We start from the raw sequence: 72,089 nt of genomic DNA, 5'->3' as shown, positions 1-72,089 counted from the left end.
GTAAGTGATCCAGGTGGATATTGGTGGCCACCTGCCAAGTCCACCTGGACCCCCACCATTGTCTTTCTCAGCATTTTCAGTTTCCTTAATTGTAGCACAACTTACTATTTTTAGCAGTTTTTCGGGTCCTGAACTTCCGGAGCCATTTTGAGGCCCTAAACGATGTTTTTTGGGGAATCCGGGGGCAACACGAGTCCATGGAATGGACTGGTGTTGCCTGTTCCAACAATGATAGTGCTCGGATAGATCTTTCTAATGAGCTATTGTATGCGTCAAACGGAGATCATATGCCAAAGTTACGACCCCGGGAAGTTGATGTGCCAACTTACCCCCAAACGGGGCCCACAGTTTGGCGTTTCATCTCCTAGGGTTAGGTTTTGGAATGTTAAGGGTTTTTCCATTGTTTCTCAACAATAAATAGGCCTTCGAGCCTCATTGTAACACAGTTCAGAGGCATGTAGCCATCACATCTCTTCTCAGAGATAAGCTACCATCGCCCTAGCTAGTTTATGTCCATTTCTGTTTGTAAGCATATTTCAGTATTTTCCATTAATGAAATGAAGTATTATTTCCGCTGCATCTTTGTGTATATGGTTATCTCTGTAATTTGTTGCGTTCCTGATTAAATCCGGATCAGTGGTATCAGAGCGGTCTGCTTTTTCTCTGTTTTTCTTTGCATGTCCCCAACAAGGTCGGGATATAAGGAGTTAGGGCTTGAACTGGTTGAACCTTTGCAAGACCAGCCTCGCAAATCCCGACGGCCTCCCATGGCGGATGAGAAGAAAGACGAGGGGGCAGGAGATCCCATCAAAATCTTGCTCGAAGAAGCGCTCGAGCGACAACGGAACGTGATGATGGACAGATTTGCGCAGATCCTTCAGCGGCTACCCAGAAGCGGCGCATCGGCTTCCAGCAGCTCCTCTGGAAACGCCACACCCTTTAAGGTACAAGTTAATTTTGAAATCCCCATATTCGAGGGTCAGATAGACGCCGATGCCGTAGATAAATGGTTAAATCTGCTAGAGGGTTATTTTTCTGTTCATGAATTTTCGAGTCGGGAAAAGATTGTTTTTGCTCTTCTCAAAGCAGCCCCCCACGTCAAGGACTGGTGGGAAACCTACTGCGAGCAGAATGATGAAAGTACTGGCTCACTATTTTCAGCCGCACCCACCTGGGATTCATTCCGGGATGCCATCAAGGAGCAGTACTACCCTGTCGGAAGCTATGAGGATGAATACATAAAGTGGACCACGCTGCGGCAGGGAAGGGACCAAGATGTGCCGGAGTTCACCAATCTTTTCCATACCCTTCGCACAAAGTTGGGTATCAAGGATTCGGAGCAACATTTGATACTCAAATACCGTGGCTGCCTGCACAAGTACATCCAGGAAGAAATACAGTTCCTAAACATCCCCTCGCTCAACGCAGCATACCGGTATGCCGTCAAGGTCGAGCAGAAGTTTAAACAAAAGAAGCGAGACTTTGGATCTGCGAATCCAAAGCAGGGGAAAGGTGCCCCTAAACCACAGAACAAAGGACAAAGCCAAGGCGGGACAGCCCAAGACAACCAGCCGAAGCTGCAAGCAAAGAGCAACGCCGCGAAGCCGAGAAAGGACACTGGAAAATGGTGCGAGTTCCATAAGAGCTCCACTCACAACACAAGTGAGTGTCGGGCCAAGCAGTCACTGGTGGCTGAGCTAAAGGTTTCAGAATCAGATGCATGTTCCGACTCTGAGTCAGAACCCGATAAGGGGTATGAAAAAGGGAAGCAGATCATTGATGCGGATCCCAGCGCCACTGTTGCTACCGCAAAGATCCAGAAAAATGAACCCGAAGATCCAGAGGAGGAGGAGCGTCTCTTCCACTCCCAGATGTGGGTAAAGGGCTCCCCGATACAGTTCATTGTTGATAGCGGGAGTCAAAAGAACCTCATTTCGGCAGAGGTCGTGAAGCGGTTGGGCTTACCGACCACAGCACATCCACAACCATACACCATTGGGTGGTTTCACCAAGGGCGAGATCTTCGCGTGAGCCAGCAGTGTCGCCTTCCATACAACATCAAGCCCTTCACGGATGAGGTATTGTGTGACATTGCTCCCCTTGAAGTTTGTGATGTATTACTAGGACAACCATACTTGTGGAAGCGACATGCTGTGTATGAATCAAGGCCCCGTGCTGTTATTATTACATTGGGAAATAAGTTGTTCAGGATACCAGAGGTAGCACCACCTGCCGCCATCTCTTTGATTACTGCAAAACAATGCAGTAAGATCATTTCCAAAACCAGGAAATTTGTTTTCCTGATGATACGCCCTCAAGGGAAGAAGAAGACAGTGGCCGCGGCCTCCAAACGGGGTCCCTCTGCACGGCAGCTACAGATGGACAAGATTGTGGAGGAGTACGAAGACATCTTCACCTCCCCGGCAGGGGTTCCTCTGCACTGTCAAGTCAAGCACTCCATCGATCTGACCCCAGGTGCGCCGCTACCCAATGGACCAATTTATCGGCGCTCCGTTCTAGAGAACAATGAAATCAAGAGGCAGATTCAGGAGCTCCTGCAGAAAGGTCACATCCGTCCGAGTTCTTCGCCCTGTGGGAGCCCGATAGTGTTGGTACAGAAGAAGGATGGGACGTGGAGACTCTGTATTGACTATCGGGCGCTGAACAAGATCACTGTCCGTAATAGGTACCCGATCCCGCGGATTGATGACCTCCTAGACCAACTAAAGGGGGCGAAATATTTCAGCAAGATCGATCTGAAGTCAGGATATCACCAGGTACCAATTGAACCCTCAGATGTGTGGAAGACTGCTTCAAATCCAAGGAGGGCCTCTTCGAATGGTTGGTCATGCCTTTCGGATTGACGAATGCTCCTGCAACCTTTATGAGGCTAATGGATGACATCTTGCGGCCATTCACCAACTCCTTTGTAGTAGTATACTTGGATGACATTCTGATCTTCAGCCAGAGTTGGGAAGAGCACCTCCACCACATCCGACAGGTTCTCCAAACACTGCGGCAACACAAGCTATGTGCCAATTTGGAGAAATGCACTTTTGGCATGACCGAGGTTCAGTATCTGGGATACATCATTGATGAACAGGGGGTGCATGTCGATCCAGCCAAGGTCCAAGTCATTCGGGATTGGCCCTCTCCAACCACTCTAACAGAGCTCCGCAGCTTTCTAGGTCTTGCCAACTTCTACCGCAGGTTTGTGTTGGGATTTTCTCATATTTCTTGGCCCTTGAGTCAAGTCACCAAGGGCGGGGCGAAAGCAAAATTCTTTTGGTCTGAATCTCAACAGAAGGCATTCAGGGAGTTGAAGGATCGCCTCTGCACGGCACCAGTGCTCGCGTTACCAGATTTACAACAACCATTTGAGGTCGAGACAGATGCCTCTGACTATGCTATTGGGGCAGTCCTTACTCAACATGGACATCCAGTGGCATATCACAGTGAAACACTTTCAGACACAGTCCGGAAGTACCCCACTTATGATAAAGAGATGTATTCCATTGTACAGGCCTGCCGACAATGGAAGCATTACATTTTGGGGAAGGAAACGGTCATCCACACAGACCACCGACCTCTGCAGTTCATACAGACCCAAGGGAAATTGCAGAATGATCGCCATCAGAAGTGGTCTACATACCTGCAACAGTTTCACTTGAATATCAAGTATAAAAAGGGCAGCACCAATAATGTTGCAGATTGCCTCAGTCGACCACCGATCATGGCGCTAACCACCGTGCTCAACTCTTGCGGGCACGAGACTTCTGATTGGCCACTTCTCTACAAAAGCGACCCAGAATTCGGCCACACATACCAGACACTCTTGGAGGGTCGGCAGGTTGCAGATTTTCACCTCCAAGATGCCCTATTATGCCACCTCGGTCACCTTTGTGTTCCTTCAAGCGAGCGTGCCAAGATGATTTGGGAAGCACACTACAGTCGGGCTGCTGGGCATTTCGGGGTCGAGAAAACAGTGGCAGTACTGCAAAACTATTTCTATTGGCCGAATCTTCGACAGGATGTTGGGAAGTACATCCGATCATGTACTGCCTGTGCCATTGCCAAACCGACCATTAAGAAGCAAGGCCTCTATACCCCGTTGCCTACCCCTAGTCGACCTTGGGAATCCATCTCCATGGATTACATGTCAGGCCTTCCTTCCACTAAGCATGGAAATGACTGTGTTTTTGTGGTCGTCGACAGGTTCTCAAAGATGGCCATTATGATGGCCTGCAAGAAGAATATCACAGCAGAAGCCACTGCTAAACTCTTCTTTGAACGAGTGTGGGTGCACTTTGGGATCCCACAGTCTATCATCTCAGATCGGGACAGTCGGTTTCTCAGCACCTTTTGGTCCAGTCTCTGGTCAATGCTGGACACCAAACTCACGAAGTCCACAGCCTTCCATCCTCAAACTGATGGCCAGACAGAGGTTGTCAATAGGATGATTGTGCACATTCTGCGCATGTATAACTCAAAGCATCCACGCACATGGGACGAGAGCCTCCCCTACGTTCAGCACAGCTACAACCGAGCTCTTCACAGCTCCACTGGCCATAGCCCTTTTCAGGTGGGTTTGGGATTCCAGCCACTATGCCCCATTGATGTGGCCATGCCACTTGCAGCTACTCACATGAATTCAGCTCATGTCCAGTCCGAAACAGATAAGGCCACCAGCTTCATTGAGCGCATCCAACATATTCGCCAGCAGGTCCATGACATTCTTGAGAAATCAAATGCCAAGTACAAGCAGCGACATGATCAACATCGGGTGCCACACAAGTTTCAGGTGGGCGACAAAGTCTGGTTGCATTTGCAAAAGGAACGCCTTACTGGAGCCTATCAGAAATTGAGACCACTCCGATATGGTCCTTACACCATTACTAAGGCTATGGGAGACAATGCATTTGAGCTCAGCATTCCCCCATTCCTTGGCCTGCACCCAGTATTCAATGTGGACCGCCTTCGGCCATACTTTCCACCATTGCTAGACACATTCGACATTGCAGAACAACTCAAACCCACAGAATTAAATCCAAATTGCATGGAACAAGCTGCAACTGATCGGATCATGGACACACAGATCAAGAACACTCGCCAACAGAATATCCAACTGTATCGAGTTGTCAAAGCGGGCCAACTCCTTCAGCAGGGCAAGTGGCTCACCAGGGAACAAGTTCAGCAGAAGTTTCCTCATCTCATGGAGGAGCTCAACGCAATGGGGACCATTGCTTCCTAAGGGGGGAGGAATGATCCAGGTGGATATTGGTGGCCACCTGCCAAGTCCACCTGGACCCCCACCATTGTCTTTCTCAGCATTTTCAGTTTCCTTAATTGTAGCACAACTTACTATTTTTAGCAGTTTTTCGGGTCCTGAACTTCCGGAGCCGTTTTGAGGCCCTAAACGACGTTTTTTGGGGAATCCGGGGCAACACGAGTCCATGGCATGGACTGGTGTTGCCCGTTCCAACAATGATAGTGCTCGGATAGATCTTTCTAATGAGCTATTGTATGCGTCAAACGGAGATCATATGCCAAAGTTACGACCCCGGGAAGTTGATGTACCAACTTACCCCCAAACGGGGCCCACAGTTTGGCGTTTCATCTCCTAGGGTTAGGTTTTGGAATGTTAATGGTTTTTCCATTGTTTCTCAACAATAAATAGGCCTTCGAGCCTCATTGTAACACAGTTCAGAGGCATGTAGCCATCACATCTCTTCTTAGAGATAAGCTACCATCGCCCTAGCTAGTTTATGTCCATTTCTGTTTGTAAGCATATTTCAGTATTTTCCATTAATGAAATGAAGTATTATTTCCGCTGCATCTTTGTGTATATGGTTATCTCTGTAATTTGTTGCGTTCTTGTTTAAATCCGGATCAGTAAGACTGTTCCATTTCTCTTGCTTAGATGTATGGAGATGGATATCAGAAGGTCTGTAATATTGTGTTCTGGGGACGTATCTATAATAGCCTTTTCTGGCTTTGTAGGAGTGGCTTTTAGATCTCTGAGGATCCTTCCTTCGATCTTTGTAGCTTTTGAATCTTTGTTTGTATTCCCTTTTGGCTCTTTTCTTTGCCTTCCTCCTCTTGACCAAAGGGTCATCAACTGTAAGTCCATATTTGCTGCAGATGGACTTTTTATCTGGGAGCTTTGAAAGCTTCTCCAAAGATTTGTTTACTTTGGAGCTTGTGCATAAACTCACCAGAGTTTTTGTAATGTGAGCATAGATCTCACCCCAAGTATAAGATTCAAATGGCAACTGAAAAACTTCTTGCAACCTGATATAATCAACAAACCTGGATGGAAGAGCAGCAAGATAAACCTATTTCCACAACAGATTTTTTGAATCTTTTACCTCATAGATTCTCTGCATCCAGTCTCTGTGAAAATCTTCATACTGTGACATCTTGTGACATTTCAAATTCATAAGAATGACTTCATTCTTATCTGCTATTTCAGTTTCACTGCCACACCAGTGTTCAAGAATCATAGATGTCAAAGCACCTATCATGTTGCTTATGGTTGTACCATCTGAATTATGGATTACATCTCCAGTTTCGTCTTTGAGAACTTTTGCTTCCATTTTTGCTAGAAATTTAGGAGATGATTATATCTCCCACCACCTGAGCAGTGTTCCTGTGAAACACTGAATAATAGTCTTGCAGGCTTCAATTTCACTTTTCCCTCTTAAACACATGAGCTTATATTCTGTGAACATCATGTCAATTAATTGTCTAATCTGGGCAACGCTCAGATTATCAATATTCCATTCTCGATGTGATTTGAGAAAGAAAGTGTGAGCTTCTGGAAGCTTGCCTTTACCTTCTAGATCAAGTGCAGGATATTTGTTGAACCTACTTTCAAGTGGTTCATATATAGGAAAGAATTGAGAGTCAGATTCTTTCTTTTCTTCTTCTTCATCCTTGAACAAGGATGCAATAGTAACTTTCTTTGTAGCCTTTGGTTTTTCTTCAGAAGATGTGGCTACTTCTTTTGGAAACAATGCCGGGAACCTGTTAATGGGCTTAACAGGATCTTGAATCTTTATATTTCTTTTGTACAAAAAAGAAGTAGGAACTGGTTTGTCTGTTTTTGCCAGACTTATCTTTTCAACTTTCTCATTCAAACCAGATATAAGATTTTTAGTAGTATCAAGATGATCTACTATTTTGTCTTCTACTTCCTCTATCATTGTCAAAGATTCTTTGGCATCAGAACGAACAACAGATGAAGTATACTATACATCATTGAGGCTTTTGTTTACCTCATTTATTAAGACTTGAACAGTGTCAAACTGTTCCTTTATTTCTGCTGCTTTTGCTGTATTGATCTCCAGGCCTTTAATGGCTGTACTGGTCTAGTTTATTTGTTCACTGGCTTTCTGGATTCTCCCGTCTATGACTAAAGCATTGTCAAAGGGTTTCTTTCAATCTTGGCCTTGATGTGCCTCTTCGTTTGTCCTCACAAATCAACTCCTGGTGCACCTGTGGTGAACTTAGTGCGAATCTACTTAGATCTTTCACGCTCTGCAACCTCAACTCATGGCTACCTCGCCTCACAACGGTCTGACATCCCTTCGATCCTTTGGCGAACCCCTAATGAACTTCTAGTGAACTTCAAATGAAGATTGTAAGACAAATACTACCACAACAGATAATTAAAAATGTGCACAGGTATTCAGATGCGGAAATGTATACTCATATTATTTCTCAGAATGGATTTAGATTACAAATCATATATGACAGAGAGAATTCTTTATCAGAGATTGACTATCATTGCATTTATCAGACATTATGTCATTCACAAAGGAACAAGCATTACCGAAGGCTACCTGGCAACAGATAGGCTCTGCCTCAGAATATACAGACTTGACTCATATACAAACTCGACTTACTGCTAATAGATCTGGCCACTTTAGGTTCTTACCAGTGCCGAGCACACTGATACGCAGGTTTCGCAAATCTCTAAGACTCTCTAAGACTCTAAGACTCTCCAAATGCGAATTCCTCTTGAATGAGCCTTACCCTCAATTTATAGCAAATGAGAGGGGACAAACATTCCTGTAGAGCATTGGACAGCTGGATGGAATCATTGGTTTCAGGTAACACCGAGGTGACATACGCACAAAGATTGTCATCTAGAAAAGTAAATACTACAGGAGTATATGCTATCTCCACTTATTTACTTAGTGGATCAACTGTTTACAAAGTGGATACTTTTGTACAACAAAGCCTATGAGAAAGCTGGCCATAATTTAGTCCTTGTTACTGGACCACATTATTACAATAATGGATGCTTTTAATGGACAAGCCCATGAGATCCATCCGAAAACAGTGATTTCGGGGAATCTATACTTTTTGTACAATAATTCGTCTCAATCTTTGGTGAAAATTCTTTGAACGATCATTGGTCTTCCCAGAATGATTTGATGCTTTATTTTGGTTAAAACCAACCATTCATAATGACAACACATGTATTCTTTTAGGGATTTATTGATATCATGAAAAGGTGTCCATTCTCCGTCTGTCATTTCTTTGGTAGTTTTATAGATAGTGTGAAAACATTCTGGTATATTATGTTCAAAGCATGTATCACAATGGTTTCGGCAGTATGACTCATGATAGACTGGGTCCATTGCTGTTCTGTTGACACCATAATCAATCCACCATTTCTGGAGCCAGTCACATTATTGATTTCTCTAAAAAATTCCCGTTGTACTAAATTTTAATTTAGTATAATGGGTTTCTTCTTTATCATCAACATTAAGGAAATCCCACCATAACTGCTTGTATCCTGCAAAATCATAAACTGTGTCAGGAAAAATAATTTTTGGATCTCCTTTTGGCCAAAGGGCAGCATTATGTGTAGGCCATGGCCATTCTAAGTTCCTGGTTCGATGAATGCAAAAATATTTTGCATATATTCCACTGCGAACCCCTCCATGACACCATATGCCTGATATATCATGAAAATCTTGTTGCAGAGCATATTCTGCAAATATGGCTTCTCTTTTTGCTTTCGTATAAATCAAATCATGTATCCATTTACTGCCTTTAGGGTACACTCTTCTTTCAGGTACAAGATGCTGAATGTCAGTATGTGCTTGCATATTGGCATCTAGTACTTTTGTATTCCTTAATTGCCAAGTAGGCTTCCATTTTTTCTTGTATTCTTCCCAGTCTTGATTGTTAGGGATAGTGCGCAAGACTTCTTGCTTTTGAGATTGATCCCATTTAGTGACTATGACCATTATATGGTCTTGAGGCTGGATGTACTCTCTGCTGAGGAAATCTGGGAGACAATTTTCTGTTCCTTTTATGTGTTCAACTTGGAAAGCAAAATTTGGAAAAAGTGCTTGCCATCTGGCAAATTTGGCCTCTCCTGGCTTTTTGATGTCTTTAGTTAGAACTTTCTGAAGATTTGAGGCATCAGTTTTGAGAAAGAACTATTTGTTTATGAGGTAGACATCATAAACAAACCCTTTGACTCATCAAGGGTTAAATACTTTTGTGTTGGCCACAGTCTGTGAACTTACCCATAATAAGTATACCGATTCCTTGATCAAAGGTATAGTTTCCCCTTTGTCACATGGCCCATTCTATTTTGACTATTATCCTAACTTCTTAGTTTATGTCTTTGATGAAACGATCAATCAAGTCTTGTAGTTGCGGATCCAGACCTCAGGGTTTGACATGCATCAAAAAAGACATAACATAGCCATACAATCCAGAGGATGCTTTCAGCATACTAATACTTTATGGCAAGCCATACACCATAAACCTAGTCGTGATTCTAAATCAAGTGTTGTTGTTCTCACTGATTCAAAGAATCAGAAAATAGAACATCAAACTATCAGATTGGAACACCTTACCTTTCCTGAACACTGGGTCATTGCTAATCCCAAGCCTCCTGCTCCAAAAAGAATAACCTCTGCTGATATCAAAGAAAACCAGTCTTCTGAAGTTTTTTGTTTTCCCAGAAGATCTACCATTGATTATAGAGGTATTGAAAAAGCTTGCAAAAGTTCAAAATATTATCGAGATCCTTCCATTTTTGATACCGCTTGTTCTAGCTCCACTGCTTGTAAACATATTTCTCTTTTTGAGTTTTCCCAAATAGTTAACTTCAATCCTTTAGAAGTTACATGTCCAGAATGTAAAGCTGTTGTAAATCTATGTATGCTTGCTGAATCTGTCATACATGAAAATCACCATCCCAGAACGAGAGAAGCTACTCCTTCCACTTCAATAAATCCATGCCCGTACCCAAAATGTTCCGACATACCATTCCCACATGAGCCAAAGTCTGACCATGTACTAATGATGCATGAGATTATTACTCTTGAAGGAGAGGATCCTAGATTGATAGAGATGTTAGTATCATGAGGCCAACCAAACCCAAATATGGCTTAGGATACCTTGAGCAAGCCAAAGGTCTAATTCCTACCTGCAGATTTGGTCCTATTCCAGATGACTGTAAAAAACCTGCAGTCATGGAGATGCACAAGTTCTTTACTCTCGTGTCTAGTTGTTTAAAATCAGAGATAAGTTCCAAGTGGATGAAAGCTATGCTGAATTGGGACTTATTCACTAATCCAAAAGCATAATAATTTGGCCTAAGCGATTCTATTGAAGAGAAGAAGAAATTAGCTGAAGATTGGAAGCATTATATGGAAATTAATAATTCTTGGATTTCCTTTTATGAATTGAAGAAAAATGTTTCTCCTGAAGTCGTGCTAACTGGTTCATCTTCTTCATCATCTACCAAACATACTTGGGCTGCTTTGGATGGTAGTAGAATAGAGACCCCATCTACTTTTCCTCCATACAGAGGAATTATTATTGGAGAAAATCAAAATGCAGCTAAGGCAATTCCTTTGGTACAAAAGGATGACAATGCTTTAGGCATAGATGCGAGAATCCAGAAAGCCAGTGAAAAATAAACTGGACCAATACAACCATTAAAGGCCTGGAGATCAACACAACAAAAGCAGTAGAAATAAAGGAACAGTTTGACACTGTTCAAGTCTCAATGAATGAGGTAAACAAAAGCCTCAATGATGTACAGTATACTTCATCTGTTATTCATTCTTATGCCAAAGAATCTTTGACAAAGACAGAGGAAGTAGAAGACAAAATAGTAGATCATCTTGATACTACTAAAAATCTTATATCTGGTCTGACTGAGGAAGTTGAAAAGATAAGTCTGGCAAAAACGGACAAACTAGTTTCTACTTCTTTTTTGTACAAAAGAAATATAAAGATTCAAGATCCTGTTAAGCCCATTAATAGGTTCCCGACATTGTTTCCAAAAGAAGTAGCCACATCTTCTGAAGAAAAACCAGAGGCTACAGAGAAAGTTACTATTGCATCCTTGTTCAAGGATGAAGAAGAAGAAAAGAAAGAATCTGACTCTCAGATCTTTCCTATATATGAACCACTTGAAATTAGGTTCAACAAATATCCTGCACCTGATCTAGAAGGTAAAGGCAAGCTTCCAGAAGCTCACACTTTCTTTCTCGAATCACATCGAGAATGGAATATTGATAACCTGAGCGTTGGCCAGATTAGACAATTAATTGACATGATGTTCACAGAATATAAGCTCATGTGTTTAAGAGGGAAAAGTGAAATTGAAGCCTGCAAGACTATTATTCAGTGTTTCATAGGAACACTACTCAGGTGGTGGGAGACAAAATCATCTCCTAAATTTCTAGCAAAAATGGAAGCAGAAGTGCTCAAAGATGAAACTTGAGATGTAATCCATAATTCAGATGGTACAACCATAAGCAACATGATAGGTGCTTTGACATCTATGATTCTTGAACAGTGGTGTGGCAGTGAAAGTGAAATAGCATATAAGAATGAAGTCATTCTTATGAATTTGAAACGTCACAAGATGTCACAGTAAGAAGATTTTCACAGAGACTGGGTGCAGAGAATATATGAGGTAAAAGATTCAAAAAATCTGTTGTGGAAACAAGTTTATCTTGCTACTCTTCCATCTAGGTTTGTTGATTGTATCAAGTTGCAAGATTTTTTTCAGTTACCATTTGAATCTTATACTTGTGGTGAGATCTATGCTCACATTACAAAAACGTTGGTGAGTTTATGCACAAGCTCCAAAGTAAACAAATATTTGGAGAAGCTTTCAAAGCTCCCAGATAAAAAGTCCATCTGCAGCAAATATGGACTTACAGTTGATGACCCTTTGGTCAAGAGGAGGAAGGCAAAGAAAATAGCCAAAAAGGAATACAAACAAAGATTCAAAAGCTACAAAGATCGAAGGAAGGATCCTCAGAGATCTAAAAGCCACTCCTACAAAGCCAGAAAAAGCTATTATAGATACGTCCCCAGGACACAATATTACAGACCTTCTGATATCCATCTCCATACATCTAAGTAAGAGAAATGGAACAGTCTTACCTGCTGGTTGTGTGGAAAGAATGGACACACATCTTCAAGATGTCCAGAAGGAGAAGAGTCTAAGCAGAACCACGACAAGAAGTCTCAAGCCTTTGTTCAAAGGGGAAGAAATGTCAAGCAAGAAGGACAGGGATCCATACAATGCGTGAAATGCAGTTCCCGCTCTCACAGAATAGAATGCTGCCAAAATGTGGTGATAAGAGACTAAGTACAATAGCAACAAATTGCAGAATCATTCTATGATTCTTTTAGTTCTTCATCTCATGAAGAATTACAAGCACACATGCAAGAATGCTCAGACTCAGAAGCTACATCTTGTTCCTGTCCAAGATTTGAAGAATGTGCTTGTCAGATGAATTACGATTTTGATTCAGAATCATACAATGATTCCAGTTCTGAAGAAATAAACTTCAAACCCAAAAAAGAAAATATCTTAATGGCTACCACAGAAGAAGATGAGATAAAAATCTTATCTCAAATTCGTGCAATGGAAGATGGTGATATGAAGAATCAGTTGACTGAGGTATTCATGGATCAACTCAGATCCAGTTCTTCTAGAAGTTCAGGTAAGAAGCCATTATTTGTTGATGCCTCTTTTGACATAAATACTAGATCTTTTCAGAGACATCAAGAGAAACCTGATAAGGTGCGATCCCTCACCTTGGGATAAGTGAGTAAAGAAATTCACAACATTAAAAATGAGATCTCTGCTCTAAAATCTCAGATTGCATAAATAAAGAAAGGGAAGCAGGTGATAGAAAAAGAAGAAGATGATTCTCATGCATGGGACACTACTGAATATACCAGCAATCCAAATCTTGAAATTGTTGAAGGAATTAAGGATCTTGTATATGGTTTTAAGAAAATGAGACTCCTAGCCATATCCTACCAGCAACATCATGTAAAAATGAACATCTGCATCAGAGGCGAAATGTTTGAACTCACAACACTTCTTGATTCAGGAGCTGATGTGAACATCTTAAACAAGAAGATTATACCAGCAAACTATTGGGTCTATGCAAAAAGGAACGTAGAAGGATTGGGCAAGAAAACGCTCAACTACGAAGTTCCTAAGGCCTCCATCTGTTTCGAACATCAATGCATTAATCTGAAATTTGCAGTAGCGGATATCCCAGTTGACTGCATTTTAGGAAACATTTTCCTAGCTGTTGTTGAGACACATAGGTCAACACGATTGAAAGGTAACAAAGCTGGCTATATCATTTTTGTTCCTACTTCAAAAGGAAGAACAAAAAGGATCGAGTTTCCATATATCTCAAATCCTCGAGTTTCTACAATGGTCCAGACTGTCCAAGACCTGGACAAAGCAGAAGCCAAATTGTCAGATCTAAAAGATTTGAAATCTACACTCAAGGTTGAAGAACAGCTTAAAGATCCTCAGGTTAAGAGGAAGATTGAAGATTTGAATAAGAAAATTGAAGAAGAACGCTGCTGAGAAGAACCAAATTCATTCTGGCATAGAAAGCAGCATACAGTTGAACTTCCATATAAAGAAGGATACATAGGTAAACCCTATAAAAGCAGAGCTATTCCCATGCACAAGGAATACAGAGATCTCTGTGAAAAAGAGATCAAACAACTCTTAGACAGAAATGTCATCAAGGAATCTGACAGTCCATGGAATTGTTACGGATTCTACGTCAATAAAAGAGCCAAACAAATCAGAGGCATTCGAAGGCTGGTAATAAATTTTAAACCTCTGAATTCTATTCTTGGAGATGATACCTATCCTATTCCTCATAAAGGAGAAATGATAAGTAGGATAGCCGCAGCTAAAGTTTTTTCTAAGTTTGACTTGAAAGTAGGATTCTGGCAAGTCGCTATTGCAGAAAAAGACAAATTCAAAATTGCTTTCAGTATTCCAGCAGGCCACTATGAGTGGAATGTCATGCCTTTTGGACTGAAGAATGCGCCATCAAAATTCCAGAAGGTAATGGACAAAATCTTCAAGCCATATTTTGATTGGATCATAGTATATATAGATGATGTTCTGATCTTCTCTAGGAACATCCAAGACCATTTTAAGCATGTACATACTTTCAAGCAATTGGTAAAGCATAATGGTCTAGTTTTGAGAAAAAAGAAGATAGAGGTCTTTCAGACTACTATCAAGTTCCTTGGCCACACCATATTCAATGGCCAAATCTCTCTGTAGAACCATGCTCTAGAGTTTGCTGACAAATTTCCTAATGTTATTACAGACAAGAATCAGTTGCAGCGATTCTTGGGATGTCTGAATTATGTCAGTAATTTTTATCAAGATTGTGCTACTGACAGGAGTGTGCTAAATAAGAGACTTAAAAAGAATCCACCTGAGTGGACAGAAGTTCATACCAAGGCTGTTTAGAACATTAAAGCCAAGGTAAAGTCTCTTCCTATATTATATGTATCAGATGATAATGCATTCAAGATTGTTGAAACAGATGCCAGTAATATTGGATGGGGAAGAATCTTAAAACAACAACATGGCGACACTGAACAAATTGTTCAGTATGCATCTGGGACTTGGAATGCAGCTGAGCAGAATTATTCCACCATTGAAAAAGAAGTCAAAGCTGCGTGGAACTGCATCAACAAATTTGATGTCTACCTAATAAACAAACAGTTCTTGCTCAGAACTGATGCTTCAGCTCTTCAAAAAGTTCTAACTAAAGACATCAAAAAGCCAGGAGAGGCCAAATTTGCCAGATGGCAAGAACTTTTTGGAAATTTTGATTTCCAAGTTGAACACATAAAAGGGACAGAAAATTGTCTCCCGGATTTCCTCAGCAGAGAGTACATCTAGCCTCAAGACCATATAATGGTCATAGTCACTGAATGGGATCAATCTCAAAAGCAAGAAGTCCTGCGCACTATCCCTGACAATCAAGACTGGGAAGAATACAAGAAAAATTGGAAGCCTACTTGGCAATTAAGGAATACAAAAGTACTGGATGCCAATCTGCAAGCACATACTGACATTCAACATCTTGTACCTGAAAGAAGAGTGTATCCTAAAGGCAGTAAATGGATACATGATATGATTTATACAAAAGCAAAAAGAGAAGCCATATTTGCAAAAGATGCTCTGCAACAAGATTTTCATGATATATCAGGCATATGGCGTCATGGTGAGGTCCGCATTGGAATATATGCAAAATATTTTTGCATTCATAGAACCAAGAACATAGAATGGCCATGGCCTACACATAATGCTACCCTTTGGGCAAAAGGAGATCCAAAAATTGTTTTTCCTGACACAGTTTATGATTTTGCAGTATACAAGCAATTATGGTGGGATTTCCTTAATGTTGATGACAAAGAAGAAACCCATTATACTAAATTGAAATTTATGTACAATGGGAATTTTTCAGAGAAATCTGTAATGCGACTAGCTCCAGAAATGGTGGATTGATTATGGTGTCAACAGGACAACAATGGACCTAGTTTATCATGAGTCATACTGCCGAAACCATTGTGACACATGCTTTGAAGATAATATCTCAAAGTGTTTTCACACTATCTATAAAACTGCCAAAGAAATGACAGACGAAGAATGGACAGCTTTTCATGATGTCAATAACACCCTAAAAGAATACATGTGTTGTCATTATGAATGGTTGGTTTTAACCAAAATAAAGCATCAAATCATTCTGGGAAAACCAATGATTGTCCGGAGAATTTTCACCAAAGCTTGGGACGAATTATTGTACAAAAGTATAGATTCCCCGAAATAACTATTTTATAACGGTTCTCATGGGCTATTCCATTAAAAGCATCCATTATTGTAATAATGTGGTCTAGTCACAAGGACTAAATTGTGGCCAGCTTTCTCGTGGGCTTTGCTGTACAAAAGTATCCACTTTGTAAATAGTTGATCCACTAAGTAAATAAGTGGAGATAGCATATCCTCCCGTAGGATTTACTTTTCCGGACGAGAATATTTGTGCGGATGTCACCTCGGTGTTACTCGAAAGTAATGATTCCATCCACCTGTCTGATGCTCTACAGGAATGTTTGTCCCCTCTCATTTCCTATAAATTGAGGGTAAGGCTCATTCAGGAGGCATTCGCATTTGGAGAGTCTTAGAGATTGAGAAGCATGTGTATCAATGTGCTTGGCATTGGTAAGAACCTAAAGTGGCCAGATCTATTAGCAGTAAGTCAAGTCTGTATATGAGTCAAGTCTGTATATTCTGAGGCAGAGCCTATCTGTTGCCAGGTAGCCTTCGGTAATGCTTATTCCTTTGTGAATGGCATAAAGTCCGATAAATGCAACGATAGTCAATCTCTGATAAAGAATTCTCTTTGTCATATATGATTTGTAATCTAAATCCATTCTGAGAAATAATATGAGTATACATTTCCGCATTTGAATACCTGTGCACATTTTTCATTGTCTGCTGTGGTAGTAGTTGTCTTACAATATTCAGTCGAAGTGTAATTCATTAGGGGTTCGCCAAAGGATCGAAGGGATGCCAGACCGTTGTGAGGTGAGGTAGCCATGAGTTGAGGTCACACAGCATGCAAGATCTGAGTAGGTTCGCACTAAGTTCACCACAGGTTCACCTGGAGTTGATTTGTGAAGACAAACGAAGAGACACAGCAAGGCCAAGAGTGAAAGAAAGCTTGTGACAGAAGCCTAGGGTACACTCTTCTTTCAGATACAAGATGCTGGATGTCAGTATGTGCTTGCAGATTGGCATCCAATACTTTTGTATTCCTTAATTGCCAAGTAGGCTTCCAATTTTTCTTGTATTCGATTCCACCACTAAGCTAATAGGAATAGAGTAGTTAGATGTTGCCTTTTATTTTTCAATATAATAAACTCAATTTAAATGTAGTCATGGTCTCAAGAATCCTTTCTCATTTGTCTATTATTATCACCACCCCACATTGTGATGCCTTAAGATCACCATCGGCAACATGCAGCACCGACGATATTTTCTTTGCAAGTTATACAATTACTCTAACCTGGGCGACAACTACTTATCAACCTTTCTTACTTGGCCAATTTTTCAAGTTCATTTTCCCTCTTATTCACTCTTTATATAAATATGTGATATCGTAACTTCAACATAAGCAACGGAAATAAAAATTCATTAACAGTGCGATATCGTAAAGCCAACAATGTGCGATGAACAAGAGAAATATATAAAGTGGGAGGGGAAACTCCCAAACAAGTTCACCCCTTGAATTTTATTAACTTCAAGTATATTACAACAAAAATATAGCCAAGCTTGGGCTGAACCCCAAAGATTTGTTGCCACAACACATAACCAAATTTCATGCAACACTTAAGCTTCACACTTCAACAATACAACAATTTTCTTTATAAACAAACTAGGGCACCCTATGGCTCACCCTATCCATAGAAACCCAACTGAAAATTTATCGCAAGTCTGTCTATCTTGTGCTAGGCAAGCACATGCCCTATGCCTTTCTACCTATTCACTCCCTCTGCCTGTTCACAACCTCAGAAAATTATGTGATATTACAGATATTGCATATGTAATATATTGATGCCTTGCTCTCTTGTGCCTTTTCTCTTTTATATCCATCCTAAGTCGCCTATTAACTCTAATCGATGCCCCTTTGAATCTTTAAGCAGACCTTACATCTTGTGCGGGTGCCCCTTGCCAAGAAGGTGTGCCCCTGGATCAACCCATTGCAATGTTTTGAGAAGCCCTACTATTGGTGCGATCATGCCCCTTCATAACTTTGAGTCGAACCTTCACTTTGTTTCTATTGTGGAGTTGGGGCACTCATGGTATGAGTCAATGCCCTCCCAACTCATGTAGTCAACATGCCTTCACCATGCAAAACCCATTCATCTTGGATTCTTGGCATACACGACACGCGATGCCCAATGTTGGTCGCCTGTTGCCCCACCTTCATGAAAGCGTGCCTAGGGCATGCACCCGTCGTCACCGTGCACAATATGTTTCACCTATGTCGCTCTTACTTGTGCCCTCCCATCACCTTGTGTGCTTATGAAGCAAACCAACCTGCTAGCGCTTAGGCGCCCCACCTTTGTGTGGGCACATGCATGGCGCACATCCTCCTTGCCTAATATGGCATGTTCGCCTTGTGTTGGGTGCCCAACAGCCCACCTTTGTGTGGCCGCACGACCCATCCAACCATAGTTCACCAAGTCACCTCCTTGTCGCATGAGTGGGCGCGATGGCTTGTGTGACCGACCCCACCATATCGATTTTCCAATACAGTTCCTCTTTTTAGTTTTTCGCTACTCCAAGTGGTCGTGGGTCATCATGGGTGCTTATTGGCCTTAGTGGCAACTCGGGGCCCTAACATCCTCCCCTAGTTTAAAAAGGTTTTTTCCCTCGACAACAAGACCATTTGACTAACTCCATCTCCAAGTTCAAATCGTCAGAAAGTGTCATTAGCTCCAATGTCTCCATCTCTCCTTGTTCCCTGTTGCATGAACTCTTCGCCTTCTTCACATGAACCATCATCAAGGCTCATGAGTTCATTTACGAAAGACTTTTGAATGTCACGGTCATCAGCCACAAATTGTCACAATTCTCCACACTACCCCATCTCATGGCAGGTTTCCCCCCTCCAACTTGGTTGTAATGTATTAATCACAATTCGCATCATGTCAACCCACCATATGCCATCATATGAACTTCTGCTTCCATACTCCAACTCAACTCCATTACATCTAATCGCTCTTGTCGACCTCATGAATTGAACTAGGTGGGTGATCAGTCCAACATCACATTCAACCCATGAGAATGCACCTCTTCATGCCTTCGCTATTTATTCCACCAGCACTTGTCGCATGATTTCCTTCATGAATTATTCACATGTGATGCTCCTCCAAGCATCACTTCTTCATGCTATGAGGTCTCTTTCTTCAAGGCCCCTTTGTTGTGGTGGTGCAACACCTCTTACTCCAGCAAGGCACTCCACTCACCTATCCCCAAAGTTTCTAGTGCATGGCAAGGGTCAGGAAATTTCCTCCCTGACTCTCAACCACCCATGTATCATATTGATGTTGCATCCTTAACTATTTTTGCACACCATTAACCTCTTTATTAATGCGTCCTAACTTAGCAAGTCTCTCTTTGGTCTACTGAAAGTCATAGATTCCCATAGCATATTTGCAAAATTCCACTATGTCTTCCATATCCCTACCTACTTCCTCACTTCCTTCACTTGGCTGGAAGAAGCACTTGGTCCTCCTCCCTCTTTAGAACTTTCTTAATGAATACTTACGGTAGAAGTCACTCCTTCCATTTTGCGATGGGAGGAGTTATTCCTCCACCTTCATCCCTCTTCTTCTTCATTGCTTATGCAACAAAGCCAATAAATTATTCTCCTATGTTACCTGAGTCAACCTTCCAACTTCTTATTGTTCGACACATGTTCATGCTTCACATTTGCATCTATTGTAGCGGCTACAACCACCCTCCAAAATTTTTCCTTAGATTCGTTTTGGAGCCTCCCTACCAACCATCCTTAGCAGCATGTCTTGCACTCTCAAGTACATAAGCTTCATTGGTTTTTTACAAGCTCGCTAGCCTGTGCATGATAGCTTGCTTCACTTCCCTCACAGGATGCCACTCCGGACTTGGACCAACTATTGGCTGAGCAGTTCCCTCAGAAAATTGCGCAATTATGGAGGGGAACCAACCTTTCCTCTAGAAATTGCGCAAATCTGACTGGAATCCTGCTGGGACTAGAAATTGTGCAATCCTATCAAACAACATTCCCAGTGAAAATTGCGCAATCTGGCCCGGCAGTGCAGCTCAACCCAGAAATTGCACAATTATGGGCAGTAGTCAGATGCTCCTCCCAGAAATTGCACAACTCTAGGTAGCAGTTAGCAGCTCCTCCGAGAAATTGTGCAATGCTGGGTAGCAGTCAGCTGCTCCTCCCAAAATTTTCTCAATCTCTCTGGACATCCAACCCAGCTCCTCCCAGAAATTGCGCAAAAATATGTCTCAGTCAAGCAGGTTGTTGCATGTGCCTTCAGGTTGACCGATTCCCTCTGGGACCAAGAAAAATTGACTTGCATGCATGGGTTTCTTTTTCCCGAAATAGAAAAAAGAAACATGTAAGAATTATCCCTAGGTTTTAGGGAGCTATTTTAGTAGCTGGAGGTTACATGAAAAGATCGTTTTAGAAACTTTCCTCCAAGTGTCGTTTTTTCCTAGATTTGTGGTATGCATGTCATGAGTCTCAAACTTATTTATTTGATGCTTCATACCTCATTCCTCACATCGATCTTGGAGCTATGACATCCCATAATACATGTAGGAGTCTTTGGCACACGCAGCTCAACAATTTTCGGGTAAGTACGCTTTACTTGACTTTTGCAACATTTCTATTGCTTTTTGCGTTTTGCCTTGCGTGAGTGTTGTCTGCTTCATTTCTGTGAAGGCTTGTTTCCATTTTCATGCATGTTAGCTTGTACAAGCATCGTTTCATTTTTCAGTTGCATCTCACTACTGTCGCATGCATGACACTGTTTTGCACGAATGGTCGCCGATTCGGCAACTCGTTTCATAAATGTAGGTTGTTCATTTTTTTGAATCTTGCATTCGTTGTATGCATGCATGATCATTCACTCATGCTTACACTCAATATCACCATGCATTCACATCTTCATTTTCTTTCAATTGCCCGTTGGCGGGTCTGGGTAACCTTGGCTCGAACTCTGCCTTTCCTGGACATCATTGTGCAATTATGAGAGGGAAGGCTCTACCTTCCTTCCAAAAAATGAATGCCCTCTAGTCTTGGTTTGTGAAATTCTCAGAGGCAGTGACTGCTAGCCCAGAAAATTGAGCAATTGAATCCTAGGGCCTGCAACACTTGCCAATTAAAATTGTGCATTGCACAATATCAACACCCAATAGAAAAATCTAGATTGTGGATTACGCAATTCCAACAGTCAACCAGCCTCCCGACAGTCTGAACTACCTTTTGCTTAGTTTCAGCGGTCAGTCTCCCAGCCTCCTAGTGAAAATTCGACAATCCTTGCCTGCAGTTCCCCGGGTATGTTGCATGTCATCCCTCAAGTTTGCATTGGTCTTTACTGACATATTTCTTGCCATGCATGTCACTATGTCTCTAGATATAGCAAGTGTTCATCTGTCTCTCAGCAGTTCAGGATCAATGGCCTCCAAGAGAGCAGGATTAAAAGACATCGACAGAAGCACAGCTGGAGCAACAGTTGAGCGAGTGTCTATGAGTTTGTCGATATACAAAGACACCAAACTAGTCATAGACAAATACATAAATATGAAATGGAAATAATTCAATTATGCATTCTAAAACACATTTGGGGAAGATCTTGAAGACCGTCAAGTCTATGTCAACATTCACAAGTCCGGCTTGTACTGGATTACATGCAGGTATCCTGTGTTCCCATGCACGGACATGATACATTGGATTGTCTCACACACTGGCACCGAGACGATGTCAATGAGCAGTGTCAGTGGGACATATATTGCTACCTTTAGGGCACAGGATTATCAACAAATGCACCACTTGCCATAGCCAGTGATCACTACAGAGACACTCTTTGGCATACTTAGTAGCAATGCCAACTCCAGGGATATCTTGAAGAACTCGGTGAGGAATCCATCCAAAATCAGGATGACACCCAACTTGATTTACAAGACGAAGATATTGCAGAAGGCGTATTAGTACTTGGTCATCTCTGCATGTCACTTGTATGGCCAAGAGAGCACGAAGACCTTCCTGGAGAGTTGGGTGATTGCGTTGGACCAATTGCCCAGTGAAGGCAAAGCATGCAACTGGTCCAACATGTTTGCTCACAGGCTAAAGGAACAGGTAACAGGAGCTCGAGAGCCACCCAAAGGTCAGCAAGCAGAAATCTACATGTCCGCATACATCTTGGATGCAATCTGTGCCCACCAGGAGTTCCCGATCATGAAGTGGGAATGGACAACAACGAAAACCTATGTCAATACTTATTGTAAACTATTTTCCAAATGCAGCTTTCGAGGAGTCATCAAACAACTCTCAGATCATTTTATCACCCCGGTGTACAAGATGACATTTGAGTAGGATCCACCTTGCATGTCAAAGGCAGCAATTGAGGCACTAATCGACATAGCAGATTGGTAAGCCTCACCTCTTGGCACCTTCATACGGATGTATATCATGGAGAAGCCTCCGCATGTTTTGTTGAAGTTTTCCATGGAAAAGCTCATCATGTAAGAAGTATCATACCACATCTTTGCAGGGATATCAGCTATGCTGCATCGAAAGAAGAAGGCACCTTGGCCCACTCTTCCACTGCAGATCAGGTTGTACAATAAATGGAATCTCAAGCATACAGATGCCAAAATAGAAGAGTTCAAGAAATATCCTTTCGGCACCAGAATCTTTAATCCGTATGACTCGCATTGTTTTGTGAAGGATCACTGCGCAAGAGTACAGTTTCTATGGATCCACGGGGCACGCCATTGTGCTAAGGAAGACCCATGGAGATATTGTCACAACTTCTCTAGGCCCAATGAACTGGTCGGCATCGTTGTGGAATGGTTAGCGAAGCAGCGTGAAGCAGCATCTAGGAAAGCACCAGCAGCAACAACAAAAGAGGTAAACATACGAGTGCATGACAAAGGCAAGAGAAATATTATTGACAGCATAGAGGCAGAACAAAGCTGCAAGTTTAGAGCATGCCCACTTGTGCAAAAAGTAGCTTTGGAAATGGAGGCGAAGAGGCAAGAATGCGACAGGAGGACCACGCAAAGGTAGAGAGAAAAATAGAGGATGGAGGAGACAATGAAGGAGTTGCATGAGTTGAAGGAGAAACTCTAGAAGGAACAGGAGTTGCACAGACACGAGAATGAAGTGCAACAATGATAGATATAGTAGGGGGCACAACATACACAAATTAATGAAATTGCGCCTGTACAAGTAGTAGACTCATCCGAGTAGCTGGCACAAAGCATACAGAGTGAGTAGTTGCAGGAGTAGGACTTCGCTCAAGAGATTGAACGAGTACTTGAGTAGGTGGATACGGAGATGGAGCAGCCAGAGTTAGAGAAAGATATCGACCTTGTGCCTTACCACCAAGAGGTTGACCCACCAACTTCATCGCATCTGAAAGCAGAGTAGGTCTCGAGTGACCAAGGAGATACTGAGATCCTTGGAGACAATCCAGAAGAAGAGATTCATAACATATCATTTGACGAGTGGCAGCATAGATTTTTTCAATCATGCAAAGTGTCTACTCTGGATGACCACACATCTCCTACGCAGTTTGAGGAACAAGTGATCATATCTGATGTGCACAAGCATCCAACAACATTAGTCGATGCTACCAGAGCATATGTCGAAGCCACTAGCTCGAGTGCTCACTTCTTGATAGCGGAGAACGAGCGAATGGCTAAGGAGTTAGAGACAACCAAGTAGGGAGGAGAACGGGTTACAGCATCCGCCCGAGCAGAGTTGAAGAAGGTGATATTGGATGAAGTATTGTTCCTTGAGACAGTCAAGCGGGTGTTGTATTCCAAATTTGGTACCATGCATAAGGAAGTTGTCCAGATTAACGGTTGGTGGCAATGATGTCCTAGGAGAGCACGGATCTTTTCAAACTTGGGTGTTGTTGTCGATCAAATGCAAGCATGGACAATGAGATACAAGGGAGCCCCATTACACTTTCCCAAGATGATGAAGCAAAGATTGGTCGAGCTGAAGGCACACATCAAGAGTCAGATCGAGAACTATGAAGAACTCCCGCAGCTCATCAGTAGTTTGCAGGCTTCCCATGCATGGGTATTTAGAAGCATGGATGTTGTTGTGTGCATACATGTGATCCCATCTATTGGGTCACTCACCGAGGCAAGGACAAAGGTACAAGTATGATTGGAGCTTGACTTGTAATTTGACGAGTTGATGTGCATAGCCACCAACGCAAACTTGGCTATTAGTGCAGATACCATGCATTAGTATGTCGTTGGTTCGGTCACACTCAAGACAATGATGCGAATGTTATTAGACGAGTTGGACAAATGAGCTAGAATAGTGTACCTAGATGCAACAGAGGCAAGTGTTCGTTTCCAGAAAGATGTGACCACAAAGTACACAGACACCATCATGAACTACCGAGCATGGCATCAGTTTGCTACTGTTGACCATCGTGAGGATGTCCAAGAGCTGGTCTTCCCATAGTTGTCCGAGTCATAGTGATGTCTTGCATGGCTTGCTCAAGACTATTTTGTCTCACATGGGTACATGTGCAGATTGTATGTAACATCATGTCAAGTGGAAGTTCAAGTGTCAATAGCTGAACGTAATAGTCATAGAGTAGTTGAAGAGTCATGAGGATAGGTGAACAGTCACAAAGGGGAATTTCAAGGGTCGCCCCATCCTTTGCTATATATATTCCCTCATAACTCATTGTAGAGGCTTTTGGTCATCTAAGCTTATGATAAGAGAATCTTAGAGAAAGCTTGGAGGGTATTGTAACGAGCCTTAGCTTCTCCACATTGCAGAGCTAGTACATCTCTTTGGAGGAGCAGGTGCAGTGACTGTAACGTTCCATGATCGGGACTAGTGGTTAGTCATGGTAGTATTGTACGATTGGAACTTTCACTTCTTAATATAACAGAGCGAGTACATTTCATGCATATGTTGTTATTGTATTTCAGCTATCTTTTCTACTCTAATGATATATGTATATGTTTGCTTACACATGCATATATGGACTTTTTCTTTTTAAGTATGTATGAACCTTGTCGAGATGTGCTATTGGTTTAACCATCACTTTGGATTGTTAGCTTACTTGCTTTCCAGTTTGCGATGCATCTTTTCTCATGTGTTCCCTTCTTAGCCACATGATTTCACATGTTTCCAAGGGGTGCACTCACCTCAGTTTCCACGTGTTAGAACCATTCGTGCACCTTCCTCAGCAATAGGAGAAATAGGAGCAATAGGAGCATCTTACTTTCCTATGTGTGCAACCGTGATCAAGGCAATACCGTATGGCCCACTGCTAGAACTCCTACCCCAAATGGTCTGAGGTCTCATTGAGACTTCTTATCGGGGAGATCCCATGACATGTTGTCGGGTCCAACACGTCAACATATCTAGTGATAGAAGGAGGGCTAGACGACAAGCTATGTCCTATCATCCTATTTTGAACCTTGTCACATCTATCATGGATTCTATTAGACTCATCACTCCGTGATGTTTTTCTCATGCAAAACCTCTGAACATGACGAGGGAGTTTTTTAATCTCTTGTCCAAATTCACGTATCATGGTGAAGGCGAAGTAGCTTGGCCTAAGTATTTAGAAGACTTATATGAATACCTTGAGGATGCAGACGAGTTTCATGCAGAGGAGGTCAGTCTGTTACTTGCATATAAACTTCACAAATCCCCATGACGGTGGTGCTGGAGTCTGCCTCCCAACGATGTGCGGTCACTTGAGAAGTTTTATGATCTCATTGAATCTACTTTCCATCATTTTTATCCAGAACCTCTGGACAAAAAACTGTTACAACAATGGAAGGCCCCGCATGTATCGCTTATGGAATTTTGGGACCGCTTCCGTGTGTTGCAGTTTCAAGCTCCGAAAAGTCAGATGAAATTCTAGTATCTCATGGACACATTTGAATATTGCCTTACCAAATCTGTCAATCCTAAAAGAAAGTTTAAGCCCAAGTGCCACTCAACATACTTCAGTGATGGAGTTGCGCAATCATAGACGGACAAGGTCCTTGTCACAAGTGACTGTTCACCGTCCCCTCATCAAACATCTCCACCACCACAGAGTGATGTGGGAGAACATGTGCACACATCTATTTAACTATGACATGCTCCCAACATTACTTCTCTCTATTTTCACGCAGATTTGGTTGCGAAGCCCATGGGTTGTCACATGCATGTCTTATCTCAACCTCCGTCTTTGTGTTCCATTGATCCTCCAGATTGGACTGTCTTGTGTTCTTCCATTCCAGAATCTACACTTGCTGTGTAGGAGGATCAAGCTTGTTAGTGTCGGTATCTTCATCCCTCCATCAGTGATCAAATTTCTCTTTTTGTATGCATATTAGATGTCCCATTTGATTAGTTGCATTCCATTAGGTCATTGATCAACTGATGGTAGTGGTTCATGTCAATTTATATCATGACATTCACCTGTTGGCCTGTTTTTACATGTTTTAGGTCATTTACTGTCATTTTGTTTCATTTCATTTACAAAAGTCAGTTTTAGGGTTTTAGTCTCACTAGGTCTAGGGTTTGTCATCATGGTCATCCAAAACTCAAAAAAAAGTTAGCAGGCACATGAGGAGGTTTTATAAGTTCATAGAATCATAAATTCACTGATGATATGCTCAATAAATGGTTTTTACCTCGAAAATCTGTTTTGAGGTGAAAACAGAGTTTTTATTTTATGTACAAATTTCATGTATTTTAAAGTGTTTCTATATGTAATAAGTTTAGCAGTTGCTCTTGGTCACCTTGCCAACTCCAGCCACTGCAAAAAACAAAAGCACCAATGCATCAGTCCATCAATTGATCAAGAAAAGTCACATTTCAAATGAAAAACAAAGTTTTTGAGAAAAAGTGACTAAGACTTTATAAAAGTGGGTTTGAAATGAGGAAAAATTAAAAGTGCATCCATATATAAAGTAAAATTATGCTAGTCATCCATTTCATTGTGAAAAACATCCTTAAAGAGCTAAAATCGTGATTTGGAGGAAAATCAAGCAAAAGAAGGTGAAAACCCTGTTTTTGTAGCAAATCTGCCTGGCGTTGTGCATCAGAGGCTTGGCGCTGCACATTAGACCGGCGTTGCGCATCGGCCAGTGTTAAATTACAAGTGCACTGCGCATTGGGCCCAGTGTGCTGCGCATTGGCCAAGAAGGTTCTAGAATCATTCCAAATCACCCAAAACTCTCTCAAACACTGTATTTCTCTCCTACAAGTATGTCCTCATTGATCTTGAGCTGAATTTGGTCTTCTACATGTTTGCTTCATGAGTTTTGCATCTTGAAAATCAAACCATAGCTTGTCTTCATAAATTTCCATTTCAATGCAATACTTTCACTCCATAACAAAATCAACATCTTTTTCCCCTTTTCTATACTTCATTGCCCTAAATTAATCCATTAATTCCATTTTCCCTATCCCACTCCCCTAAGAAATCTCACTCCCTTCATCAAACCCTAAGTCCCTCTTAAAACCCTAATTTCCAAAATTTCTCCCTTCATTCCCCAACTCCATTCCACATTTGTAAAATCTCTTCATACTCATCTTCCTTGTCCTCACCCATTATCATTTTCCACCATATCATCATCACATCACATCCCTAAGACAAGCACGATGACAAGAAGCAGTGAATCAAGATATGAAGAAGAAAAACTTAGTGACAGCTTAAGGGAAAGAAATGTATAGCCTAGGAGACCTCACAAGGGTGGAAAAATTATTAGGGAGGAACCTATTAGCATGACTGAACTCCTTGCTTGCCCTCTTGCTACCACATGTTTCAGATATCAGTCTTGTTTTGAGTTTTGTGAGATGGTTGAGAGGGTTAAATACCATCATGAGTTAGCAAGGCAGTTTGTCATAAACATGGAGAATAATGTGGTGCACCTTGTTCGTATCAATTTCACTCTTTCACCAGCTATTATTGCAGAAGCTACTAGAATGCCAGATGTAGGGGAAAAGTGGAACAAAAGGCAGAATATCAGTAAGCAGCATTATGAACCATATATCAAGGCCAAATATCATGGTAAACTTAGCAGGGTGTTTCCTTTCAAATTCTTGGAGGACCGGTATGTTCCACTCATGAAACTTATCATCAAATACTTCACATGTGAGGGTAGGTTCTCCAGACTTTATGCCTACCATATCAGATTACTTATGCACTTCACCAGGGTTAGAATGATGAGTATTCCATATTTCATATGTAAAAACATAGAGAGGATGACTGTGATTGCAAAAAGAAAACCATACCCACAACAGCTCAATAGTATTTATCATTTTGCTATCATCAAAATTGTTGTTTTGCATCAGCTCACTCAGTTGGGAGTGTCATGGGAAACTTTCATTGCCCATGAAAGCTTCAAGGGGCCTCAAATATTTGCAGATCCTCAAGAGGAAGGTGAACCTTCCGGGCAACAAAAAGAGCCTGAAAGCAAAACTGAAGAGGCTCATATTCCTGTGTTTGTTACTTATGAAAGAGGCACTAGGATGCTTTTTGCAGCTTCCAAACAAGTACTATCTCCACTAGGGGTGGAAGGGGTCTCGTTTTCTTCACTGGATCACAGGCAAATGCTATCTTCACTGGGGGTGAAAGGGGCTTTGCCTTCTTCTTCAGCTGAACAGGTACAGGGCAAAGACAAAGGAAAGCAACAGGTGCATGAAGAAGGCCCTACTGAAGGGCAAGACAGGGATTTTGTTTTGGTTGAGGAAGATGACACTGATTTGGGCTCTCAAAGCTCAAGACTCAAGGATATGATCATCAAAGAGAAGGAGGCTGAAATCCAAGCCTTATCACTTGACCTTGAGAGGGCCAAATGGATCATTAACTTTCTTGAGCAGGAGAACAAGCAACTAGAGGACAAACAAGCTATTATGGAGCTGCAAACAATTAGAGAAAACAGGCAAGTGGCAAAAAGAAGAAAAATCAAGATGACATCCCTTGAGCAAGAAATTGAGGCTGACTGAGAATCATGGTTGGAAAGAGTGAACATCCACCTTGAGAAGATGCTTGATAAGGCTAACAAAGAGAATAAAATGATGCACCATATGGCTTATCATTACTTAGCTCGGAATAAAATTTGCAAGACAAGGATAAAAAGCCTAAAAGCTAAGTTAAAGAGAGCCTTGAGAGCCAAAAAGGAACAAGATAAACTTAAAATTTTGGCTGAAGCTTCATTGGCTCAGCAAAGCAATTAGTAAGCTTGCCTCTTGCCAAATTTGAAGAAATTTTGGGAAAATTTTGTCATTTCACAATTTTGTAATTCAAAACACAGGAATTTTCAGCTGCTGCGCATTGAGTTGGCTAGGTATTTTGCAAAATGGCTTGCATTTTTGGATTCCTCATGGAAAAATAATGAAACGTAGAAAGTCTCATAATATTTGGAGGAGATCTGGGTCACTTAAAGGGCAAAAAACACCTAAAAAATACCCTCTATGCCACTTTTTGGACCCACAGGAACCAGCCTGGGAAGAAATAAGTTTTGAAGGGGAAAATGGACTCCAAATCCAAAAATTCTAGTCGTTCCAGAAAGTAGACAAATAGAGCTTTCCAACAAGCTATCCTGGGCCTGATTTGGTGAAGTTGAAGGCCTCCAAATTCAGCCTTGAAGTGGCGCTGCACATCAGGCTCACGGCGCTGCGCATCAGGCAATTTTTTGCCAATTTTGCCTAAAAACTCAGAATTTTGCCTAGTTTGCTGTCAATTGACTTTTTATTCTCTCTTTGGTAAATTAATGATGTAATATGATGTACTATGATGTAAATATGATGAAAAATGACTTGAGGGGGTAGATACATCAGTTAGAATTGGTTTGAGGATGGATGAATAAGTTTCCATAGTTTTAGAGGCAAGCTGTTCCACTGCCTATTTTCTAGTTCCCAGTTTAGATGTTGTTGAAACAGTTCCTTGACTCATGGATTCGACCCCTAATGGCTAGCATAGGTGGTTTGATGCCTATATCTTGTACTTTCTTAGTCATTTGTCAAGGTTGGACTCTTGTGGATGCTTTGAGCTTTATTGTAAATCACTTCTATAGTTTGGCAAGGAAATGAACCAGGGTTTTGCAACATTTTGTAGGATTCTTGTGATAATGTGTATTGGCATTGTTTTCTCCTCTATTATTTAGTTTCTCTTATGTGTCTATGTGCCATCATCTATCTTTTTCTGCATAACTAAATGAATCAAGATTAATAAGTGGAATCCATTGATGTTCAGTGCTCTACGTTGAGGTTACATTTAGTTTTAAATGTTTTCTGCTATTTGAAGAGGACTCATGAACCTCACATGCCCTCTCCAACTCCTCACCAATCTTTAGACTCACCATAACATCAAATTCAAAGTGCTAAAACACTTGCCTACCTCGCCCCACAGAAACCTCTGCAAATCTGAGTTGATTTCCCGGACCCAAAGCTGCCTTCCTCATCTGATCCAGCAACCAACCATTAAAATCAATCAAATCCTCTGAGCAAATATACCTAGCCTAAAATTAGCATTAACTTTCAGTCATCTCAAGCCTTAGTTTCCATATTCTCTTTGAGATTGACAAGGAGAGAGCCCTCTCCCGACCTGGTAGGGCTAGCTACCAGGTTAAGCATGGTTTGATGTTACCCTAGACCTGCCTTTCTTCAGCCTGAGGTAGATTTCAGTGTCTAACATAGTGGCGACCATACTGGGGAAGAAATGAAAAATATCACCCCAGTACATTAAACAATTCTAGACTTTTGGATGATAGGTTTAGAATTCAGTAGGCTGAAAAGATTGTAATGTCCATTTGAATTTTGGGAACAATTCAACACACTGGCTTCTAGACGATACACCAGGGCCAATCCTGATCCTGATCCTCCTCCCGTGTATGAAAACCCAAATCTCATTCCACGAATTCTCAGGCAATAAAGTTCTTTGAGTCCAGCACAGGTTTTGAGATCTCATTCATGCCCAATCATTTTTCAATACCTCGAAGATCTCCTGTTTGATGAACATTTTGATCTATCTTTGTTTGAAACTAAATCTGAAAGTGTAGTTGGTGATACTGTTTTAAATCCGCAGTTTGTCCAATATCTTGAAACTGAAAGAGCAAATAGATCAATTGATGCTTATATCCTGAATTCACTTCAAACATCTATTGTGGCTACCAATATACCCGAGATCTTAGAATTTGCATCTGCTACTCTGGGTTCATCTACTGTTTTGTCTAGTTCTGAAATTCCTACTGAACCTCCTTTTATCCCAACCCTTCCCATGCAGCCCACCATATCTAATCAGAGATCTACTGTCTCTTCTCCCCCTTCAACACCTCAAACATCTATCATTTCTTCACCTCCTTTGACACCTCATACACCCATTGCCTCGACTGCCATTGTTATTATAAATCCTCCTGCTTCTCCAAGGTCAGTTTCCAATCCACCTCGAGCAATGGTTGCCAGATATGCACGTCTCGTTTTTCCACAGAACTTGGATGCTATGCTTGCTGATTACCAAAGTAAAATACCATTGTTTGATGTTAACCAAGGTATCACGGCACAGCAGCATGTGGAAAGGATGAACGACTTCTTTGATCTTCATGAGATAGATGAAGAGAATGTGACTATGAGATTATTTGTGCAAAGTTTTGGAGGCGAGGTGAGAAAATGGTTCAGAGCATTGCCCGCGGGAAATATCAATACATTGGCAGTTCTTCATAGACAATTTTTGGATTGTTGGGAGGTAAAGAAAAATCCACTCCAAATTCTTTCCGAGTATGAAAATATAAAGAGGAATGTTGGTGAAAATGTCTAGGATTACTGTGTAAGATTCAATACTGTCTATAATGCTATTCTAGCTGATATCAAGCCTCCAATTGGGCTGGCTTTGATAAAATTCCCCGATGGTTTTGATCCTGACATGGCATACCAATTGAGAGAATGAGACCCTACTACATTGGAGGATATGAAGAAAATTGCAGTAAGTGTGGAGGTAAATCTGCTAGCTAAGAGAGCTAGGACAAAGACAGAGAAGAAGGTGGCCATAAAGGAAGAAGCTTCTTCCTCAGATCATTTGCTTCGTAAAATTGAGAAAATGTTTGATAGATTAACCATTGCAGATAAGCTCGAGAAATAGATCAGAAATCCAAATTTCCATGGTCAGCAGCAACCACAGTGCAGGATTAAACAATGAGAGCAAAGAGTGCAAGATCAATCAGCACAGTAGCAAGTCAAAACACCATTACAGCAGAACTATGTGCAAGGCCCGGAGTCAGAGGATGATGAGAATCCAATAGGAGAGGAGAATCACTTTTTTACACCAGATGATTTGCCTATTTATAGCACATAGGATGAGGAATATTCAAAAAGCCTGGCCGTATAGAAAGATGAGGATTTTATACTAGCAAATGAAATAGTCCCGGAGGAAGAATCAGATGAATATCAGAGGGGATATATGAATGCACTGACAACGCAACAAACATAGTATTCACTCAGGAGCAAGGATGTACCAATAAATCCAATTCAAAAGCGGAACGAAGCAGCGCAACCAAAGAATGATTCTCCAAATGTTCAGAAAAAAGGAAAGGAGCCAGCAGATCCTACTTCCAGCAAAGTAAAGTCAAGTCAGCCAAGTGCAGCAAAGGAAAAGTCTGAAAAGAAAGATGCTCCAGTCAAAGAGGTAGATAAAACTATAGCCTTTAGCTTAGAGAATGAGATTGCTAAGTTAAAAGTGTTAATACCTTTGACTGAATTAATGAAGAATAGCAGTTATAAGAGTCAAGTGTCAAAGATTTTGAATGTAGATCCCCTGTCTGATATGGTTAATGTGGAAGATGACCAACCCGAGCTTATTTTTGGTCTGGCATTAGAAGGCCAATCTGAGTATAGTGACGTAGCCCCATTTTACATCAGCCTGAGATTGAATGATTTTGTCTTGCACAACGCCATGTTTGATTCAGGAGCATCTCACGACCTGATGCCAAAGGTAATTATGGAAAAATTGGGTTTCGACATCACTCGCAAGTATCATGATCTTTATTCATTTGATTCCGGTAGGGTCAGATTTATTGGTCTCATTAAGGATTTGGTTGTCACTTTAGATCAGATTCCAACAAAGAATGTTCTCATGGATGTAGTTGTGGCCGACATTCGCCCTAGATTTTGCATGCTTTTATCTAGGTCGTGGGGTGTAAAACTCAAAGGGACATGGCAGTTAGATTTCTCCTATGCCACTATTCCCGTGTTTAGTCAGTTGAGAAAATTTTATAGAGAGAAAAAGATGAAGTATATGATCATGAGCAAGGAGAAACCTTTGAATCATCCGATTAACTATGTACATATAGATTTAGAATCTTTTGTTCTTTATTCTGACAGTGGTTTTAATGATTTAAATAGTCAACTAGTTGAAGTTAAAGATATTCCAGAGATAACAGAAAATTTCAGGGCAGTACTTGTTCAAGAGAGACAAAGGCTTGAAAGTACCGTTGAACAGTATACATTTTGCCAACAGCAGAAAATTGATGGACAGCAGCCAAAGGTAGAAGAGTAGGCAGAATTCCAGCACTTAGAGGAAGAGGCCGGTTTGTGGAGTATGGATTTTGATGGAGCAGTAGGTAAGGATGGTGCAGGAATTGGGATTTGGATACACAACCCTGTTTTCCTACCAAATAAAGTCCCAAGTAATGTAAGGGTTTGTTCATATAAATTGGCTTTTGATTGTTCCAATAACGAAGCCGAGTATGAGGCACTGATTGCAGGCTTGAAAATCCTAAAGAAGTTGAATGCAAAGAGAATTTTAGTTTATGGCGACTCCGAATTAGTAATCAAACAAGTCAAGGGTGAATACCAAGCCAAACATCCTCGAATGCAGGCTTACCGTAATGCAGTTTTAGATATTTTGATTTTGTTTCCAGATCATACTTTGACATGTGTCCCTCGTACACAAAATTTTATTGCAGATTCTCTTGCTACAGCTGCAAGTAACTTAAAGATCCCAATGAATTCAAACAATAAGTTTGAAATTCATGTGAAGCATCACCCAACTGTCCCTGATAATCTAAGATATTGGCAGGTGTTTCAGGATGACAAAGAGATTGAAGATTTTATGCAAAATGAAGGCAAATATAAAGACACTTCAATAGATGGTGAGCAAGATGATGGTGAACCAGAAATAGAGGTAAATCAGATGGAAGTCTTACAGTTGAAAGATAATGTCATCCCTAAAGGCCTTATACCTTTAGAGGAATTATTTGATCAAGATGATGTAGCCCAGAAACCAAGCTTAGTGCTGACCGAGAAGGGAGTTGAAGATGTAAATATCGGAACAACAGAAAATCCAAAGATGGTGAAGTTGTCAAAGGCATTACCTCCTCAAGTAAAAGCTAAATACATTAGTTTATTGTCTTCATTTTCTGATGTATTTGCATGGGACTATACAGATTTGAAGGAGTATGACAAAAGTATAATTCAGCATATCATTCCAATTAAGCCAAATCAAAAGCCATTTCGCCAAAAGTTGAGAAGGATAAATCCGAAGTTGCTGCCATCAATAGAAAAAGAGGTGAATCGATTGTACAAGGCTGGTATAATCGTTCTGATCAGATTTTCAGATTGGATCTCCAATTTGGTACCCATGCGGAAGAAGACAGGTGAGATTAGATTGTGCATAGATTTCAGAAATTTGAATAAAGTTTCATTGAAAGATAATTACCCATTGCCGAAAATGGACCACATACTCCAAAGAGTAGTTGGAGCATCTCGTATGTCGCTGCTCGATGGGTATTCCGGCTACAATCAAATTTTGGTTCATGAAGATGACAGGGACAAGACAACATTCACCACTCCGTGGGGGACATTCCACTATGCCAAGATGTCGTTCGGTTTAAAGAATGTTGGTGCAACGTTTCACCGAGCCATGGACATCACCTTCGCAAATGAAAAAGATGTGTTTTTAGAAGTGTATCTTGATGATTTGACTGTCTTTTCAAATTTAGATGAGGAGCATCTTTACCATCTGAAAATTGTTTTTCGACGTTGCAAAAAATATGGAATATCACTCAATCCCAAAAAGAGCTTTTTTTCTATGGATGAGGGGAAGCTTCTTGGTCACATAATATCAAAAGAAGGAATCTACATCAATCCTGCTAGAGTTGAAGCTATTCAGAAAATAGATTTTCCTCGTAATAAGAAAGAGATCCAAGCATTTAACGGTAAGATGAACTTCTTAGGTTGTTTTGTGACTAATATAGCTGAACACTTGAGGGAAATTACAAATATGTTGAAGAAGGATAGTGTGGTCAAGTGAATCGAAGAAGCCATGAAGTCTTTTAACCTGGTAAAGTTGGCTCTTTCTTCAGCTCCGACTTTAATTAGTCCGGATTATTCACAGGATTTCATATTATTTTCATTCGCTTCAGAACATACTATGGCAGCAGTTCTAATGCAGAAAAGACATTAGCTTGAAAATCCAATTGCCTTTTTCAGCAGGACAATAAGAGATGCAGCCTTAAAATATAACATTATTGAGAAGCAAGCTCTCGCCTTGGTGAAAGCTTTGAAATATTTCCGGGTATATATTCTACACTCTCATATTCTTGCTTATGTCCCTAACACAGTAGTCAAAGATGTTTTAGTGCAAACAGATCCAGAAGGGAGGCGAGGCAAATGGGTCGCAGCATTGCTAAAATTTCACATGTGTATCTCCGTCTACGGATGCACCCATTGTTGGTCATTCACAGAACTCACCGGATGTTAGTCCATCATTCGCTAATGGAGAGGACATAATATTTGTTGAAAATCCACTTGATTTTTCATCTTATTTTTCCGAAAACACATAGGGTGAATTTTTCCACTTCTCATTGACCCCTATGTTTGATTCATGAGATCCTGAGGATGTTGATGAAATCATTGATTTTATTTTATTTTTTCTCTGCAAAACTAACTAACTATTTTATTATGTACAGGTGAGCATTACATTCAGAAAAACATGCTGCCCAGAGCCGCCTGTGGCTTCCTGGGTTGCTTTACATGACTCAAAATTCGCCCTCGCAGGGGCAGCACCTCCAAACTGTACCAAAACATATAACAAAGAGTTGTTCCCAGATAATAACCAAACCACCCGCGCAGGGGCATCCAACAAAAAGACCTATAACCGACTTTGCAAGAATTACTACCCAGACTACAGTCGACTTGAACATGAACACTATCTGAAAATATACAAACACAGATAATTAGCAAACTCCCAAAACCAACCACAACCCCGAACCCATACCAGACCTGAGGCAGAGCAGTGTTTGCCAGATAACGCTTCCGAGACTTAATCTTCAGGCTTTTCTTCAATGATTCGGCACCAGCCTGGCCCCTCAGGGATGCCCGCAATGGGATCCTGCGCGGTGGACGGCAGCTCCTGCTCTTGCAATTGAGTAGGGGCTTGCTGCAGCTCCGTCTCTGAGTTGCCCTCTGCAGTTGAGGGTGGCACCATTGGGCTTTTCTCCCTCTTGCTCTCTGGAGGTGCCTCAGCTGAGACAGAATGGGTGCCTTCTTCGTTCTCCTCTGGTATCTTTGTGAACAGGACTGAGATATGAGCGTTGATGCCGGCATTCTCCCTCGAACTACCCAAGGTGAAAATGACAGAACCAAATGCTGGAAGCATGGGCCCTCCGTCGATGGAGCCACTGGCCTCCAAGAACTGACTGGCTGGAATTGGTGTAGCTCCCGCCCTTCTGTAGCAATAGCAGCAACAGCAATGATGGTGGACATCTGCAGTAGGGGGACGCGAGGGCTCTCCACGCCCAGTACCTCTCCTACACGGCTGCCTTTCCCGCAGTCGCACCATGGCGTCGGCTGCTCCCCAATTTGTTTTGCTGCGGTCTCTCCTTGTTGAGCGCTGGCCCCAAATTGGTTTGAGGCCAAACTCAACTGCACAATAACTAAGCCCAGGATAAACAATCCAGACGCAATCCTTGCCTGAGTAAATGCCTTCCTCCTTAGCATCAAAATCGCCACACTTTCCTTCCCGACTCCACGTCGCTGGTTCGGCGTTCTGAGCCCAGAAAATCGACATTCCTTCCCTCTTAAGCCAGCTGACATTCCCTCGAGCTTTGTCCGCATTGAATACCTTCTGCAGGTTCTCCATTACTCCCTACGCTCGCATTCAAGACCGCACAGTGCGTATCCTGGGTTGGCTTCTCGGCGGCGAGGTGCCTTAATGAGCCTTGATCCTCACGTGGCGTCACATGCAAGGCATGTGGCTCCCCATGTCCTAGCTTGATGACACCCGCATCCGGGGAGACAGTCTCTCCATGGATCAGGCCTTCACATTCCTGAAGCTGGTGCCTGTTAGGAATGATATTCGTGCCTCCGAATAGAAGTGGGTGCTCGCTTTCAACTCCAATGTTGGCTAGGAGGTCTGCAATTTTGTTGCCTTCTCTTTTAGTATGAGTAAAGGAAATGGCTCTGTTGTTGCTTAGCTTTTGTGCAATGTCATTCAGCCTTGCTTCTAGTCTCCAACTAGGTGCCACTTTCCTTGCTTGCGAGCCGTTCTGTATCCGGATGGCCATATTGATGAGAATCTAGGAGTCGCCTTCCACAATCAGGGGTTGAAGGTTGAGATTCCAGGCTTGCAGAAGACCCTGCCATAGCCCTTCTAGCTCTGCTGAGTTGTTGGAGTCCCACCCCATGTTCCCAAAGTAAATTTGCATAGGAGTGCCTTCATGGTCCCTCAGAATACCCCCAAATCCAGCTGCTCCTGGATTGCCTTTGGAGGCCCCATCAAAATTCAACTTGTATGAGTTTTTAGGTGGGGCCTTCCAATGGCAGTTGTCCAGGGAGTCGCTAATTGGTGTGCTATTCTTGAACGTGTCTTGAGGTAACTGCAGCTGCCAATTTTCCAGGATGTTATTTTCAATGTCAGTGGATGGGAGATCTTCCTTGGTCCATACTTGAAGCGCCATTGTCTCTTGAATGTTCCTGTGTATCTTGTTCCAGGTTTCTTCAGAAAGGGATCGTTTGTTTTTGAATATGCGCTGGTTTCTTTCCTTCCAGACATTCCAAAGGACGATCCCCGGGATGATGCTCCATAAATGGTTAAGGAGTTTGCTTTTGTAAGGATGCTTTGGCCATTGTCTAATCGAGTTGATAATGTCGTTTTCCCCTCTGCATCGTTTTTGGCATCTGAAACTGACTTTATTCCACAGTTGATTAGCTAAAGGGCAGGTATCCAAGAGGTGCTGTAGAGTTTCCTCACTTTGAAGGCAGTTATGGCAGATCGAAGGGCCATGAAAGTTGCGCTTTCTGAGCTTATCCCAAGTGAGTATCTTTTGATGTCCTACCAGCCAAAGGAAATGGGATATTTTTGGCCAGGGACCAAGCTCCCATATCTTGCTCCACAAAGGGTCAGGAGGTGTGGGGATGCTGTTGATCACTTTGTAGGCTTCTGAAGTAGAGTAGGATCCCTTAGGTTGGTATCCCCATCTGAGGATATCCCCTCCATTATCCTGCCTTATACTTCTTTTCCTGAGCTCCATCCTCAGCTCTTCTTCCTTCCACGCATCTGTGTTGTTGAGAATTTGGTTGCTTTGTTTCCATTTTCTAAAACCGTGATCCACCTCCATCGTCCAGAATTGGTACACTTTTTCCTGTAGCTGCTCTTGCCTGTCTGGGATCAGAGAAGGGTGAAGAGTGTTTTGGAGTTTGGGCATTTGGTTCCAAGCATCAGTCCAAAACCTTGCAATGCGACCATTCCTAATTTCCCAGAAGCTATGCTTTTGAATTAACTGATAGTGCTGCTTGGCAGAGTTCCATATAAGAGATCCTCTTTCGGTAGGAGTGAATCTGATGAGTTCTTCTTGAGGTCTATTTCCTGCATATTTGGCCGTCCATATTTTGACCCATGGCTTATCTGGGTTGGTGATCCATTGCCACCAGATCTTGGCATTCATAATAGAATTGTTGTACTCAGGGTCTCTTAGGCCAATGCCTCCCTTGCCTTTGGGCATGCATACATTGGACCATTTAACCAGAGCCCATTTATGATTGGTGGCAGAGTTGCTCCAAAGAAAATTACGCTGCAATTTTCTAATGCTTTTTAGAACCCATTTTGGCGCTGCTAGAATAGAGAACAGGTACAACGGCATAGCCTGCAAGACCGACTTGATTAGAACAGCTCGACTGGCTAAGTTGAGAGATCTGTAGGTCCAGAGGTTGAGACGGTTATCAAGTTTCTCAAGAAGGGAGCGCCAAGCTGGTTGCTTGATCGCTGATGCCGTGAGGGGAGCGCCAAGATACTTGGAGGGGAGGGAGGCAGAAGGGAAGCCCAGGATGCGAGTTACAACAGTTTTGACCGAAGGTGGAGTATGAAAGAAGAAGACCTGTGATTTAGCACAGTTGATATGCGTACCAGAGGCTTCCGAGAAGTCTTGGAGGAGGGATTTAAGATGGGTGGCTTCTTGAACAGAGGGATAACCAAAAAGCATGGTATCATCAACAAACTGCTGATGGGAGGTGGCCGAAGAGTTGTGCACGGAGATGCCTTGGATCTGATGAGAATGGAGCGCTTGTTTAATGTGGCGCCCTAACCCTTCAGCCATAAGAACAAAGAGAAAGGGGGAGAGGGGGTCCCCTTGCCGGATACCCCTTGAGGGTTTGAAGGGGCGGGAGGGAAGGCCATTCACAAGAATTGAAAAGTGAGTGGAGGATATTAGGCTCATGATCCATCGGACCCAAGCGGCACAGAAACCAAAAGCTTTTAACATATGATGAATATAGTTCCAACTTAGTTTGTCAAAGGCCTTGGAAAGGTCTAATTTAAGAAGCATACCTGCTTGCTTTGAGCACTTGAGAGAGTGAATGATCTCATGAGTGAGAAGAATGCCATCCATGATTTGACGACCTTCCACATACCCTGATTGCTCTGGAGAGATGAGCCCTGGAAGGAGGGGTTTGAGCCAATTTGCAATGACTTTTGATATAACTTTGTAAATGACATTGCACAAGGCAATAGGCCTGAATTTGTCAGGGTTGATGGAGTCCTCCTCCTTGGGGATGAGAGTGATGAAGGTGGAGTTAAGAGAGGGCAGAAGCCAGCGCGTGGCTCTGGATTCTTCGACAATCTGCCAGACCTCCTCCTTGATCATGTCCCAGAAGGAGTGAAAGAAAGTAGTAGTAAATCCATCTGGGCCAGGGGCCTTACCTTCTTTGAGTTGCTTCATTGCCTCATCCACTTCCTGGGGTAGAATGGGGCGCATTAGGAGTTCATTGTGTTCCTCCGTAATGAGCTTTGGAACATTGCGGATGATTTTGCTAATGGCCTGTTGCCGATCTTCTCTTTGCTCTTGATGGACCTGTTGAAAGTGATTGAGGAGCACTTCCTCAATTTCCTCGTGAGTTTCTACTTTTGCCCCCGCTTGGTTATGGATGAAGGGTATATTGTTATGCATTATTCGCTGAACTGTGGTTCTGTGGAAGAATTTGGTATTTCGCTCCCCCTCCTTCAGCCATCTGATCCGCGACTTTTGCCTCCAGTAGATTTCTTCTTGCTTCCTTCTATCCTCCATCTTGCTGTGGATGAGTCGCTCCTGCTCCAGGGTAGCTTCCGTGTGCCCTTACGTTATAATTTTTTGGTGGAGGACTTCCAGATCCTGAGTTAACTCTTGCTGCGCCTCAAAGATATTTCCAAAGGTTTCCCTGTTCCATATTTTGAGGTGGCTTTTGAGAAATCTTAATTTTTGCTGAAATTGAAACATTTTTTCCCCTTCCGGGGGAATGAACGAGGCCCAGGTGGTCTTGAAAATCTCCCTGAAAGTGGGATGCGTTAGCCAGAAACCTTCAAATCGAAAGGGTCTTCTGCTAAGGTTACCTGGTCTTTGCCATTGTAAGGCTATTGGCCAATGATCCGATCTAGTATGAGCCAGGATGGCTGCTGAGAAGTCTCCTCCCAAGTGGACCGCATTATCTGAGAGGAGGAAGCGATCCAATTTGGAGGCAATTTGATATTTGCCAGCCCTTCTATTGCTCCATGTGAAAGTACCATTACAAAATGGCATATCTATGAGTGAGGTCAACTGGATAAAATCCTTGAAGCGATTGACTTCAGATTCCATTCTATTCCTCCCACCTATCTTCTCGTCAGCTTTAGTGATCATGTTGAAGTCCCCTGCAACGATCCAGAGTGGGTGTGTTCTGATGTTACTAAGAGCTTCAATCGTGTCAAGGAGTGCTACATTACTTCCTGTGTCTTGCGGGAAGTAAACATTTGACAAATTACCGTGAATATTGGTGCCTACAATGTGAAAGGTCGCTTGTATAAGGTAGTGTGCTGCATGAAAATCTGAGAGGGATACTGCTTGGGTATGCCAAGCTATTGCTAATCCTCCTGAGGCTCCGGATGCATCTACTGCAACCGAGCGACACCCAGGCCAGGCTTTTGAAAGAATGCTGCCTAGCGTAGTACTGTTACACTTAGTTTCCTGGAGAAAGCAAATTTGTGGCTTTTCCTTTTTTATCATGTTTTTTATCATCCTGAGTTTACCGGGGCTATTTAGCCCTCGTACATTCCAAGATACTAGCTTCATAATTAACCATTGACAGAGGGCTTGTAGTACTTTGTCAACTTTGCATATCTACCTGAGTCTACCAGGATCTTCCCAATTTCTATCGTTCTTTGCAGATCTGTCTTCCTTCCTCGTTTTTTTGTGTCCTTTGGGCGCAGATTTCCATCCCATTGGCTTCCTGGTTGTATCCCGAGTTGATGTTGATGATACGCCCGAGAGATGACCACTTCAAGCTTATCGAGTTGGTATTCTGAGATTGAATCATATGCTTTCTTTTTGCAGGCAAGTTCTAATTCCAGGATATCTAGACCATTCAGATCTATGCTCTCTGGCTCTTCTTCCATTATTTGCACCTGATTGCTATCTTCAATGCTGACCTCTGGGTGCTGAGGGAGGTCTGCTTTTCCGTCAACTTCCATTTCCTTTTGGGTCTCTGCAGTATCGTTCTGATCCCGTTTGAGGATGGAAGGGGTAGAGATGGGGGGCGGAGATTTGGGAGGGGATTTGGATGAAGGGGGAGGCGAAGAGGAGGATGGAAGATCAGGATTGGCATCAGCATTGGGAGGGGGTTCATCGGAAGATTGTCCAAGGATGTCAAAGTTGTTCTTGGTTACTGGGCCATGGGGTTTGTTGGGCTGGGTTTTATACCCATTTTGGGGCTTTTTGTGGGTGCGCTTCCTGCTTGAGACTTTGGTGAAGTCGTCCTGGGTAGGGGAATCAGAAGATTCAGGGTTACTGATCTGGACATTCTGAGGACAATCCCTAAAGAGATGTCCTAGGGCATGACATTTTCTACACCGAAATGGAACATGCTCATAGTCAAGGGACTAGGTCCATTCTTCATCTCGATGGGACAGAGTGACTGACTCTGGAAGAGCTTCATTAAGATGTATGAACACACATATTCGAGCATAGGAGATATACTTACGAGATTTGGTTTCTTCTGCAGCCCTGATATACGTTCCCACCCCATTTCCGATTCCTCTGAGAATGTCCTCAACCCAGTATTCATCCGGGAGAGAGTATAGTCTGATCCAAACTGGCGCCCATGTCAAATCTTCCTTGTCTAGATTAAATCTGGGGATCCATTCCCTCAGGTAAAGTCCAGCTGAGTTGAAAAAGTAGTGCCCTCCCATTAAGATTATGTATTTGTCCTCTAGGCAGAAAAAAATTGCTGTGAAGAAGCCTTTCGGTCCTAGCTGTAGGGTGACATCTCCTTTAGGTTTCCATTTCGCCGCTATCCAACCATTTAGGGCTCTCTCAGTAGGCCAGAACCCTATGAACTTCCCAATGAGGGCGTGATCTCGCATGTACTCTATTCTTCTATCAATCTTGTCTCCCGGCAGCTCGATTCGTGGTCGCTCCTTAGCCACTGGTCTGCATGTTGTTGAAGAAATTTTCGGTCCTTCTTCAGGCTTCTCTGTTCCTTCTTGTGGATCGCTGCTATCTTCTTCTCGTCTTCCATTTTGCTTGATGTCAGTGTGCAGCTTTTTCCCCTTGTTCAGGATTTCTTTGTCCACTGAACCAAGGATGACGTTGTGGGCTGGATCATTCTGCACCGGGGAGGGCCCTGACGCCCCCCCAAGTGGGTGTGCCATAGCGCGGCCTTACTGCTCTGCAGCTCTGGATCGCTGCAGAGGCTTTCTCGCTCTCGACGATGGTCTTGCCTGGTGTGCTGTCGGCGCCGTTGGAGGATCGCTTCAGAACCCTAGCCACATCCCCGATTTTGTTGATCATAGTTGTCATGATCTATTTACCCCCGTATTCGATCACGATGATGATTCTTTCACAATTGATTTTTCCAAGCCACCTATTTATGATTATATATATGTCGAAGAAGTCGAAACTCCATAGACTTTCGAGGCACTTCAGCCCGAGTTCATGGTTATGTTAGGCCCTTGCTACCCTGAGGTTGGTTTCACTTCTGATCAACAAATTGTTGGAACACCCAAGGCTCCTCACCACTCATCTATATGCATTGAAGATCAATCTAACACACATATCGTGCTTCCCCCACTTGAACTACATGATCCCATCACTCATGCATTGGAGTAATCTTACATAGAAATCACACGTGCATGACGCAAGTTTTCTTTGTTTATTTCGTTTTCTTACATGTCATATTCAAGAGTATGCATATGCTTAACAATTGCACACAGTTTCACACAACACCATGGTAAGTCCACGGATGGCATGTCACGCACTTGCACTCACGTATGTTCTGTGGACACATTTAAATTTGAAGTGTGTTTGTCTTCATTGTTATATCTTTCATGTTTTCTAGTTCGTATAGTTGTGTTGTTCATGAACCATGCCTTCACCAACATGGGTTGACTAATGTGCAGGTGGTTGCATTGGAAGTATCACTTCACATGAGGAGACCCATGCACCGTTAGCTTAGGAGTAGGAGTAGTGTTTGCTTTTGGTTTGTTTTCTTGCATGCATGTTTGCTTCTTACTTTGCATGTTTGTTTGCTTTCTTGCTTGTTTTCTTACTCGCTTTTCTTATGCATTTAATTCTTCTTTTTATTTTTTGTTGTTGTTTGTTTCTTGTTTGCACTTGTAGGTTAGTTTCACATGAAATCGTGTGCGACTCTTGAAACAAGCTGGGTAAGCTACAAGAGGACTTGTGAAGTTACCAATACTTGGTTATCTTTCATCCTGCCTCTATATGAAGAACTTGTTATCTTCGGTCCATGATATGCCAATGGAAAATACCTATTTTTTGAAGTGAACCTTAGTGAAAACACAACGCTTGCGCACTAACTAGCGTCACCTACTCTAGTCTGTTGTTTTTGGGTTAATCCATGTCAGCTAAGTCAAGTATAGTAAGGTGAGGGGGAAAACCTTAACAAGCACATCAGAGGTATATATAAACTACTTCACTAAAGGAAAAATCTCTTCTGATATCAATAAGTTGGGATCCCTCTTTCGCCTGTAAAATGAGTAAGTGCTATACACTGTTATGAAAAATGAAAATTGAAAAAGTGAAAATTTTCGAAAAAAAATGAAAAATGAATAAGGAGAAAGAAGAGAAAGGCTTCCTACATAGAGAGGTGATGCAAGTAACTCCATCGGGGTATTGACCAAGATCGTTGGCAACGGAGCGATGCTTGTGCTCCTGTGTGACTCTATTGGGGTACTATGCAAGCCTGCTGGCAGCGGGGAAACACCATAGATGAAACTAAAACTCTAACGACCATAAAGATTGTGCACCAATATACCTCTCACCCCAATCGAAATAGCTATGTTGACTTGTCTTGGAGTGTGTGTCGACTGACCAGGAGCTTGGTAGATGCTACATCTTACAATCAAACAAGTGTGGAAACCAAGATGAACAGAGAATTGAATAATACTTCTGAAGGTGTTAGACTTTCTTTTCATGAACAAGGTCCATTCAAAGAGCTGGATTTATACCAGTGTGTCACCAAGTGTTGTAGCATATACAACCACCCTCCAAAAGTTTTCCTTACCTTCATTTTGGAGCCTCCCTACCAACCATCCTCAACAACATGTCTTGCACTCTCAAGTACATAAGCTTCATTGGTATTTCAGTAGCTTGCTAGCCTATGGATGATAACTTGCTTCACTCCCCTCACAAGATGCCACTCCAGACTTGGACGAGTTGTTGGTTGAGCAGCTCCCTCATAAAAATGCGCAATTCTGGAGGGGAACAAACCTTCCCTCTAGAAATTGTGCAAATCTGACTGGCAGCCTGTTGGGCCTAGAAACTACACAATCCTGTCAAATAGCCTTCCCAGTGAAAATTACGTAATATGGTTGATATGTATTTTTATGATTAGTTTTGCTATGCTAATAAAAATTACAGATTAATAAACAAGTGCTTGCTTCTTGCTTTTTGTGTTGAGGTTTCCTTGTTGGTGCTTACTGATCCAAACTGGATCCATGAAAATTATCAAAGTTCTATGACTGTATCAAATCATGACAGACTTCAAAAACTTGTGAACAATGAGCTATCAGGAAGGACCTCTAGACAGTGGCAGTTTGTAGCCAGCAAGGAACGACGAGGACCTTGGTCAAAGCGCGCTAACTGAGGTCCATGGAGACCGTGCAGGACGCAAACTAGAAATTTGGAAGTCCAGATCGAAAAACAGAGGTTGTTTCTGATGATCGATTAGCGCAAAGCATTAATCACGGATCGCTGGGAAAAACCCCTCGAGAAGGAGAATCCCCGAGTGCACAGTCACAAGGGAAGCTGAAAACCATGGGAAAAGCACTAAACTGAAAGGTGGGTCCCGCGCTCCAAAATTGGCGGAATATCAGAGGTGTTTCGGGTGGTAAGAGGATTTGGCAGGGGAACGAGCGATTCCATATGTTGATTGACGCGTGTCCGGCGGATGAGAGAGAAAAATTCTCTCATCGCGGGCTAACATTCGAGCAAGTCAATTGCACAATAAGAGCGATAACCGTAGGATCTGGAGGCCCCAGATCTAACGGCGGAGATTGTGCCCGATGGGAAGCTGGATTTGGAGGGAGAAATAAGCTACGACATATAAACATTTGAAGTCTGATTTGACCGCTAAGTTGGTGGATGAACATTACACAGAGTAACCGAAATACCGAATCGTTTGAGGAAGAGCTGGCACAGTTCGTGAGAGGACAAGTGACCACTTCCCTGTGAGACATTACACAGTGGTGATGACGCAGAGGCAAGGAGTTCCAAGCAAACAACAGTAAGCGATTCGAAGGGGTGGAAGAGGAAGTGAACAGTCATGAGATGGATTGGCTTTAAGCCATGAACAGACAGAGAACAGAATTGAGGAGACAAGAGGAAGAAGGAGACAGTGAGATAGAAGAGACAGAAGTAGAGAACAGAGAGATGAGCTGACCTACAAAGTTAAGGCAGCATCGAGTAGACAGAACCAGGCTTGAGAGGTTCAAGCAATCCCTGTGAAATTATTTGTTGGGAACTGAGTACCAAGTCGGACTCATCCCATTAAAGACCAGAGAGGTCGAGACTTGGTAAGGGAGATTCTGTGCACTCTAGTGGCTTGGGGAATCCAAGTACCACCCTACTAAGCATCATCTATTTCAGGAGACTCAAATTGAGCTCCTCATTGTAAAACTTTGTTCAAAGACACAATAAAAGAAGGCCACCACTGAAAGCTAGATTGGAGACGTAGCCCAGGAGGATTGGGTGAACTCCTTATTAAATTTTGTTGTGTTCTATTTTGCTTGTTGTGTTTCTCTTACTGTTTTCCATTTTCCAGTGTCTGTGTATTTTGAAATCTTATCGATCCGTTGCCTAAGATAACATAGACACACACCAGCACATGAGTTTGTAATACCTTCATTAATTAAATTAAATGAGATCACGCACAAGTGATTTTCATATCAAGTGGTATCAGAGCATTAGGCTGTTAAGGTTAGACAAGGTTGTGTTGGATTTAGCCGTTGAATGCTAACTAGATCAAAGCTCAAATTAAGAGAAGGAGAGTTGGTCGAAACTAATCCTGAAATTGGGAGAGTCTATCCTCGGAAGACAATGTCAGAGGAAGGTTCTGTGGGGCCAGACCCTCAATTCATAGATAGTTTCCTAGCCATAAGGTGCATGGTAGAGGAAATGTATAAGGACTTTAGAAAACATAAAGATGAAGATTCATCAGGCTCCAAACAAGATAAGGACGAAGATGAGCCTCTCCTCCATGACCACTAAAAAGGCAAAGGGAAAGAAGAAAGCTTTCTCACACCTCCTAATAGCCCTGAACATAAAAAGAAGGCATATTTGATTAAACTAGATGTTAAATTTGATTTACTTATATATGATGGAGAGTTGAATGCAAAAAAGTTGGACAATTGGATTAGACAAATTGATGTGTATTGTAGAGTGCAGAGTATTGATTCAGACAAGAGCAAGATTCAGCTGGCCAGCCTACGCCTTGGAGGCATTGCCTTAGTCTGGTGGGAAGGCAGGACCCAAGCTAACATGAAGAGACATGGTAAGACCATTTCTTTCTGGAGTGAATTTGTTTCTGCAATCAAAAATCAATTCTATCGATTAGCCTACATGCAGCAAGCCATGATGAGCTGGCAAACTCTTCGACAATTAAAAGGGAAAAGTGTACAAGGTTACACCCAAGAATTTAGGAAGAGAGCATTGATTCTAGGAATCTCACTAGACTCACCTGAGACTTTGTTGAAGTACATTGGTGGTCTACACAGCTACATGAGGCACACTATCCTCATGTTTAATCCCACTAGTATAGATTAGGTATCTGTTCAAGCTACACATCTAGAAGCTAGAGGAAAGAATGGAAGTCCAGAAGTTGGGGGATCATCCCAACCCATCGCAAGCAAGAATAAGGAGAAAAGAAAACAAAAATGGAAAGCAAGGAAGGCTAACACTACACAGAAAAGCAAGGCTTCATGCACTCACTATAAGAAGGATGGGCATGATGATGAGCACTGCTGGATTCTGCATCTGGAGCTGAGACCTAAGAAGTTCGAGGGCAAGAAGAAGAAGACTGCTGCAGCTATTTAGAAAGATTTGGGGTCAGACTCAGGAGATGAAACAACTATTGCAACCACGGGTATAAAAGGTAAGAATTTTGAAGCATCTACTAGTAATTCTGCACAATCTACTATTGATGAAGAAAATGAGAGAAAAAGACATGAGCTTTTCCATATTCGAGTTATTTCCAAACATCAAAAGATTGATACTTTGTTTGATAGTGGCTCACAAGTAAATCTAATTTCTGAAGCAATTGTAAAGAAGTTGGGATTAGTGACTACACCTCACAAGAAACCATACCCATTAGGATGGTTAAATGATAAAGCACAACTACAAGTGACTAGAAAATGCAAACTCAAGTTTTCTTTTGGGTCAGCATTTGTAGATGAGGTTGAGTTAGACATAATTCCTTTGGATATATGTGGAATTGTTTTAGGAAGTCCTTACTTGTATGACATAAATGTTATTTTCTATAAAGCTAAGAACAAATATCTACTTGTTAAAGATGGAATTGAATACTTTGTAAGAGCTCATAAGCTCAAGAATAATTACACTGTCATAAACTCAGGGCAAATGAAACGAATGATAAATTCATGCAAACAATTCTTACTAATGGTTGTAAAGGAAAAGAAACTTGATAAAGCCAATGTATTTGAGGGTTGTGATGCTAAACAGCAAGCTGATTTAGAAAAAGTTGTTTCAGAGTATGATATCTTGTTTCAAGAACCTAAAGGTCTGTCACCCAAGAATCAAATAGTGCATGATATTATTTTGCAGCAAGATGCTCCATTTCCTAACATTGGAATGTACAGGTTGTCCGCTTTAGAGAACGCAGAAATCAAGAAGTAGGTGCAGGAGTTGCTCGAGAAAGGGTTCATCAGACCTAGCACATCACCATGTGGGTCACCAATCATTTTGGTGAGAAAGAAAGATGGCTCGTGGAGAATGTGCATTGATTACCGAGCACTGAATAAGATAACAATAAAAAATCATTATCCCCTTCCTCGCATAGATGATCTGTTAGATCAATTGAAAGAAGCTGTTTATTTTTCCAAGTTAGACTTGCATAGTGGATACCATCAGGTTAGAGTTGCAGAACAAGATGCATGGAAGATTGCTTTCAAAACAAAGCAGGGATTGTATGAGTGGATAGTTATGCCATTTGGCTTAACTAATGCTCCTGCTACTTTCATGAGATTAATGAATGATGTACTCAAACCTTTTCTTGATGATTTTTTTATTGTGTATCTGGATGACATTCTGATATATAGCAAAACATGGGAAGAACATTTAAAGCATGTTAAGCAGACACTAGATGTTTTGAAAAGAGAAAAACTTTATGTTAAACTCTCAAAATGTGAATTTGGCAAAAAATATCTGAATTATTTGGGACATATAGTAGAGGGTGGTGAATTGAAGATAGATCCCTCTAAGGTGGCAGTCATTGTAAACTAGCCTAAACCCAAATCTGCTACAGAAGTTAGGAGCTTCTTAGTAGCAGCACAATATTGGAGAAAGTTCATTTCTAACTTTTCCTTAATTGTAGCTCCCTTACATGCTTTAACAGGATTGAACAAGGTGTTTTAGTGGGGAGGCAAAGAGCAAAAAGCCTTCGACACCTTGAAAGAAAAGATTAGTAAAGCACCTGTACTAGCACTGCCTGATCTTCAAAGACCGTTTGAGATCCAAATGGATGCCAATGACTATGCCATGGGAGCAGTGTTGACACATCACGGTAAACCCATATGTTATCATTCTGAGACATTTAATTCTGCAGTAGTTAACTATCCTACATATGATAAAGAATTGTATGCATTAGTATAGAGTGTGAAAAAGTGGAAACATTACTTAATGGGCAAAGAGACAGTTATACATACTGATCATCAACCACTTCAATATCTACACTCCCAAACTAAGTTGCAGCAATCAAGACACTATAGATGGATGGGTTTTCTACAACAATTTCATTTAGTCATCAGATATAAAAAGGGCATACACAACAAAGTTGCAGATACGTTATCTAGACCCATTATAAATGCATCTACTATACTTAAGCATAATTTTGTGTTACATGAAAGCTACATTGAACAATATGCTCAAGATATAGACTTTAAGGATGTATATGCAACTTTAATTCAAGGCAAACGAGTAGAGGAATTGAATTATCATATAAAGGACCGGCTCTTATATCATTGTGGGAAGTTATGAATTCCACAAACTGAAAGAGTAAAGATAATTTGAGAAGCACACATTTCTCTAATATCAGGTCACTTTGGGGTAAGTAAAACAATTGCACAGCTGCAAAGATTTTGTTATTGGCCAAAAATGAATGAGACAGTTTCTAGATATGTAAGAGGGTGTACCATGTGTGCTAAAAGCAAGCCCAGCAATAGAAAACTAGGCTCGTACACTCCATTACCAGTTCCTTCTCATCCTTGGGAAAGTGTTTCCATGGATTTTGTTGGAGGACTGCCTAAATCTAGGAAAAGTCATGATTATCTGTATGTTGTTGTGGATAGGTTTAGAAAAATTTGTATTTTGATACATGTAATAAACAGATTACAGCTGAACAAACTGCAAAACTATTCTTTCAATCTGTATGGGTTCATTTTGGATTACCCACTTCCATTGTATCTGATCGAGACACCCGATTTGTGGGAAAGTTTTGGTCAAGTTTGTGGGAACTAATGGACACCAAACTGAAGAAAAGCACAACTTTCCATCCACAAATTGATGGCCAGACAGAAGTAGTCAGCAGGACAGTGATCCAGTTACTCAGAGGATATTGCAGTAAGCATCCTAAGCTTTGGTATGAACATTTGTGTTATGTGCAACATGCTTACAACCAAGCAAAACATTCTTCTACACAGAGATCCCCTTTTGAGACCTGTTTTGGTTTCACACCAATGTCTCCTTTGGATTTTGTCTTTGGTAAAGACACCACAGTTGAGGGACACAATGATGTGGACAGGGCAACTAGGTTCATTAAACAAATCCAAGAGATCCACCAGGCAGTACAGGAACAACTAGAAAAGAGCCAAGCCAAATACAAGGCAAGGCATGACAAGCATCGGATGGAGCATAGTTTCCAAGCTGGTGATCAAGTATGGCTGTATATTAGCAAGGACAGGATGAAAGGTGAAGGTAAAAAGCTAAAGCCTATCAGGTATGGACCTTTCAAGATACTTGAGAAAATTGGTGAGAATGCTTTTCGCCTTGATCTACCAGCTTACATGCACATCTACTCAGTCGTGAATGCAGATTGCTTGAGATTGTTTGAACCTTCACTAATTGAGGATCCTGAAGAGAAGAGTCAATTGCCTTCTATTGATGATCTATTACCTGAATATCTTAATGAATTGGAGGAAGACACAGTTTTGGACAGGAAGGTGAGAACGACGCGCAGGGGAGATGTTGATTACCTCATAATTGGGCTCAAAGGTTCAAAGCCGAGCAGTGCAAAGTGGATAGAGATTGGACAAGTGAGACAATTGTATCCTCACTTAGTCGATGCTTGAAAACCAACTTTTGGTGGTGTTAGCGCTTGAAATTTCACCTCAGGCTGATAAAGGCAAACCTCAAGGCTACATCAAACCATTTAGACTCGTAGCTAGCCCTACGGGGCAGGAGAAGGCTCTCTCCGGTCAATCTCGGTAGATCTTCAATGGGATGAGATGACCAACAAGGTAACACTGATATTAGGCTAGTAAAATGATTTAAAAAGGTTGATTTGGGGTTTTTAATTAAATAACGGAGTTTTTCTGGGCTGCATGGGCAAAATCACAGCTTGAAACAGGGAAATATAATGAACAACACAGGTTATCGACTGAGGCAAGGTAGGCAAGAAATTTAGCATCAAATCTAGATTTAAATGGGATGGAAAGACTGGTGAGGAGCTAAGGAGGGCAAACAATAACTTTGAATCCTCCTTAAACAGAAGAAAACATTGAATTGAACAAACTTAAAAGCAGAGCATGGCAGGCATGAATTCTTGCTTTAACACTTCATTTGTTCAATTAGAAATGATCATGAAGTGAAATGGAACATAACAGATCACATATGAAACAAAAGGAAAACTTATGCTAAATTAACATACCACATGAATCTGAGAAGTCAGAGCTGTGACATTTTCATTAAAAATCCCTCTGTCAAAGACTGTACAATGGAAATCAGTTCTCCTCTAGCGCTCAGAATTTTCTCCTCTCTCTGCTCCCTATTTTTTAAAATGAATTTTTCTTTTAATATATGAAACAAAACACAGCTGGGGGAAAACAAATCGACCCCAAGACTAGGAATTTGTTTTTATCATTATTAATAAATAAACTAACAGAAAACAATCAGCTCTTCTGAAAATAAAAATGCGCTCCTTCTTCTACTCGAATTGTTGAAAACTGATGAAGCGGTGGCATTACAGGTGTCAATCCCATTGGTGAAGACAAATATGGGCAATCGAATCTTGTTCCCTGCCACTTTGCAACTGCTCCCCAAATGTCCGGAAATGCGTTGGCCATTTTACCGCAATTAGGAGAAGATTTTGAAAATCTGGAATAAATCCACCGCATATATCGGATGGAAATCGACCCCCCTACAATCTTTCTTATCCGATAATAATGGGCATATCTGTTGAGCATGGTATAACACATGAATCTACGCGTCCAGGCATTTGCGGCTTTTGTTGAATGAGAAACGGCAAAGACACCCCTGTCACTTGAATGTTTTTGTTCTTCCTGAAAAAAGGCTTGACACCCCTGAAAGCAATCCCTCTGTTGTCTCAGTTGCAGGTTCTTCTACATTCATACTTCCATATTCACAATTATTCTTAATGCTAATGGGCTCATGTTGGTTGTCATGATCTTCAACATTAGGGAGAGAATGACTTGGCAAATTGAGCCAATAAAAGTTCCTCGATAAAGGTTTTGCTGATGTATCAAGAAGCATGAGGAGTAGAAAATAAACCGGCTTTGCATTATGTGATTTTTGATACTGCATTTCAAAAACTGGAAGTGTTATTTTTGATGGCACTGATATATTTTTGTTGATTTTGTGGTATGGACAGGTCCCTTCCAAATCCCATACTGAGAGCTCCTCTGTAACATTTGACAGGGGACTTCGAATAAGGATGAAGCTGCAAGTCATTCTTTAGAGCTGCATTGATGTCATCTGGTGGGTGTTGCTCATTACCTCCAACCCATAGTGCCAAGCTTGCATGGTTAGGTAAAAGCTTGACTGTGTCCCTTGCATTTTAACACGACACTTAAGATAGCACATATGCCGTGAAAAATTACGCTTTCTGAATGACAACGTGACTGGTTATGGCAGGAAGTTAATAGAATTGAAGGCTGGGCTGGCCCCTGCCCAAATTGTAATTTTATTTCGGCTACAATTGTAAGATTAACACTGTTATTGCATTGCAGAATAAACCTATTACCTCTGCGTATATGTAAGTGGTGGTCCATACTCGGTGCCGCAATATATTTCCCACTGTAAATAAAATAGTAACCATGGAATATGCCTTCAAGGCTACTTCTATTCCATGGGTTTACACCCGTAAAGCCATAACAACACTCATGTTTTAACACTAAAATAATATAACATGCTGGAACAGGGTGATGTCTTTAATGCTGTCTGGTGCGTATTCTGCACATGGCAACTAGCTGAGATGTCATCTGATGAAAATGTAATGTCATGGACCATTTGACCATAGCTTAAAAGAGGAAAATTTTTCTCAAAAGAACCATCTTCAGCAAGGAAATTTGACACTGGATTCACACAGAAAGTAAAGGAACCAAGCATATTTCATGCACCATAAACAGTATCAAATCCTTCGCAATTTTCTAAAGCAAATCCTGAGAGACACTTGATGCTTCCATAAGTCCATTCCTTATTTGCTCACTGACGTCTCTCACATGCCCTGGACCATGCGGAATGAAGACAGTCGTGTTCTTGGATGATGCCCCAACATCTTTTATTGTGTCAAAGTACTGAGTTATCATGACTAAATCCATGACATTCTTCGAAGAAGTGCCGGGGACCTTATGGGAAAATTCTAACACATTTTCTCGTAGCCCATCTGTGATAGCTTGTCTCTGTCGTGCAACCTCAACACCAGCAAGATATCTTGCCTCTGCATCAGCTTCCGCCCTTTAACTTGTAGTATTTTGTCTGCTTCACCTCTAAACACACTTGCAAGTTGAAGTCGTTGGGCTGCATTGATCTCATTCATTGCCTTCTGTACTGAAGGATCCGGAACTATATCAACCACAAGTATCTGTTGTATGTTATACCCATATGACCCCATTGCTTTTTCAAGCTTTTCTAACACAACTTTGGCAACATCGCCCTTTTGCTCAAATAATTCATCCAAATTCATCTTTGGAACATTTGCTCGAACCACATCAAACACATAAGCTTGAATTTGTTCTTAAGGATTTTGCAGCTCATAAAATGCATCGTCAGCATTCTGTTTCACAACATGATACTGGATGGAGCAAAATAATTGCACAAAGACATTGTCCTGAAATTTATCTGAAGCCATATGACGAAGTCGTTGATAGTAAACTGGACCAATGAATATTTCACAAGTAAGCTCTGTACCAAGGGTGCCACTGTAGAGGACCTCTGTGCCATGATAGTTGAAACCATATGAAGATAAAACTTGACCAAATTCATCAACAGTAGAGTCTGATGTATGCTTTGTTTTCTTTGTGCTTTTACAGAGGTAGGAGCTTGAAGTCGCTGCCAGTGGAAGAGCTGAAGATAAATTACATAATCTAAAACAACACATTAATGATTTCTTCTTCAAAACACTGTTTTGAAGAAGAATCAATCTCTGACATGAGATGGAGTCTAACATCGGCTCCACTTGGGATGGCAGCTGCCGCTCTGTGGAGGTGCCAAGAACCGCAGAACTTTGGGAGAGCAGACAGTGCCTCCACCCATTGGGCAATGGAGTCATCATCGACCCAACTCTTGACTTAATTTTCAAACTGAAACTAAACTCAAACAATCTTCAAGCAAACTAAAACAAGATGCTGCCCTTATGGCTGCTTATTTATTTACAAAGTTACCCTACTTTGCTGTACAAACACTAGATCAGGTAATACTAAAATGGCAAATTAACCATTCAAGTAAACCTAAGAATGTTGTAGCTCGAGAATGCTTCCGCTAGAACACAGATGCAATTGCTGGCAACCCTTCATGCATGTACTGAGCCTGATCACGTACAAGACAGCCTGATCTATCAATCAAACTGAAAAATGTGTCCATGTATGCCACAATAGGATCACGGAAGCCGGACTCTATTGGTTGCCCCAACTCTGTGATGCATACTTCCAGCTGCACACTGTCAATGTAAACGACTGTAGGCAATTCTATGATATCTTGTTTCGAATGAGGAAGGATTTCCAAGAACTTTTTAGGGTCTTGGAAATCATATGACTGAATTTGCTCATCTAACCATTGAATCTCCTTCTCGATTCTTTCAACAATTAACTCATAGCCACTAGTTTTGAAGACCTTAAGAGATTTCAAGCATTGAAGCAAGGCACTAAAAACATCTTCATCTAATTCAGTATCTGCTAACTTCTTTCTTATTTCTTCTACAGCTTCACACAGGGTAGGGTTTGCCACATACCCTTCCATTGCATGAATAGATCAGCAAGCGTTAGAATGTCTGGATCGAGTTGGAGTCGCCAGGTGAATGGTTCAGCCTGCATATGTATCTGACTGCTGTCCACCATCAGCATCAGATCTGCACCTTGATTGCATGTACTGGGACAAGACAATCAACAAGTTGAATGTTCTCTCCAGTATGGTCGCCAGTATGTTAGCGCTTGAAATTTCACCTCAGGCTGATAAAGGCAAACCTCAAGGCTACATCAAACCATTTAGCCTCGTAGCTAGCCCTACAGGGCAGGAGAAGGCTCTCTCCGGTCAATCTCGGTAGATCTTCAATGGGATGAGATGACCAACAAGGTAACACTGATATTAGGCTAGTAAACTGATTTAAAAAGGTTGATTTGGGGTTTTTAATTAAATAACGGGGTTTTTCTGGGCTGCATGGGCAAAATCACAGCTTGAAACAGGGAAATATAATGAAGAACACAGGTTATCGACTGAGGCAAGGTAGGTAAGAAATTTAGCATCAAATCTAGATTTAAATGGGATGGAAAGACTGGTAAGGAGCTAAGGAGGGCAAACAATAACTTTGAATCCTCCTTAAACAGAAGAAAACATTGAATTGAACAAACTTAAAAGCAGAGCATGGCAGGCATGAATTCTTGCTTTAACACTTCATTTGTTCAATTAGAAATGATCATGAAGTGAAATGGAACATAACAGATCACATATGAAATAGAAGGAAAACTTATGCTAAATTAACATACCACATGAATCTCAGAAGTCAGAGCTGTGACATTTTCATTAAAAATCCCTCTGTCAAAGACTGTACAATGGAGCTCAGTTCTCCTCCAGCGCTCAGAATTTTCTCCTCTCTCTGCTCCCTCTTTTTTAAAATGAATTTTTCTTTTAATATATGAAACAAAACACAGTTGGGGGAAAACAAATCGACCCCAAGACCAGGAAATTGTTTTTATCATTATTAATAAATAAACTAACAGAAAACAATCAGCTCTTCTGAAAATAAAAATGCGCTCCTTCTTCTACTCGAACTGTTGAAAACTGATGAAGCGGTGGCATTACAGGTGTCAATCCCATTGGTGAAGACAAATATGGGCAATCGAATCTTGTTCCCTACCACTTTGCAACTGCTCCCCAAATGTCTGGAAATGCGCTGGCCATTTTACCGCAATTAGGAGAAGATTTTGAAAATCTAGAATAAATCCACCGCATATATCGGATGGAAATCGACCCCCCTACAATCTTTCTTATCCGATAATAATGGGCATATCTGTTGAGCATGGTATAACACATGAATCTACGCGTCCAGGCATTTGCGGCTTTTGTTGAATGAGAAACAGCAAAGACACCCCTGTCACTTGAATGTGTTTGTTCTTCCTGAAAGAAGGCTTGACACCCCTGAAAGCAATCCCTCTGTTGTCTCAGTTGCAGGTTCTTCTACATTCATACTTCCATATTCACAATTATTCTTAATGCAAATGGGCTCATGTTGGTTGTCATGATCTTCAACATTAGGGAGAGAATGACTTGGCAAATTGAGCCAATAGAAGTTCCTCGATAAAGGTTTTGCTGATGTATCAAGAAGCATGAGGAGAAGAAAATAAACCGGCTTTGCATTATGTGATTTTTGATACTGCATTTCAAAAACTGGAAGTGTTATTTTTGATGGCACTGATATATTTTTGTTGATTTTGTGGTATGGACAGGTCCCTTCCAAATCCCATACTGAGACCTCCTCTGTAACATTTGACAGGGGACTTCGAATAAGGATGAAGCTGCAAGTCATTCTTTAGAGCTGCATTGATGTCATCTGGTGGGTGTTGCTCATTACCTCCAACCCATAGTGCCAAGCTTGCATGGTTGCGTAAAAGCTTGACTGTGTCCCTTGCATTTTAACACGACACTTAAGATAGCACATATGCCGTGAAAAATTACGCTTGCCGAATGACAACGTGACTGGTTATGGCAGGAAATTAATAGAATTGAAGGCTGGGCTGGCTCCTGCCCAAATTGTAATTTTATTTCGGCTACAATTGTAAGATTAACACTGTTATTGCGTTGCATAATAAACCTATTACCTCTGCGTATATGTAAGTGGTGGTCCATACTCGGTGCCGCAATATATTTCCCACTGTAAATAAAATAGTAACCATGGAATACGCCTTCAAGGCTACTTCTATTCCATGGGTTTGCACCCGTAAAGCCATAACAACGCTCATGTTTTAACACTAAAATAATATAACATGCTGGAACAGGGCGATGTCTTTAATGCTGTCTGGTGCGTATTCTGCACATGGCAACTAGCTGAGATGTCATCTGATGAAAATGTAATGTCATGGACCATTTGACCATAGCTTAAAAGAGGAAAATTTTTCTCAAAAGAACCATCTTCAGCAAGGAAATTTGACACCGGATTCACACAGAAAGTAAAGGAACCAAGCATATTTCATGCACCATAAACAGTATCAAATCCTTCGCAATTTTCTAAAGCAAATCCTGAGAGACACTTGATGCTTCCATAAGTCCATTCCTTATTTGCTCATTGACGTCTCTCACATGCCCTGGACCATGCGGAATGAAGACAGTCGTGTTCTTGAATGATGCCCCAACATCTTTTATTGTGTCAAAGTACTGAGTTGTCATGACTAAATCCATGACATTCTTCGGAGAAGTGCCGAGGACCTTATGGGAAAATTTTAACACATTTTCTCGTAGCCCATCTGTGATAGCTTGTCTCTGTCGTGCAACCTCAACACCAGCAAGATATCTTGCCTCTGCATCAGCTTCCGCCCTTTAACTTGTAGCATTTTGTCTGTTTCACCTCTAAACACACTTGCAAGTTGAAGTCGTTGGGCTGCATTGATCTCATTCATTGCCTACTGTACTGAAGGATCCGGAACTATATCAACCACAAGTATCTGTTGTATATTATACCCATATGACCTTATTGCTTTTTCAAGCTTTTCTAACACAACTTTGGCAACATCGCCCTTTTGCTCAAATAATTCATCCAAATTCATCTTTGGAACATTTGCTCGAACCACATCAAACACATAAGCTTGAATTTGTTCTTAAGGATTTTGCAGCTCATAAAATGCATCGTCAGTATTCTGTTTCACAACACGATACTGGATGGAGCAAAATAATTGCACAAAGACATTGTCCTGAAATTTATCTGAAGCCATATGACGAAGTCGTTGATAGTAAACTGGACCAATGAATATTTCACAAGTAAGCTCTGTACCAAGGGTGCCACTGTAGAGGACCTCTGTGCCATGATAGTTGAAACCATATGAAGATAAAACTTGACCAAATTCATCAACAGTAGAGTCTGATGTATGCTTTGTTTTCTTTGTGTTTTTACAGAGGTAGGAGCTTGAAGTCGTTGCCAGTTGAAGAGCTGAAGATAAATTACATAATCTAAAACAACACATTAATGATTTCTTCTTCAAAACACTATTTTGAAGAAGAATCAATCTCTGACATGAGACGAAGTCTAACAGGTGGTCCAAAAGCTTTTTCAGTGGGAAGGCCGTGATCCGAATTGGATCCATGAAAATTATCAAAGTTCTATCACTCTGTCAAATCATTACAGACTTCAAAAACTTGTGAACGATGAGCTATCAGGAAGGACCTCTGGACAGTGGCAGTTTGTAGCCAGTAAGGAACGATGAGGACCTCGGTTAAAGCACACTGACCGAGGCCCATGGAGACCGCGCAGGACACAAACTAGCAATTGGGAAGTCCGGATTAGAAAACAGAGGTCGTTTCTGATGCACGATCATCGCTGGGCAAAACACCCCGAGAAGGAGAAGTCCTGAGTACGGTCACAAGGGAAGCCGAAAACCAGGGGAAAAGCACTAAACTGAAAGGTGGGTCGCGTGCTCCAAAACCGGCGGAATATCATAGGTGTTTCGGGTGGTAAGCGGATTTGGAAGGGGAACGATCGATTCCATACATTGATTGACGCGTGTCTAGCGGACGAGAGAGAAACCACTCTCATTGTGGGCTAACGTTTGAGCAAGTGAACCGCGTGATAAGAGTGATAACCGTAGGATCTGGAGGCCCAAGATCTAACGACGGAGATTGCGCCCGATGGGAAACCGAATTCGGAGGGAGAAATAAGCTACAACATATAAACATTTGAAGTCCGATTTGACCGCTGAGTTGGTGAATCAATCATTACACAGAGTAACCGAAATACCAAACCGTTTGAGGAAGAGCTGGTGCAGTTCGTGAGAGGACAAGTGGCCACTTCCCTGTGAGACGTTACACACTAGTGATGACGTAGAGACAGGGATTTCCAAGTGAGTAGCAGCAGGCGATCCAAAGGGGCAGAAGAGGAAGCGAACAATCATGAGACGGATTGGCTTTAAGCCATGAACAAATAGAGAACAGAACGGAGGAGACAAGAAGAAGAGAACAGAGAGCCGAGCTGACCTACAGAGTTAAGGCAACATCGAGCAGACAGAACCAGGCTTGAGAGGTTCAAGCAATCCCTGTGAGGATATCTGTTGGGAACTAAGTACCAAATTGGACTCATCCCATTAAAGACCAGAGAGGTCGAGACTTGGTAAGGGAGAGTGTGTGCACTCTAGTGGCTTGGGGAATCCAAGTACCACCCTAATAAGCATCATCTATTTCAGGAGACTCAAATTGAGCTCCTCATTGTAAAACTTTGTTCAAAGACACAATAAAAGAAGGCCACCATTGAAAGCTGGACCAGAGACGTAGCCCAGGAGGATTGGGTGAACTCTTTATTAAATTTTGTTGTGTTCTATTTTTCTTGCTGTGTTTCTCTTACTGTTTTCCATTTTCCAGTGTCTGTGTATTTTGCAATCTTATTGATCCATTACCTAAGATAACATAGACACACACCAGCACATGAGTCTGTAATACCTTCATTAATTAAATTAATTGAGATCACGCACAAGTGATTTTCAGATCACTTACAAAGAGGTAAATTTCCTTAAGTTAAATAAGACATTCATGAGAAAAATAGCTTCAGAAACTAATAATGAATCAAGAAAATGTAAAGTACAACAAGCCATCAAAGAGACCCATTAACACAGTGTTTTGATGAATGAGTTCACCGATCCTGGGGTACATCTGCTTGGTCCAGCTTCCATGGCTTGGGCCTCTATATTATCTCAATGTGGAAAAAATGTTGTTTACAAAGCTGTATGGCTCCTTATACCTACACTAATGTGTTCATAAGGTCAAAATTAACTAAGAACACTTCTTTTTTATCTCAATTTGGTCGAAAACTGAGTAAGTTATGCCTCTTTTAATTTTTCCTAGGAAACCTCTGCTAAATCTAGAGAGACTCCAGTTAAGTCCACCAAAAATGGAAGTTTCCGCCTAATTTAGCGGGTCTCCAAAACTTCCTCCATCTTAAACTTGGGTTAATTAATGCTAAACTTGGATTAATGGCACACTAATCATGCTTATACTTGGCGTTGGCCCATGGTCGTGTGGTTGAGGTCATATGGGACAAGGGCTGGCTCGCAGGGCTAGCTCCCACCACCCATCCGTCGGCATCAAGCTGCGGTGTAAATATTGGTATGATGCCCCTCCTTTCAATTACACGCCCATGGTTGGTTGGTAAAGCTTTGAAGTGGGGTGTGGGAGGTCATGGGTTCCATTCCCCCTCCCTCCGCTCCTCACATAATTTTGCCATATTAATATATTTCAAACCCATAGTTTGACTTTGGAACTATATGATATGCGATTTCATTTAATATGCCATTCGAACTTTGTTTTAGTTAATATTTAAATAATATTTAAAACATATAATATACATAATATAATTAATATATAATTAAGAAAATCATATAATATAACATAATAATTATATATAAAAAAATATATATAATGATTTTTAAATAAATAAATAAAAATCAAATTCCACCTTAAAGGCCAATTAGGAAATTTCACCTTCCCTGAGACAAACTGGCGAATTCGGAGGTGACACTTGTTACAACCTCATTGGGTGAAAATTGAAGAAGATTCCCATTGTTGACTCGACTGCTGACTTGACTTCCATGTCATCATTCTATCCCATTCTACAATTTTTTTAGCTCTTTAGGAAAATGAGCAACATGCCTTTTATCCTTCATCTGGACTCCATTTTCAAGGAAACAAATTGTGTTGTGATCGTCTTGACGAGGTGGACGCAACCATACATTTTTCGAGCCAATATGAGAAATTAGGATTTTGAGCTAAATATTGAGCACCTAATCATTCCTCCCCACTAGAAGCCTTTTGGACCCCAAAATATACTATTATCTGACAAGTAGATCAGGTTACATCTCCCTAACCTTTCCAAGTTTTATCCAATTGGCTTTTGATAAAGTTTTTCCCTTGAGCTCCTCTCTAAGAAAATCAACATTCACTTACCTTGAGTACCCTATTCTATACCTGTATTTGCCTTTGCCCCTTTCAAGCTGATATTGCACTGTTTGTTGTACCATTTTTAGTCATTCATAGAAACTCATGGTTTTGTCCATGTCGTCATCAAAATCAACATCCTCCATACCAAGATGACATAACAAAATATAATGCAAATGGATGACAAATTTCACTAGGTTTTCTTGATTCAAGCCCGATTGTACATCTTGAAAGTATGAAATTTTGTAAACATAACTTTCATGTGAAACATAATGGTTCTTGAATACAACAGTTACATAACCAATAGGCATAAAAGGCATAACAATGAACTTGTTTCTTATACCTCTTTTTTACCTTCGAACCAAGTGAAATTTTTGACAAGCATCCATCCAATGAAAGCGCATGGATCGCTGCAATTTAATCTTTACACCATGGAAATCTTTTGAATGAAATAATATGGTGAAGTTTCTTGCATAAACCTAAAACTCAAATGAACCTTTCGAGTTTGAAATAGCATAAAAAAGAATTGAACTAATCTTTTGGTTTGAAGCAATGCATGCCCATTATTGTTTGCCTCCCCACTGGAAGACTTTTAACACACATGACGATGCATGCCAAGGAGCTTCAAAAGGAGAAATGTCAACAACAACTTTCCTCTAACATTGGGATGCTCCCAACAAACCTATTATCAAAATGATGATCTTGAGTGATGACCTATCAACAATGGCATCCACTTGGAGAGGCTTGCCTTCAACTTACCTCCTCCAACATCATGGCCCAAGTGCATCAAAGAAGTGAAACCAAAATTGTACTTTGATATCTTCAAAACATCAAACAATTTTCCTTCATATATGACATGTGCATAAGAAAACTTCCTCAACATGTTTATGTCACCCAAGTGGGAAATTTCTTCAAGAAATGACTCTTTTTTGCCATAATTCAAATACATGTATGCAGTAGAAGTGCTACAAAGAACATACAACATTAAAATCCATACAAACCATTCCTGTTTGGTGGTAGGTATATTCTTGCACTGACCTCTTTTTACAACTTTTCTTTGGCGAAAAGTACTCCTTTTGTCCTCTTTCTTGAAATACTTACCATTCCTCTTTGGCACCATAACCATCGGTGCACAACATGGCATAAGGGATGATTGAATGAGACCATTGTTCAACAAACTTTTGCATTGCATTGGTGTCTCTACACTTTGTAATTTTGTCAACCCTTGCATGCTAACACCACAAAAAGAAACCTCTTGCTGCAAAGATATTTCATGTGAAGTTTCTTTCTCCTTGAAGGACAATTATTCACAACCTAAAATACTTCATCACTCTGATGAACTGAACCAACCAAATCAGAATTGAAATTGTTACACAGTAATTTGTCACTGCCTTCATCCCAGTCTTCCTACTGTGTCATGAGTCCAAAATCATTCATGCTCATGCTCTCTGATGTTGCCAAATGACCCACTTTGCCAAAGTTTCTGCACCATCGTGTCTGTTTTTCAAATAAACGCGCTGATGAGCGCTCCAAAACAGTCCATACGCCCTGCCATTGCGGAAGTACACGTAATTCCTGCGATGGTCGATTTTCATATGACAGCGTAACTATTGCTTGTATTTTCCCGCGATGACATGAACTTCTCCGTTATGCAGTAACGATGTCAGCGCGTCAGACCAGTTATGTACCCGCGATAATCCAGTTTGGGCGAATTTGTTCTAACAGTCGACTTTCCAGATGACTCCAGACCTGGTTGTTGGCCTTGTTTATGTCGCCCTCCCTTCTCTGGCATGGCTGTTCCGTCATTTGTGCTACCTTCCTTGGATATAAACTCATCTTCCCACCATTCATGGAGACTCCTTCTCCTATTTAAGCTTTCACCATTTCTATGAGCTGCTAGTTTTGGAATTCTTAGTCTTTGGAGTGTTGCTGATAGTATTGTGAGCTTGATAGGTAGCTGGTGTGACAAGTGTGGGATTGTTTGAGAGCTTGAGGAAGGTTGTGAAGTGCTTTTGATCTTGTGTGAAACTTGTGAGTGAGAGAGACTTGTATTGGGAGATCCATCTTCAAGGGTGAATGCTTGAGGAACATGCTGGCTGGACCCTCTTGAGAAGGCTTGTGACGTCAAGACCTGGGTTGTAAGCTTACTCTATTTCATATTTAATACAATCAATGATGTTTTCCTATGTCTCGTATGCAATGTACTAGATAGCTCATGATTTCTTGACTTTATGGGTAAATAGTTCTTTGTTGTATCCGGTTATGTGCTTTGTTGTATTTCCTTGCTTTGTTTCAGGTTGATTACTCATTAGGAGAAGAAAGCGGAGGTTGGAGCAGTGCAATGGAACTTCATTGACCATCGGTTGAGGTAGGCCTCTAAATTGAACTATTTAAGGAGAATTGTTGTTGGTTTGTCCTTGTTTGTGACTAGACCCACTCTAGGGCTAAAGGGGTTGCCTCTATCCGCAGAGGGAACACTTTCCTGCTTCACAAATTAGCACTTGTGATAGGAGCAGACGGCAAGAATGCAATCCTTAAAGATGGAGGGCCAGAAATAACTGGCGCGAAGGATTTTTGCGTGCACCTCCCGCTCCATTGCACCTTGTTGTCACCGTCGGCCCTTTTGCAAAATGGGGCATTGATTATACGACCTGTAACCCTCGCTCGGCCGGGGGGCATGGGTATATTATCGTTGCCTTCCATTACTTCACCAAATGGGCTGAGGCGATGCCCACATTAACTGAAGACGGTCACACAGCGGCACAATTTTTGTTCAACCATGTTATTTCACGGTTCGGAGTCCCTCAAGCCATCGTCACAGATCACGGGAAGCATTTCCGTATTCACATGATGACCGAACTAACAACCCAGCTAGGCTTATGGCATGATAGTTCGACTCCATACTATCCTCAGGCCAATGGCCAAGTTGAAGCCATCAACAAAGTTCTGGTTACGATGCTTCAATGTACCGTTGGCATGCATAAGTCTAACTGGCACTTGATGTTGTTCCCCGCCTTGTGGGCCTACCGAACCTCTATGAAGGATGCCACCGGTTTCACTCCATTTCAATTAGTTTATGGACTGGAGGCTACCCTTCCAATCGAGTGCAAGATCCCTTCATTGAAGTTGGCCGTCAAATTACTTCCCAACACTACTCCGGTAGAAGAATGCCTTCTTTACCTAGAACGGCTGGACGAGACCTATCGGCTAGCCTCTCTAGCTATCGAAGCATAGAAGAAGAGAGTGAAAACTCACTTCGATCGTACTGTCCATCCTAAGTCTTTTGTTGAAGGAGATTTAGTCCTGCTATATGATCAAGCGAATGATAAGCTGGGGGTAGGCAAACTCGAGCCCATGTGGCTGGGGCCTTATATTGTAAAGAGAGTTTTGCAGAAAGGGGCCTACGAGCTAATTGACTACGAAGGGAATCCTCTCGATAAGCCCCGAAACAGGCTGTACTTGAAAAAGTACTATGCGTGAATTCCATGCACTTCGATTTGTACATACGTGTGTTTTAGCAGGTGTGTTGTGTGTGTGTGTTTTCATGTTTTTAGCTTGGTGTGAAGGCGTGATTGCCGCTTATTGTGTCCTTTGCTTCTTGTGCAGATGTCTGGTGCACCTTACATTGGTTTCGCTGATGGTGCCTGCCGCAGCACCCGCAATTTGTCTTCTGCGGCGTGGGTGATCTACGATCCTCACGGTGAGTTGATAGATCTTCAAGGTGTGTGTTTAGGTTGTACCACAAACAATGTCGCTGAATATAGTGCTGTGATTGAATTACTAGCCGAGGCGATTAATCTTGGTATTCGTACATTGGTTGTGAACCTGGACTCTCAACTTTTCGTCCACCAGCTCAATGGGCGATATTCTATCAGAGACCATCGCATTTTAAGGTTGTATTTACGTGTTAAATTGTTAGAGAGGAATTTTGATTTCATTACATATCAGCATATTCCACAACGATTGAACACGTTAACTGATGCATTGGCTAATCATGTATTAGACAGACATTTGCGTAACATGTAATCAAAACATCATACAAGAAAGCATATAAAGCACAATAATAGACCATAGGAATATGTATGTATATATATATCATGTGGTGCACCGAGGTGCTCAAAAATAAGTGTACATGTCTAAATAGAGTCTACATTCTCTGTACATCTGAGACACATGTCTCTCAAAAAATCACCAGCAGGAAATAAAAACCTAGGTGTCTACTGCGGCGGGTTGTGCTCCCTATAGTGCACAGCCGCTCGTGCCACCCGCCTCAATAGGCGGTGCATCCTGGGTTCCACTCCTACTGTGTGGATTTTGGATGCTCTGGGGACCTCCTTGATCCCCATGTAATCTGGAATCCCTGCTAGCAGGTCCTCAAGGTTCTGGATCACTGTCTCCATCATGTCATCTTCTAGAGGAGCCAGGGCTAGATCTCCAACGCCTTGCGCATCCCTCCGTGCCTCTGGAGCTAGTCCAAGGAGTCTCACTGGTCCTACATCTGCATACCATAGCGTTCGTCATTAGGACATGTACATGAAAAAATAAAAACATCATAAAAATAAAAAATCAAAAAATGTTATCAAGTGTCTTACCATCATCATCCCACTGCTCTCCAGCAGGCAGCTGAATGTCAGGATCTCCATGGAAATCCATGTCGGCATATGGCCAATCCTCCACAAAGATCATCTGTCGCTCCAGCCACTCTCGGAAAAATGTCCCCCACGCCACTGGTCGTCTGCCACCTCCTCGTGGCATGACGTGAGCCCATCGCGTGGCCCTCGTCTCGCGTGGCCTGGGTGCGTCCAAAGCCATGTCTTGCAACTGCAGTTCCAACACCTGCTCCAGCATGAGCGGGACTAAGATCGATCCATAACCAAATTGTTTTGTCTCTCCTCGACGACAGTTGGTCAGTTGCCTCTTCATGCTTGCCATTACTGCCTCTTCCCAGTTAAACATGGTGGGATTTAGACATTCGAGGGCCAGTTGGAGATGGGTCTTCGAAGCCTCATGTTGGGCTTGGGAGCCCGCTGCCCATGTCACCATGAAAAGCATAGCATGAAGGATTATGTCCTCCACCATTGGGATTGCCACCTTTCCACTCCTTGACTTGCGTGCCTGTGGGCACACTTGAGCCATCAGCATATCTAAGGTATCACCCCCGGGTCGCTGCCCCTCCAGAATGGGCCTCTCACCTCGACGAGACAGCCCGGTCAAAAAATAGATGTTTGTAGAGTCGAACTTGATATCCCGGCCTCGGATGACAAATTTCCCATCTGTGGGATTCCAGGCCCTGATCAGTAGCTCCAGTAGGTCAGGTTGTGCCCGTAAGCGTGGAGTTAGGAAAAATTTGAGTAATCCACATCCCCGCAATGTGTTTCGGCACCCCGCATCGGCAAAAGCCTCTATATCATTATTATCATGCGCACGTTCTTGCCAGACGAACACCATTATAACCTTGCATGACGAAAAATTCCATTAGCGCCTTGTTTGCAAAGTTTTAAACGTGAATTTTATTAAAAATTGTCGCGTGGCATCATCGCATCTGTTTCTAAAATAGACGCGATGATAATGGGCGCCTGTGTTATTTTTCCTGGGTCATCGCGGAAGTACATCACTTTTCCGCGATGATCCGGGCCTGGTCTGTGTAAATTTTTATCGGTCATCGCGGACCCGATAGAAAAACCCGCGCTGACCGAGAGCGGAATGCAGATTAAAAATCCGCCCAAATTCACACATCCCACCATCAAATGCAGCAAAAAAGACATTAAATCAGAGCGCAGGGCAATGTGTGTCTACTTGGAACTGGTTTCGGGACGAATGATGCACGTACGGGGCTGAATTTCGTTCGCCAACCTTAATGCTCCAAGTTGCTCCACAGTGACTGAATGGTAACAATGGTAAAAAATTATGGTTTAACCTCCCTATTTATGGTAATTTTGTGAAATTAAATATTCATTTCATAAATGTTGGTTTTTCTCATGGTTTTTGCTATATGCATGGTCAAAATATGGTTTTTAACTATGTCCTTATACGCATTGTTCATATTATCTTGAACGGGTTTACATGTGCAGTGTTTTTTGTGCAGGATCTCAGATGGTGGAATTACGACAGTTTTATATGCACTTGATCCCGAAAAGTCGTCTTTAAGCTCTTTTCCAACTTGAAACATGAAAAGATGTCCGAGTTTCCCTCTTGACTGGTTAAAAGAAACGAGAGGCGGTCACCTTTAAGCTCTTTTTTTGACCGTTTAAACATAAAAAGATCGCCAGGTTTTTGTCATTTCAGACTCGTTATTGGTTACGAAATGACGTGCTTCTGAACGCATTTTTACTTTTTCGGGTCAAAGTTACTACTTACGAAAAGTACTCCTCGATCATAATGGTCGTGCGGTTCTTTCGAATATTGTTTTATACTTTTTCGGGCTCAAGAGACACAACTCTACGAAAAAGGACCCCCCTGGAATTTTCTTTTCCGTGTCTTTTTCAAACTCTCTAAACATGAAAAAGACTCCAAGTTTCACCTATGTCGGACTCGTTAAACCCTGACGACATTGGACTCGTCACCATGACGAGACTCGAGCTTCTCCTTCCTAGGGCTCGTTAAACTATTACTAGGTTGGATTCAACAACGGGTTTATCATTGATTGTCTATGGCAGCTAGCCACTCTTGAACATCGACACTTTTGCTTTTTGTCGGGTTGGGACATCCATACATCATCATTTGGCCTTCCGCGGGTTTGGGTTATCATTCTAGCCTCATTTCATGTGATTCATGTCGTCTCCTTCATGCCTCTGATCCATCGGTGCCTGAATGCTGCCACACCCCCTTCCGGAGTCGTGTTGCCAATATGTTCAAGAGTATAATCCCTCTGCAAGTTTACACCCTCACCTTCTCCTCTGGTACTCTACTCCACCATATACCACTTTTTCCTTATCTCATGTCATTGATGGGGAAACATTATGGCCCTCCTGCGACGGGTCGTCTCCTGTCGACATCAGCTCATTATCCAGGAGATTGACCTAGAGATCCCCTTTGGTACCTTAGAGCTTGCATGCCTCAATGGCAAGTTCTTCGCACCTGAGGTCAACTTTCATCATTGGTCGTCGATTGGGTGATTCCACGAGTGTTCGACTTCAGCTCCTTTTTCACACTTCGTGGATTGTGCTAGATAGTACCTTGAGAGCCATCGGCATTATTGGTGGTTTCTCTCACGCTTGTTAACGGTTTTCATCATTGACTGGTAATCAAGCGATATTCTATCATGCTCTACCTTAGCACCACTATTCGCATGTTAGGATTTGTACTTTGATCGGATGGGTTCAAGACCCCGAACTCAGCTTACACATGTTCGAGCTGCCTCGATTGGTTTAATGATTACATGACTCATTGATGGATGGCTGCAACCATACCTGAGTCTTCATGGATGGCTGCGACCATACCTTTATTATCATCATGGTCTCATTAGCTGGGTGGCTGCGTCCATACCACAGACCTATTTCGTATGTCTTTTGGATGGCTGTGCCCATGCCTAGACTACATGTAATTCATTATCAGAGATATCAGTTGTACTTGCGTGTAGGTTCTTCCAGATGGTGTTCCAGTTTAGTCAGTTTCGTAAAGCATTTCACCCCTCCCACTCTCTCGGGCTTCATACTTTAGGGGGCATCTGTTACACAATAATTTGTCATTGCCTTCATCCCAATCTTCCTACTGTGTCATGAGTCCAAAATCATTCATGCTCATGCTCTCTGATGTTGCCAAATGACCCACTTTTCCAAAGTTTCTGCATCATCACGTCTGTTGTCCAAATAAATGCACTGATGAGTGCTCCAAAACAGTCCATACGCGCTGCCATCGCGGAAGTACACGTGATTCCCGCGATGGTTGATTTTCATATGACAGTGCAACTGTTGCTTGTATTTTCCCGCGATGACATGACCTTCTCCGTTATGCAGTAGCGATGTCAGCGCGTCAGACCAGTTATGTACCCGTGATGATCCAGTTTGGGTGAGTTTGTTCTAACAGTCGGCCTTCCAGATGACTCCAGACCTGGTTGTTGGCCTTGTTTATGTCGCCCTCCCTTCTCTGGCATGGCTGTTCCGTCATTTGTGCTACCTTCCTTGGAGATAAGCTCATCTTCCCACCATTCATGGAGACTCCTTCTCCTATTTAAGCTTTCACCATTGCTATGAGCTGCTAGTTTTGGAATTCTTAGTCTTTGGAGTGTTGCTGATAGTATTGTGAGCTTGATAGGTAGCTGGTGTGACAAGTGTGGGATTGTTTGAGAGCTTGAGGAAGGTTGTGAAGTGCTTTTGATCTTGTGTGAAACTTGTGAGTGAGAGAGACTTGTATTGGGAGATCCATCTTCAAGGGTGAATGCTTGAGGAACATGCTGGCTGGACCCTCTTGAGAAGGCTTGTGACGTCAAGACCTGGGTTGTAAGCTTACTCTATTTCATATTTAATACAATCAATGATGTTTTCCTATGTCTCGTATGCAATGTACTAGATAGCTCATGATTTCTTGACTTTATGGGTAAATAGTTCTTTGTTGTATTTGGTTATGTGCTTTGTTGTATTTCCTTGCTTTGTTTCAGGTTGATTACTCATTAGGAGAAGAAAGCGGAAGCTAGAGCAGCGCAAGGGAACGTCATCGACCACCGGTTGAAGTAGGCCTCTAACTTGAACTATTTAAGGAGAATTGTTGTTGGTTTGTCCTTGTTTGTGACTAGACCCACTCTAGGGCTAGAGGGGTTGCCTCTGTTCGCAGAGGGAACACTTTCATGCTTCACAGAAATTTTCATTACATGCAACAATATTTTCATAAACAATATCATCATTTGGCTTGAAAATGAGAAGTACTAAACTTTTACGTGAATTCACTAGTCTTTTTTCCTCCCCTACATTAACCAAAGAAATGTCCAGCTTTTTGCGATGGGCTCTCACTATGTACTCCACACCATCCCTGAACAAGTGATACTTGTTTTCATGGAGGTAAAAGACTACTTTCCAGTCATACAAATATGGACTACCCAACATCACACTTGAAATATCAAGCGGTACCACATCTAACTCTACTTCATCAACAAAATTTGTAGTGATTGCAAACTTAAACAAACATTTTCTTGTAACTTGTAAACTTGTGTCTCTTTTTATCCATCCCAAAGGGTATGGCTTATGGTGAGGCACAGTTTCAAGATTCAATCTGTTGACTAAGTCTTTAGAGATTAGATTCACTTATGACCCACTATCGAAGAGTGTGTCAATATTGGTGTGTTTAGATATGACCCTAACATGAAATAACTCAATTCGTCTCTTTTTATCTGGAGTAGTAGTAGTGTTACAGTTTTGTGAACTAGTGCTTGCAATATCTTGCTTTCCTTTGATTCCCATGATAGTGATTTTATTTTCATCACCTGATTCAGAGCCTATATCTTCTTGAGTGATAGCAGTGGTTTTCTGTTTCCATTTATTGTTGAACTTGTTTGGTCTCATTTCTAGATGCAATTTCCAGTTGTGGGCTTCATCATGCCCCTTTTTAGAGCAATGTTTGCATGTGATTTTCTCCCCTTCTTTCTTCACAATTACATTTTTCTTTCCTTTCCATTTTCCTCCTTTCTCTTTCTCCTTACCCTTAGGTGGCTTTTTATCACTACTCTCTTCATAAGTGTTCTTTCCTCTAGATTCAAGATGCGTGGCTTGCACACATACTTCATCTAAATTAGCTAGATTGAACACAAGAATAGTGTGTTTAAGATAGGAATGTAAACCCCTAATATATTTCAGTAGTGTATCTTGGGAATTCAAATTCACTTCTAATAACAAAGCTATTTTCCTAAACTCCTGCGTATAATCTTGGATTGTTTGGCCTTTAAGCTGCCTAAAATTCTGCCAACTCATAATGGCTTTTTGAATATGGGCTAAAGAAT

General features: G+C 41.7%; 2 pseudogenes; both read right to left on the bottom strand.

The window, feature by feature from the left end:
• Positions 1-53,928: 53,928 nt before the first annotated feature.
• Positions 53,929-54,668, bottom strand: LOC149244159 (hypersensitive-induced response protein 4 pseudogene; annotated as a pseudogene).
• A 3,587-nt stretch (positions 54,669-58,255) lies between these two features.
• LOC149244158 (protein PPLZ12 pseudogene) lies at positions 58,256-66,814 on the bottom strand (annotated as a pseudogene).
• Positions 66,815-72,089: the final 5,275 nt, after the last annotated feature.

The sequence above is a fragment of the Pinus tabuliformis genome, chromosome 8 (genome assembly GCF_031772625.1).
Source record: "Pinus tabuliformis cultivar Carrire ecotype Pingquan chromosome 8, CPIR1, whole genome shotgun sequence".
In the NCBI taxonomy this organism is placed as follows: Eukaryota; Viridiplantae; Streptophyta; class Pinopsida; order Pinales; family Pinaceae; genus Pinus; species Pinus tabuliformis.
This window is presented reverse-complemented; position numbering and strand designations above follow the sequence as displayed.